Source organism: Labrus bergylta, chromosome 17, assembly GCF_963930695.1.
Source record: "Labrus bergylta chromosome 17, fLabBer1.1, whole genome shotgun sequence".
NCBI lineage: Eukaryota > Metazoa > Chordata > Actinopteri > Labriformes > Labridae > Labrus > Labrus bergylta.
The window spans coordinates 24,482,321-24,554,409 of NC_089211.1; the positions used below are offsets into that span (position 1 = coordinate 24,482,321).

Here is a 72,089-nt window from a genome sequence, read left to right on the forward strand (position 1 = left end):
CAGTAGAATTTTTAATTTAATAAGCTAACCAATAAGATCACTTTAAACAATAAAAGCCTTTCGGTCATTAACTATCGCAAGTTAATAAGTAAAATAATGCTGCTGGAAATGCTTCAACTGTCTGAAAGGTGCAAATATTACAAAGTTTAAATAATTTTTAAGTTATGAGGAAATATTACAGTGATTATTTATCTTTATTTATCTCTATTTTCAGGGTGTAAAACAAAGCAAAGTTTTTATGGGTCATTTGTGTGATGGAGGTGCGGTCATCCATTTCCGGGTTAGTTTGGGCCGTGGTAGGGGCCCAATGTGATATCTTTTCAAGGGGCCCGAAGTTCCTGGCGGCGCCCCTGCTTTCCACACAAAAATAAATACTCACAGCATTTTTTCTTTTTAAAATCAAGCTAGGGGGGCGATTCAAATCCGACCCGTGGCTCCTTTCCAGCACATCGTTCCCCACTGTCTCTGCCTGACGTCTGACTCTATTATTATATGTTATATAAATTATTATACAAACCCTGCTTCACATTGTAACGTCTTTCAGGAGATAGGTATTTCCAGAGATATAAGAACAATGGTAGTTTTCAGGTGGGACTACAATCACATAGACATTCCTGCAATAATTGCTAAAGTTGGTCTTTATTATAGCTTGAAGACACTACCTGAGTGCAAGGTGCTCTTCACTCAGCAGGCAAAAAAAGATCAAAACGTTTGATTAAAAGCAACCAATTGTCAATGAGAAATGAATCAGGAAACTTCTTTATGTTTGACTTGAGTTTATTTATATTATAATAAGTATGAAAAGGAACAATACAAATCCGATTTCTGTACAGAAAATTAAGCTTAAATAAACATTTGTTACTGATATGAATAATCATTTAGCAGAAGCTGTTCATTTGATTCTATTTACATATATTTAAATATATACTTAGCTCAGGGCCTCAGTAAAAAATAAAGCATATAAAAGAGCGGTGTTGGACTGCAGCTGTCTCCTAGATATTCAGTTCATAAACAACCAGTTGGGCGCAGAAAACATTATTCAGGGATACATTATTCAGAAAAGTACATTTCCTATCAACAAAATAAGTTTAAAACCTCCTGTGAGTAATTTTAAAGTGGTTATGAAACAGACTGAAATAAATACTTTTGCCATTTTATGACCTACAATAACAAACAAGACCATCTACGACACGATTGATCACTTCTGTATTTAGTTCTTAATGCTTGTAATCACTGCTGCAGGGTAGGTGTCAGAAAAATTGAATAACAGCGCGCTGCAGAAACAGGTTCCATCCTTTCAACAGCTCAGATTCTCGCTGGGTGATGCATTCGACTGGTAAAAGCAGGATGAGATATTTGGTTTTTAAAGCATTACTTAAAACTTGAGCCTGATTTATACTTAAACTGCATTTCTTATTATGCTGGTTACCTTGCCAGTTTCTGGTTCTGCCACATTCTCTGCATTTTTGTGTACAGGAAACCACGGCGACTGAATGTGAGCATATAATGTTGGTTGAAGAAACTCCAATTATTGTAATTTTTTAAAAATTGTGATACAGGAAATGTAAATACAGGAAAGCTGATGCTAACCAGCGGACCAATCAACCATTGTTTCAACGCGTGGTTACATTTTTGAGGAAATACGTGTGCCAACAGGAATGCTAAACTGTAGATTGAAGGCAGACACATAAATCAGACTTTACACATCTACAGGATAAGATCAACAAGGAGATAAGAGGTACTGCTTTGTCCACGGGGAGCGCAAAAAACCAAGCATCTTAAAGTTCCTTTTCTTATCTAAACTTAAGGGCAGAGTGTGAGACTGTTACATGATAGTCTCGCACTTTGTGATCCACCTTAAATATGAAAAATAATCCTCTCTAATGTCTTTGATAACTATCCAGGCAGCATCGACGGCACAACATAATCTCAATTAACAAATGTCAACATAAGCATATGCAAAAGGTTTCAGTTTATAGTATGAGTAGTATGTCCGATCAAGTTTCAGCAGACGTTTGCTGCTTGCAGGACAACTTTCCATGTATGAAGCCAAGGAGGAAGACTTGGGTTTGGTATCACATCTATAAATAACCACAGGCTACATCAGAAGCCTCTGAAAATGGATTATTGTCAGTTGGTTCAGAGATTGGCAATCGTGGAAAACAGTTTTGTTCTACACTAATGTTATTCCTGGTAGGAAGGGTTGCAGAGTGACAGTCTTATGATCTAAACCAATCTTCACTATGAGCTCGAGATGATTTTCTTCAGCTTCCTCACCTCCTCGGGGGTGAGTTGCAGCAGAGGATGGGAGCCGGAACCGAGCATGACAAACGCTGAGGGAGGCATCTCTGGCTTCTCCTTTTCTACCAAGACTACGTCGTCATCATCGTAGGAGTTAGAGCCTGCAAAGTGTTGCTGAACTGCGAGGGAATTATGAGAGTCTGTTTTCATGTTGACGGGGGCAGCATGGGCGTCTCTTTCAAAGACGTCCCAGCAGTTTGGAGATTTTGAGATGTATGGCTTTTGGAAATTCTGTTGATCAAATGGAAAGGTATCCTGGCTGGCTGCATGTTCCAGAATGCCCCCTGGAGGCAGATGCCTGTAGCTGGTGAAGGGGATTTGGCCTGTAATAAGCGGAGGACTGGTTGTCTTGATGGTTGGTGCTGGGGGGCTTGGCAAGTGCCTCTTCCTCAACCTTAGATCCTCTGGGACTGGACTCTGGTGTTGTTTGTGAATAGTAAGGTTTTTGGGCAGATCAGTGTCAGAAGAATGACCTTGATCTTCCGGAGAAGGGAGAGTCGAAAGCTGCTTATGTCCTTGCATTGTGGCTGTTGACCCGCACAACCTGAGCCAATTATGGAACAAAGACAGCGGTATCTCAATCTCCATTTTGCCTCCATTCTCTCTGGCGAGGGTGGGCAGTATTTGATTTAGATTGAGGCCTCTTACATCTAGGTTCCTTTCTGCTTCTTCTTTGATTTCAAAGTCTGTTTTTTGCGAGCTGGGTTTTGGTGCCAACGTGGCGGCATCTTCACCTCTTATAGGTGTCTGAACGTATCTGGGGCTGCTTGAGGCTCTTATGGGTTTTACATCGACGACATGCGCCTCCCTTTCTTTCGAAGGATATGAATATTTTTCTTCTTCTACTCCAGCCTCGCCATCTTGTGAAGCGTCAGATCCTTCATTTCTGACCTGTGGACTCTGAGGAGCGTACAGTGTGGACGGTTTGTTCAGAAACTTTGGGCTCTTGTTCGACGAAGGTGGGGCAAAGGAAGAGACGGGGTTGCTGTTGGTTTCTTTTCTCGGTGCTTTAACGCTGAGGTTTAGAGGCTCAGCCAATCCAGATGTGGTCTTGTACTGTTCTGCGAGGGAGCGCAGAAGCTCCAGTGGCTCTTTTGCTCTCTCTGTTGGGATTGGACAAGTTGGATTGAAAGCGAACCAGGGCTGGGGCGCAGGGGGTGTATGTTGTGTCAACACTGGAGAGGACATAGGGACATGGGGGGGTTGGACTGTGTGACTTGGGCGGTAGTATGGAGGGTAGTGGAGCGGCAGAGAGAAGACCCTCCCATGTGGATCTGACTGGATGTTATGCGTGCTCTGTTGGAAAGACAAGTGGACCGTTAGACATCTTAGGAATTGGCAGTGTCCCAATGAAAAGAATCCAGTTCAAATAATACCAACCTGCTGAAGAGGCATTGATGCCAGTCTGCGTTTAGCCGGTCTCGGGCCATCACTCTCATCTTTGCAGAAACTGGCAAAGGGGAAAGTCTTTGGCTGATGTTGAGGCAACAGACTTATGGGTATGCCTCTCCTGTGGCATTCGTATGGCAGAAGCAGCCTGTAACAATAACACAAATATCAGATTAGATCATTAAGAAAACATACCACTCGGCTTTAAAAAAAATACCTGTGGCAGTCTTAAACTCACTTCTCATAGTGTCTGCGGGTGCAGGTGGCAGCGCTTGTGCTTCGAGGGTTTCCTCCGAGCATGTTGTACACTTGTTTCCACATTTGCTGTGCAGTCACCTGGAAGATAGTGACATTATTATTTATTCAGCCTTAATGGAATTTGGCTGAACTCCTGCCTCAAACCACATCACTAGGAGGATATCCTACTACTACTGCAAATTGAAGTTTAAGAATTTGTAAAATTAAGATCACAGAAACTTAACAGTCTCATTGCAAAAACTCAATCTTAGCAAGTTTTTGTAGAAATAAAAAATCTCATTACACTTAATATAGGCCACATTCACCTGACAAATCCTGATTATCAACTTATTATGAGGAAATAACAGGCAAAAAACAATGCCTGAATTTCTTGTTTGAAGTAAAAATAGTACAACAGCAGGCATAATGCACCTATTACGTTTGTGAATGTTTTTTTTAATTCAAGAAATTAGACGAATACACTCTCTAAGATTTGACATTCAGTTTACCTGCTAGGATAAGATAATCATTTATTGAATCACAAGTGATGCAGCAGTGAAAGGCAAGACAAGAAGAGCGTGCATATGATATGAGTACAATAGCACTCTTATAACATGAAATATACTTATAAACAATTCATAGTGATAATGGTTGTAACTTGGAAAACAAAGGTTTACCTGGTGGTAGCCGCCGATTTCTCTGACAGTTTTGTACATCACATATAGATCAACTGGAAAAAAATGGAAAAATGGACATCATCAGATTCAGTTAATTATCAGGATGTTGTAATGTTGTAATCTTTAGGTAAGCTTGGATCATTTGAGTCCAAGACACATTTCCCCAAGGGGACAATAAAGTGTATCATATCGTATCAATCAAATGTAGTTCTCTAAAATTAAAAGACAACCTCAAACTCTTTGTTTTGTAAAACAGCCCATTACTACAGAAGCTATTAAAGGACATTCACTCAAACCTTTTACTTTACTCCATTTTCCAGTGATACCAAGTCAATCATTGTTTTGTATTTTATCTCATTATCTCGGGGTAAAAATACTGGTTTTTCCTCGATAATGAGCTCTTACAGTTGTTATCGCAAAGATCTAGAATTCTCGTTATGTACAGTATTCATGTTTTGTCAAGCAGCTGCCCTTTTTTTGGATAACATGGGAGTAAATTACCTGTTCTACATATTTTATTTTCCAGTTAGAACGTATTAATAAATGACTTAAATGAGTGAATCTATGAAACGGCAGCTATACAGGCAGGTAAACAAAACCACAGAGGTTTGTTTTCTTATGTTCAATATGTAAAATGCATTTCACAACAGCTCGCTGAAACTCAGAAAATGCTTATTAAATTGTGATAAAAAGAATAATATTCATAAGTACTTTGTTTGAAGCCCAGATTGGGGATTCTCTCGATGGGAGTATCTCGTTTCTTCATGAAAACGTAGAGATCTTTGAGGAATTCTCTCTCGTTGATCTCCTCCGCTGGGTCTTTGTTCCTCTCCTCTTGGATCTCTTGGTGTGCCGTCTCCATGTTTGCCTGCCAATCGAACGGAAAAGATGATTTTTATTGCTTATGTTCAATATATTTCAGTTTTAAAACGAACCGCACATCTCATCTTGACAGCTCTAAAAATGACCAAACACACTTGTTAAGATCCTTCTGTGACAAAGCCTCCTTGTTTTAAGATTGATTGTTCCACGTCTGATCATACATCACGTGTGTACTCGACTTAGCGGAGTAAACCTCTCCATTATAGACAACGCACCAAAGCTATGACACTCAAAAACGGCATCAAGGCACTCTTTCATCACCTGGTTGTCCTTGTTTTGTCACATAAATGGAATAAAAATACCCAGAATTTAGACGTCTGTGTCATGAGTGTTTCGGTTTGAGTGAAAAATCGTAGTTTTCCTTCAATAAGTTATCAACAATTGTATTTTTTAGAACTCGCTTTTTTAGCACTCTCCTGTAAATATCATCACTTTCACGCTTTTTAAACACAAATATAATGGTTTGGATTTTCATTGGTTCCTCTTCTGACGTAGTTACACAAAAACAGATATAAGAGAGAGCTACTGTTAGCTGAATTCTTCGTCATAAATATGAAACAAATAAAGAGTCATAGATGAACGGTTCCTCACCTGTGTTTCCATTGCGAGAACAGGCATGGATCATATTATGATGAGAACGAGCAACAAATCAGTGTGTCCTCCGCTCTGGTGAAATAAGACTTGAAATCACTGCAGCCAGTTACTTCTGTCGCACTGTCAGTAACACACCTGTGTGCCAAGTATCTGTGTGACAATGTGGGTAACTGACAGCACGGGTGTTTACTCCCAACGTCTTCCTGATTTCAACTGTCAGACAGGTCAAACCTGATCCTCAGCATGAGCCCAAATACAGTTTACAGAAATACAGCAGGATATAACAGGGAGTGTTTTAAAAAAAAAAAAAGCCGAATTTGAAATAGTTTTTGTGTCATAGTCACTCAAATTAAATAGCTACAGGGTTAGCTTAGTGTCTTTATTATGCATTCAAATAAAAGCTTTACACTGCAATCAAGAAAATAGTTTCAAGAGGGAAAATATCCACCTTGCAGTCATAAAAGGATCACTGCAGGCACAACAAATTAAAGATTATAAGTGTTTGAAAGCAAGAAATGCAGAAAATTCTGTTCGCAAATACAAATCTTTTGGCTTGCTAAGCCGGATCTCTTGAGAGGGGCCAACGTTGATGGATGTCATACTTGTCTCTATTAGCCAGGTTTTCTGAAAGTGACAGCTTGGCATCATTCCTGACAATGATAGAATTGTTTCTGAATCAAAAGATGTAAACTTCTGTTTTGAAAACATGGTGGAAACTTCCTGACGCATCACTGATTCTCCAATTCTATCTATTGAAGCTGTCCAGTGCAAGTGGTGTCAGAGGGCAGCGTCATCAGGGCCACATCTCACCGTAGTCACAGACTGTTTGCCCTCCTTCGTTCTGGGAGATCATTTAGGACTCTTTGTTCCCGGACCAGCAGGTTCAGGGCCAGCTGGAGTCCACAACCTGAAGAAGCCAACAAAACCATGTCATCTGTACAAAGAATAGAAAAGATTTTCAGGCCCCAAAACTGGAAACCGTCTGCCGCATTGAGATCATCCTCTTCCTGAACGTCACAAACCAAATCAGTTACCATGGGTAACCCTGGGCTGGAGCTGATCAATCAAAGGGCTGACATATAGAGACAGACAACCAGCCACACTCACATTCACACCTTAGGGCACTATAGAGCTACAAATGAACCTATCGATCATGTCTTTGGACTGTGGGAGGAAGAAGAAGCATCAGAACAGCACCTACACATGCACGAGGAGAACATGCAAACTTCACACAGAAAGGCCCTGTCCGACGGGGATTCAGGCCAGGAACCTCCTCGCTGACCCATGTATACATATGACTGTAAATATATGAATGGACGAAGCCTTAGTGACGGCAGCCATCTGTTACGGCAGGGGGCTCCGGTGGCTTATCAGCAGCAGCCGCCATGTTGGAAATGCTAACGACAGGCTTAGAGCGGAAGCTGAGGCAGGTTTTAAACCTCTTGAAACAACCGTTGCATCGAGCCCACCTGTGTCAACTACGTGCCTAACTATGGATAACATATCGATTTCAAAATCAAAACAGAGCTGTTTAAAAAATAATTCACCCATATTTGTGACTACAGGGAGACACTGCGGAGGCTTATCCACGGTGCGCCTGAAGGGACAAAATAACATAAAATGATTAATCCAGATTAAAATTACTAATGGATTACTTTCAGACCTTAATTAATTAACTAGTAAATGCTGACAGCTCTAATACATCCACCCAAGTTCTTATTTTAACTTCAGTTCTTCAATTCAAATTCAACGTTCATGTGTGAATCATAGGTGTCACATGTATCACGTTTTATTAGACAGAATGCCCGAGTCACATCACATAAATATTATCGTTCTGTTTTTAGCTTCACTGCCTTTACACACCTGCAGCAGGAGAACAGGTTGTAACCGCTGGTGTTTAATAAAGGGTAGTTACGTGTCATGAATTACGTGACCACGGTTCACACTTCATACTTAAAACAGATGACATTGTTGATTGATGACTGTGTGTTGTATTCATGTTTAGACACAGACCAGAGTACCTTTGTCTTTATATACATGCAAATGAAACACACCTCAGCCTCTAATTGGTATGATCGGGCAAACCCCTCAACTATTGTTATGATAGTTTCAGAAAATATTTTCAGCGAGTGTTTATGACTTCTTCTAAGTCAGTGGTCCCCCCCCCCCCCAAAGTCTACCTGTGTCTTAAAAAAGCATATAGCCCCACCCCGAACCCAGGCAAAACAAAAAAAATAAATATTCAGAGCTTTCATTCAACTTTTGCCACGAATAAATCTCTATTTTCTGACATCCAAATGAAAGAAGCCTATACACTCAATCAATCAATCAATCAATCAATCAATCAATCAATCAATCTTTATCTGTATAGCACCAATTCATAACGTAATTTCAAGACACTTTACAAAAACAATAAGCAGTCCAAGCCTATAGCAGCATAACTAGGAGCTGGTCCATACCTGCGCCAGTCCTAACTATAAGATTTATCAAAAAGGAATGTTAGAAGTCTATTCTTAAAAGTAAAGAGGGTGTCAGCCTCCAGGACCCTGACTGGTAGATGATTCCAAGGGAAAAGGGGCCTGATAACTGAAGACTCTACCTCCCATAATACATTTAGAGACTGTCGGTTACACGAGCAGGCCTGACAACCAATAAAAGAAAGCTAGTGGGAGAGAAAGTGCTGAATTTTTAAACTCTGTTTGGTAGTTAATGTTCTGGTTAAAGTAAGATGCTCAGTCTGTAGGGACTTGGATTGGGAACTGGAGGGGCGCCGGTTCAAGTCCCAGTATGGACCAAAGCATGGAAGTTGTTGAAGAGGTGCCAGGTCAACTACCGATTACTGCCGAGGGCCAGTCACTGATCCCCCAACAACCCTGGTGCATTTGTTTGTAGGTCAAACATGCCTCAAGATTAAAGTTGTGTCTTTCTTAAAGAAGTCATTGGAGTTTCTCTAAAGAGCATCTTGACCTTGAGTCAGTTTAGACTCCAAATATTGAATTATTTAGTGGCCAAAAGGTAGTGTAACTTGGAGGGAAACTGCTCAATCTACAATCTCTGCATGGTGACTGATATTCTCCAGTTCAAGTAAAATTTAAAAAAAGGGTGTCCAACAGAAGAAAAAAAGAAAAATTTAAACAAGCAGCGTTATAGTTTCTCCTCTCATGAATTCCTGGATACACTTTATTGTGGAAACTGCACAAAGTTACCGAATTATGTGAAAAGACACTTCTGGAGGCACTTCTTTTTTTTTGTTTTATACAGAAAAACAGAGTTAGTTTCAAGTTCACACATGACTGTGCCTTGACTTTAAAACAGTTTATTTGCTTTAAAATACTTTTGAAATTATGTGATTTTGATGTCTATGTGTAACAAAAAAACAACAACATGATTTTGTTGTCCAATTTCAAAAAAATGTAGTCTAACTGGGTGGGAAACTGCTACTCTAGACTCTGCTCTTACTAAATACTAAGTGAGTAAATGTTTGAATAAAAATTGGTTATGCAGCAGAAGAAGAAGAATAACTTTAACAAGCTGAATTAGTTTCTCCTCTCTGCATGGATTTCTGGATATAGTATGTGTATTTTCATTGGATGACAACATCAGGCGCTTTAAAACCTGTCAGTTTTTGGGCGTTCATATCATGGGCGTTATCTGGGTGTGGCACTACCCTTATCAACACAGACACATTATGTCACACTGTGTTTATTGTGTACAACAACAAGAATGTGAAGAAGAAGAAGAAAAAAAAACAGTGACCTGGATATTAGAGAAATAATGAACGGGTAAAAGTTATATTAATCCTCTGTAGCTGACTGGATGCCTGCTGTGTTGAATCATCCCGAGCGGATGAGGCGTGCTCTCAGTTATGTCTCGTCTGATTAAATGGCCATTTGTATTAGCTTTAGGCTTGGAAGGCAAAGTAGCCTGTGTTTGCACCATGGAAGTAAAGAGGTCAGCCAGGTAAAGCGATAAATGGTTGTGACCTAGAAAACAATAAAATGCATATTGATCAAGAGAACAAAGGAGTGTAAGGATGTTTATGATGATCCTAAAATAGAGCAGGACAGGCCGAAGGAAAGGTGATTGATTCCTCCAAAGCTACCACGTAGACAATGAACAGTGTGTTGAGTTTCTGCTGTAACCGAAGCCTGTAAGGCAAGAAGACTTTGAGATTTACAGGATTACTCCCGACAATGTTAAACAAACAAACTCAAAGCAGCTTTGAGTGGGCTCTGCAGAGTGTATATACACAGGGAGGGGCGGATCTCGTTTTCAATCAGTGCACCTCACACATCAATCTGCAGCTTTTTCCAGAGTTCAGCCAGGGTTCTGAAATGGCAGCATGTATCTTTATAAACACACATCTGCATAATAATGTAGAATCTGTCAACAAGTGGTGTGATGTTAGGAGTCAGAAGTGTTTTCAGGACGTAGACTGCGACAGGTCCTTGGAGATATTTGCTGCAGCTGTTGGTTGAGCTCACCTGATACAAACGAGCCATCGAAGGTCATCAAAATAAAAAGCAGGAGCGAGGCGAGATCAATGGCCAGAGAGTATGGACATATGGAGAATGAAAATGCATCATGTCTTCACTGTAAAGGTAAACATTTTTGTTTGGAAATGGAAGAAGAATGGAAAGAACCGATGAAGAGGTCAAAACTATCTGTGTAGATAAAAAATAATTCTGACGTTCATCTCCATGGTGATAAACTGTGCAACTGACATCCAAGGAAAATTAGAAGGAATTAAAATGTTGTGAAGGATTTGAAAGGGGGCACTTCGGGTGGACACTGTATATATATATACATTTTTTTTTGTTGCACTGTGTGAAGCTTATGATACCCAGTTGGGGGCGGCAATGCAACCGCCATTAAACTCCGAAGAAGAAGAAGAAGTGGCAAGTGGGTCATGCAGGGACAATAATGCATTAAAGAGGACATATTACCCCGCTTTTCAAACAGTCCCCTGTGGTCTAAATGAAACATCTGTGCTGTTCTTTGGTCAAAATATAACATGAATCAAGCACCAGAGGAGGTTTGTGACCCTGTATAAACCAGCTCTCTCAGAACGCTCCGTTTTGGTGTGTGTGTCTCTTTAAATGTAATGACCCCCCCCCCCCCCCTGAGTTTTCCTGGTAGACATCACTCCTCTATAGAGAGAATAAAAATGGTGGACCTGTGCAAAAGTTTTGTTCTAGGCTGGGGGTGGAGTCCATCGATGGCGATACCAGGGGAGGGGAGGGTTTTTTTTTTTTTTTTACCAGAGTCCCACTGTGACATCACAAGGAGAGCAATTTTGAAACGGAACATTTTTCTCTGTGTTGTAAGACTTATGCAGACCACAAACAAAGGACTGGATGGGTTTATTTAACATTTTTTGGGTCAGTAGATACACTGTAGAAGTAGATTTTTCATAATATGTCCCCTTTAAATAATGTTTTAATCATGAAAAAGAGAATTGTAATTTGTTGTTAAAAATGATTGGTGGATGAGGCTGGATGTTTTTTATTTTCATGGCAGACAATAATATCCTGCTGGGCACCACACCCAGCAATCCAGCCTCTACACCATGCCAGTAAACCACAGTAACAGAGCCAAACGTCTGACTGTCAAAGTACAGTAAAATGATGTGACAACTGATTTACGTTTAACCTGATATTTTTGCCAGCAGACCCACCCAGCTCTAGCAAGGTAAAGAATGACTTCCTTGTTTATATAAAAATATCCAGAACCATGACTCACAAAGCCTGCCCATTCAGGAGGGTCATTACATGCCTTGAAAACTGGATCAAAGCTTAAAGCTGAATGCTTGTTTTGGTATCTTTCACGTTGCCAAAATACTTTCACCCAGCGTTGGAATTCACTGTTTGACAACCAAGTCAAATGTTGGCTTTTAATTTTTGTTCAACAAACAGAATTTGATTGGTGCATACTGTGGGATTAGAAACTTTCTGTTTAGAGATATTTACTGTAAAAAGAGTCATTTGAGTCATTGACTAGCATAGCATAGCATAACAAGACCCAGATCATATTTTTGAAATATTTATTTTGGGATTCTTTTGAATGCCTTTATCGTAGAGACAGGACAGTTGATCGAGACAGAAATTGGAGAGAGAGAGAGAGATGCAGGAAAGGTGCCACAGGTCGGATTACAGCCTCCGAACATGTACGTATTAATGGTGCGTTCCATTTTACCTGGGAAGTCGGCGTCAGAGCTGGGATTTGATCTCACACCAAGTTGACCGCGTTCCAGTTACGAGAAGGCAACGAGTCGTAAAAGCAACATGGACGCCTCCACAGCTTTGTTGTGTTAGTTAATACAGTTTGAGGCTCCAGTACTGCATAGCATCACATATCATAGCATAACATAACATAGCATAGCATCACATATCATAGCATAACATAACATAGCATAACATATCATAGCATCATATATCATAACATAACATAACATAGCATAGCATCACATATCATAGCATAACATAACATAGCATAGCATCACATATCATAGCATAACATAGCATAGCATAGCATAGCATAACATATCATAGCATCACATATCAAAGCATAGCATAACATAGCATAGCATCACATATCAAAGCATAGCATAACATAGCATAGCATAGCATAGCATAACACATCATAGCATCACATATCAAAGCATAGCATAACATAGCATAACATAGCATAGCATAGCATAGCATAGCATATCATAGCATCACATATCAAAGCATAGCATAACATAGCATAGCATAGCATAGCATAGCATAGCATAACATATCATAGCATCACATATCAAAGCATAGCATAGCATAGCATAGCATAGCATAGCATAACATATCATAGCATCACATATCATAGCATAACATAGCATAGCATAGCATAGCATAACATATCATAGCATCACATATCAAAGCATAGCATAGCATAGCATAGCATAGCATAACATATCATAGCATCACATATCAAAGCATAGCATAACATAGCATAGCATAGCATCGCATAGCATAGCAGATTACATCACCAGATAATCTTTCTGAGTTTCTGGTTTAAAAGGGGTTTAAATATTGCAGGTACAATCCTTAACTACCAAAAAAAGTTCTGCTTTTTTACTTTTCATTGTTAGTTTTTAGTTCAGTTTTTTTTTACTATTGGTTTCTTTTGCCTTGTGTTGTTTTTTTTCTTAATTTTTGGAGCAGAGGCTGCAGGTGTGGACAGGCTACCTGCTGGCCCAGCTGCAGCACATTTGACCTCATTTGGAGCAGCTTTGTATCAGCTCACCTGTGTCTTCTGCAAGCTGCCAGTTTGTCACGGCTCCACCAGTTGTACGACGGCTCTATCCCCTCCAGGCTGTGACTTTATGAACAATCCTTTGTGTTTGTTCTCTACTCCAAATCAATCCTTCACAACGCAGCAACAACTTAAGATTTTACAAATTTGATACAGTGCATCAGTTAAATAGTTTCGATGTTTAAAGCCCCCTGGTGGCCGAAAAAGATAAAGAATGCAAAGTCAGATTAGAAATGCGAAGTAAACAATGACTGTTTAATATTCTGTAGCTGAGACAGATATTTCTTTCTGTTGATGAGAAAAAACAATCAGGAGACAGGATGGATTTGCAGCATTTTTCTTCTCAGCACACAGCACCGATTGCAGGGAAAATGTCACCATCCCCTCCCACTCATTCGATGTGAATTCTCCTGATTATATCCTGCTGCGTTCTCACATCGGCTCAATGAGACTTTCTCTGTAAAAAATACTAGGAGAAACAGGAGAAACAGATTGTCTGTTTGCGTTCACACGTGCAGCTCAAGCTGAAATTCTTCAGGAGTTTTGTGCAAGTGTGAGCAAGGCTTTTCAAAACATTAAAAAAACAAAAGGAGTAACAAGCAGCAGAAACTGCACAAGGTTGTCAGAATCGACCACAATCATAAATATCAGCCAGAACATCTCCAGCGGTATTAATGAACAGATAACTTCTCCATAAAACCTCCCTTACTGCGTAGTTTATGTTCCACTGCATGATCATGTGTTCCAGTAATGTGAGACACATCTTTGCATGGGAGAAAGTAAGAAAAAAAAAGTGCAGACAATTCCTCAATAAAAGAGCTTTTTGTTTTTGACTTTACACTGGCTCCCAGTCTGTCAGAGAATAGACTTTAAAATCCTGTTGCTGGTTTATGAAGCATTTAAAGGTTTAGGGCCAAAATACATGAATGACCTCCTGATTCATTACGAACCATCCAGACCACTCAGGTCGTCTGGGACAGGTCTGCTCTTTGTCCCCAGAGTCAGAACCAAACACGGAGAAGCAGCGTTCAGTTTCTTTTCCAACGTTCAGCGTTCATGCTCCCTATATCTGGAACAAACTCCCAGAAAACTGCAGGTCTGCTGAAACTCTCAGCTCTTTTGAATGGAGGTTGAAGACTCACCTGTTTACAGCTGCCTTTCACTAAACAGCTTTAATAAGATTTTAAACTTTAACTCTGCACTGTAACTTTTAACTCTTTTTATATTTTTACTTTATTTATTTCATTTAATTTCATTTGAATGATTTTTATTTGAACATATTTTCAGATTTAATAATTTCAGTGATTTTTTGAATGTTCTATTTTAATGTTTCTTTTCTTTCCTCTGTCATGATGCTTTTGATGTTTTGTATGGAGCACTTTGAATTGCCTTGTTGAAATGTGCTATATATTGTACATAAACTTGCCTTGCCTTAACCTCTCTGACTGCAGTTTGGGCCTGCCGACTGAGAGCCGCCTCCTCTTTGGTTTGATAATTTAATAAATATGTCATCTACAGATACAAGTTCACAAGAATGTAGGTAATTCAGGTGGTATTTGAAGTTGAATTCTTGTTTCTTGTTCTTCCTTTAAAGTGTTCTTACGACACTGTTACAAAACTCGACAACTAAAGCCTCGGTAATCTGACCGTTGTTTCTGTTGATTCCTCAGACATCTCTGTCAGTCTGCAGCTCATCGCTCCGGTGAGAAAACTTGTATTGGTATTCAGGAGGTATGAGAGGCTTAAGGTTTACTGACAGAAGAAGAAGTACCTGTAGTACTGGTACGCCTCTTATCTGATGAAACATGACAATCGGGGAAAGATTTTAAGATATCTATGTTTCAACTGAGAGAAAACATATAGGCAAGGCGGGTCATGTTAATATGTAGAGCAACAAAGAACATTACACTGAAAACAGATAAATGATAATCAAATTGTGTATCTGCTGTCTGTGTACAGATTCACCTGGTCTTGTTTTATTTAAATGGATTCTACAATTAGTTTAGCAGACACTTTTATCCAAAGCGACGTACATCAGAGAGTAACAACAGCAAAAGTAAGGATCTAGAGAGGAAGAAACATCGGCAGGAAGTGCAAACGAACAGCTTCAAGTCCGATTTAGTTTAATTAGTCTTTTTTTGTTCTTGTTATTTTTTGGGCCTTTTTGCTTTTATTGAATAGGACAGCTGAAGAGATAGCGGGGGATAACGTGCAGCAAAGGTGTCGATCCAATGTCGGATTTGAACCCACGGCAGCTGCAACGAGGACTATAGCCTCCGCACATGGATCGCGCAACATAACCGTTAGGCTATCTGATCGATTAGAGCACAGAAGCAGAGCACTTTTTTCTTTTTTTCTTTGACAACAATCTACTCCAGAAAGTCTTCCTGAGGATTTAGGCTCACAGTTTGCTCCGTCTGTGTCGTGCACAGCCACAAGGTGCTTCTGAAAATTGTTCAACTTTTCAGAAAGGAACTGTTGACATGACCGGCGCTCTTTTCCAAATGTATGATATTCCCCCGCCTACGGATCGTGTCTTGTACCCACATTCTCTTTGCTCCGTGTCTGAGCAGGGTTTAAAAAAAATCTCAAATAAAAAACTCTGAACTCACAGGCAGCGTTTTTCTGCCAGGAAAAAACACCTGGTGGACATGGGGCCTTAGGCGTATAAAAACATATCTGAAATGCAAAATAATGGAATTTGAAACATGTGGTGAAAGTTAGATATTGATTTAAAAAAATAGTTTGACAGCCCTAAGACAAACAATGAGGTTAGACATATTGACAGGATCAATTTTAAAAGTTGCAGAGAGAAAGACATATTCACTACAATGTACTTTTAATACACATAGGACATGTCAATCAGACTCTTGTAAAGAAGCTAAGCGGTACAACATGTTAAATATATTGGAACGACACCACCCTATACAGGAATTAAAAATGTATTCCTTCTTCAATTCTTTATTTCAATGTCAAATTCTTCCCTCCAAGCCGGCATCTTAAATACGACTTTAATTGGTGCAGGTTCAGCTGAGGACACTTTTTTTTGGTCACAGCAGAAATATAAAAGGTTGAACTAATTATATTGAAGATTATCTTCCTGAAACTGGGCCACACGCACATCATTATTGACATATTAACATTAATTGCACCAGTTGTATTCCTGTGATGACAGCAGGGCAATTTTTTCCAAACAAAGAAGCTTTCATGATACTTATTTATAGCTATCCTTCATCTTCGTATTATCACTTTGATTGTCTGCAAAAGATTTGAATAAGCTGCTGATCAGCATTTTTTCGACCTAATGTCAAATGTAATCCAAATCTGTACTGACCCTGTTTGTCATCTCTACAAGAAGGGATCCACATTGGTATTTGTGAAAACTTACATTAGCCTTTTAAAGTCGCAAACCTCTATAGCCTACTCATTGGATTTTAAGAAGAGTAAAAAAGTAAATCTCGTCTGGAGATGCAATTCAGCATCATCTCTGGTGTCTCTGTTGCATGGGAAGCTTGAAGTATGCAGCCAACAGTGGATTTGTTGTTTTAAAAGAAATTGTAACCCAGCGAGGGTGAGCTCTGGCCTGAACATGCTGGCTCTGCGTTCCCTGTCCATCCTCACATCTCTTCAGAAACCCCTCTCTGTTGTCTCACTTCACATGTGGGGTAAGAGGGGCGGTGAGAGACAGCATTTAGGAGGGTGGTTCCAGGACGCTGAAGCCATAATCCTTCCAAGACCTTGAGGGCCAAACGTGACAAAACACTGGTGAAGGGAGGCGCACACTTGATAACACTGGAGACATCTTGGCCCCTCGCTGCCCATTGGTCTGCACTATTGGATCTTGGGGGCCATTAAAGGCCATGTTGTAGATTAGACTGTAAATATTTACGGATGAAGCCTGAGTGACGTCAGCCGTCTGTTCCTGCAGGGGGTGCTGGAGGCTCATTGGCAGCAGCCGCCATGTTGGAAATGCTGTCTCAGTCTAACTTTCAGTCAACCTAACGACAGGCTGAGAGCTGGAGCTGAGGCGGGTTTTTAACCTCCTGACAAACCGTTACACCGCGCCCACCTGTCAATCAGGTCAGCTCGTATGGATAACACGTCACGTCATGACAGTCATTTATTGATTAGCCATTTGACCTCTGACCCCTGCCCTTGAAGAGCACCTAATTCCTCTACATCTTGTTGACCAAGTGCGGCACGCACTTCAACCTTTTTTTTGTTGTCTAATAAATCACTGTGATTGTGTCCGTAAAAAAAACACTTCCTGTCCTGGGGAAAAAAAAAAATCTTTTGGACAGAATCTAATTTAAGAAAAGTCGTTCAGCGTGTCTTTTGTGCTTCCTCTTCAAATCCAAGTGTGCTTTTTTTTTAACACGTTGTTCCAGGAAGGCAGAACTGGGTTTATAAATGGAATGTAGTTTTACTGCTGTTTACACACGCTTGGAAAGATGCAGCTTGTTTTATTGTGTTAACGTAACTGAAATCAAGCAATGCACTATCAACCACTTTTATTTGAAATACTTATAGTGTAATAATTAACAGCTCTATTTTAATAATTTGCTGGATTCATTTTTGAGATCGTCTCACGTTAAGTCATAAATAAGTTAAGCTTCATCTCAAGAGGCTTGGTTGAATGTCTCTCTCTGTCCTTCATTATGAGTCCATGTATGCCTCATCCTGCAGCTGGTGTCAAATTATTCCAATAAATAATGCAAAATATCGAACCACCAAATTAAGTATTGAAATAAGCATTAATTGGCTTGCTTTTCTATCAGCTCATCATTTAGTAAAACATACTTGTTATTCAAAATGTATTTCCCATGCGGCACATTTGTGATCACAAATTCAGCTGCCTGTCAGATTTTCCGACAACACACATAGCATGAAGGTAGATTGGAGAGATGTACATGGGCGGGCGGGGTAGTTATCTATCTATCACACACTGAAACTACATGAACATGAAACAAGAGGCCAGAGGCGCTGCTTGTCAACGGGCAAGGCAGGGAACTGCCTGGGGCCCTAGGTCCGAAGGGGGGCCCCGTGGGCTAGCTAACTTTTGGCTCCAAATGTGCAAAATATGACAGTAGGAAACCTCCGTGTGGTGGAGCCAATCAGAGAGCACTCACCCTTCATGCGCTGCTAAACCTTGCACGTATCAATGCTGTGAAAAACCTGTTTGTCAATGAGAGACACTAAAGGAAAATTAAGGTTCTAAAAAGAAGTGTTCACATTTTGAAGATTCTTTGTGCGCGTCAGATTATGATGTTGGTGATTGCTAGGTGGAAGGGCCCCAGTGAAGTTTTGACTAGGGCCCCAACAGACGCTATAATCACCACTGTGCATGGCAGGAAAACAACAGTAAATTATTTTTGCACATCTTAAGTGTAATTGTTCCACAGCAGACGTGGAACTGATAATTGAACTAATTGTGTTTCCTGCTGTGTCTGTGGAGCAAAACTGGACTGAGATTTGTCACATAAAGAGAAATTAAGTGTTTCATAATATACATCTGGACAGATTTGTTATTCACACGTATGGCATCTTAAAATCCTGTGCTTCTCATTTCAAGGCTTCCCTTTAAAGATTTAAAGGAAGTTTTCAAGTTTGCAGTTACAGCAGTCTGGGTAGTTGTGAGGGAGAGCACACTGGTCACTCACTGAGTGTGGGGAGGTAATCATCTCAGTGCAGTGTCAGGTGTGTGTTTGAATGATTGGCCCGGATTTGGCCCAGATGTGTTAAGCTTATATATTCCCTTGAGTTGCAGCACTCAGCGCTACCTCATTATCTCACGATCAGAGATACTAAGAGCTGCTCTCTGTGTTTCTTCTGTCTTTTACAAGTGTGTGATTCTGCATAAGCACCACTTGACCTGTTTGCTATATCAAGCAGCTCTTAAAGTGTAGTTTGTTGGTGCCTGGAATTCTGATCTAGCTCATTCTTTGTAAACACGGGCCTGGTGGCCTTTGTGTCTCAGCTGTAGAAATTTTCTTTGTTCTTCACTTTAATCTAGTATTTTGTCAGCTGCTCAGCAGAGTTTGGTTTTTGTTCTCCTCATCTCAGGGCTATTTAGAAAGAGAGAGCCTATCAGTTCAGCTTGTAACTATTTTGGTTCTTTTTAACAAACCCCTATTCAATCGCTTGTGGTAATCACTCAGGGATAACTTTAAAGGAAGAATGTTAGTTAACATTAGTGCGCTAACCCGACAATCCAGGCCACAAGCAATTCCAGCCCGAGCCAGACAATTTTGTCTGCTGCTCGCGCTTGACTCCTTTGGGCAAATGCGAGGGGAAGGGGCTGGAGGTCTCTAAAGGAGCGCCAAGGCTTAAGCATGTTGGAGGTGTGTAGCAATTTGTTTTGGTTTAATGTTAGTGCTCAAGGGTGACATCTACTGGATCAAGAAGTCACAAATTCCTACTTTAAGTCTGCAATTGCGTCCCATTACCCTTACAAAGGTATACAGCTATGTATTTATTTGAATATAATTATACCACATATTAAACATTTAGGCAAAAGGGTTGGGTACTTAAACATTAGCTGGCTGGCGAGATCCACCAATGGAAGAGTCGGAAGAGTTGTAATGCATCGTAGGGTCACTGAACACGAGGAGAGTGAGCTCCTGTCTCATACTTAAAAAATATCGCCAATCCAGTATGCTTCCAGGATATCCTTCCATACACAAAACTGCATAGACTATGAATCCTAAACACATTTAATGTCCTCATGTGACATCGTAGTATGAATGGTATGAAAGTATGCGGTTTGGGACACGGACTCTCATATTTGTATTGTTATGGCTCAGCTATCCCCATAACAACTGTGTCTATTTACCATTGTGGTTTAATGCTTTGAAAGCAATAAGTAGACCTTGTGTTGAAATGTTGTCAAACCAACAGAATGAATCTGGACTGTCTGATTGTCTCATATCAGACATAGCTGTCTGAGGCGTTGCCCCTCAGTGTTCTCGGGCGTACACCGCACTAATCAGTTCCACATTGTCTCTTGGGAAAGATTACACTTTTCACAATGCATAGCTGCAATTTAAATAAAACAAGGAAAGCACCGGTGGGAGGGTTGCACACGAAGACATAATGCGTATAACATCACTCATGCAATACAAGAATGTTACCAGATAAGAGAGTCGGTATACCGTGTAATGTTATGAATCGCTCAACAGGGTGGTATTTTTGTGTTGAAATAAGTATTCAGCTGAGCCGCCATTTACAGATCAGTGTAACAGTTGCTTCGTGCAGCAGCTCTGTGCAGAAGATGCCACCTGTGTCAAGAGTTTTTGTTGACAAATCATGAAGGGCTTATGTTGGCACGAGTTGGTTGGAGTTGGATGTTTGCCCTGATGCGCTCTGTGGGAAACCGCTCTCAGTACAGGTTACAAATACATGTTTAATGAGTCACAAATAAAAATAACAAATGAGTTCAAGGATTTGTAAGCAATCTCTACTATACAAATAACTACAGATCTCCATTGATGAACACTTGCAGCTTTTGAAAAGCTTTCTGGTTTTAAAATGTTTGAGGGTTTTTACATTAAAGGAAGAATGTGCAACTTTTTGATCCAGTATATGTCGCCCTTAAGCACCAGCAACCACTCTCCCCTAACGAAGGAGTTTTACACAAAATTGACCCTGGCTCGAGCTGCAATTGCCTGTGGCTTGCATGCTTTGTTCCATTAGCAGGCTAAAGTTAGCACATTTGTTAGCTCGTAGCTTTACTATGCATATAAATTTACACAGAATGACTGTGATCTAAAAACACTTACTGTACGTGACCTCCAAGTAAGAAGTGAGTATGTTCTTCTGCTTTTCTCTAGGCCTTGACTTAAATGGCTTTATACGTCTCCTCCATGTAAACACAGCTCTGACAACAAGACAGCAGAATGTACTCGAGCTTCTCACTCAAAAAAGACATTTACATAAGATATACCTGATTTCTGCTAAATTTCTGTGTTAAGTTGCACTTTGAGTACTTCAATTAAAAAAGTTAGCCATGGCTCTGCAGCTGGTTGCTTTACATCTGAAATGTAGTGTAATATCTTTTACTCTATCTTAGCTGATTTTTACTCTTTCATTGCTTATGTTACCAATGGATCATTTGAAAAGTGTTTTACCATTGCAACATCGTGTATCCGACATGAACTGTATAGAAGACGTAGATGTAGTCGCATTGAAATCACTATATGGTTTGAGGACAACCATTTTTCCATTACCATAACCACACCACAACCAAGTCAGAGCAGGAGAGGAGCATGCTAAAGAAATTAAGTGAATGCCTAGATTAAGTCAATAGCTGGCCGATTAGATATAATCTCATCCAAAACAATGGTTTACTATCTGTTGTGGTAGCTGAACAGAGGTGATAAATAATTTGTCTAAGAAGCTAAGAGAGCTGCGGGAACATTACGTTCCATGCGGAGTGAGCAGGGGATGAACATAGAAAACTACTTAGGCTAACAAGTCTTCTCATCACTACTGACTGTCGTCTTCTCTGCAGGGAAAAGCCAACAACAATAATGGGAATGTGTGAATGAGTAAAACACTAAACAAGCTAACACACCAGGTACAGTAGGCAGACACCTATACCCGCGAAAGTGCTAACATATAAATTAATGATGAGACTTTATTGATGGTTCTATATTACAATTAACCCAATAGCACACCTTATGAAGACAAATATTTGCAAAAACATTATTCGATCTGCACCAACTGTACAAACAGGGCTTCAATGGCTTAAATTAGCTAAAACAACACCTAGCCTAACTAGCACCCGCCTGGACCTAAACACATCACAGTTTTATTCTAAATATAATCTAAATGGGTGATTTCAATGTTTTTAAAACTTTGAGTTGTCTTAATGTGAAAGTTATTTGTAGAGTCCAAAAGGCATTTTAAAATGGAGCCCAATAAGGATTGACTCACTTTTGTTCCAAGCCTCTAGTGGCCATCGGAGAAACAGCAGTTTCTTGACACTAGCTTGTTGCCGTCATGCAGGTGGCTGCTAACAGAATATGTGTCGAAGCAGCAACTGCTGGTGTTGAAAAATTAAGTAAATTGCTAAATCCTGTAGTTCATCGAGTGTCCACTAGAGGCTGGATTCAGGAGCCCCGGAAGTCACATACACACCCATTTTAAAGAACAAACAAAAAAAAAACAGTTTTTACAGTAGAAATTAACATATTTACAGCCTGGTTCAAAAATCGCAAAAAAGTCTGATTACTTATTGTCATCATGCCCACACTGTACGGGGGGTGATTTGTTTTACAACACATCCCTTTTGATTTTATGAATGATACGTGTTATCCATAGGTAGGCATGTCAGAACCTGATTGACAGGTGGACCCCGTGTAGCGGTTTATCAGGAGGCTTAAAACCCACCTCAGCTGCAGCTCTTAGCCTGTCGTTAGTTTGACTGAAAGTTAGGCTGAAACAGGATTTCCAACATGGCGGGCGTGGCCAGTGAGCCTCAGAAGCACCCCTGCTGTGACAGATGTCTGACGCCAGATAATGAGAGTAATAACCTTCAGTACATGCAGCACGTGGCTTTCTGCTGGATGCTATACAAACGTGTCATGTAAGTACTAATTTACAGGCTGTTGTCGTAGCAGTTTGGAATGACAGGATGTCTGCCTCTGCCCATCTTTACAACATGATATCCCTGCAGCAGAGTCAGACAGAGGCGTTGGTGCATCAGTGGACTGGCAGTCATATTACATGAGGAATCTGAGAACAATGAGCCTTTCTTATAATTTCTTGACTTGTGCGTTCCTCCACCTCTGCAGTCTGTTGCCGGGATAATCTGTTGCCAGGGGTTACAGAAAAGAAAAGCAGAGAATGACAGCTGTTTGTTTGGGGATTTTGATAAATTTGAAGGGAGTGTCTATAACGCTGTCATTAATAAAGATAATTACTTTGATTTATTGGCCTTTCGAAGAACACAGGAAGTTTAACACAAAGGGAGGCAGACTAAATAAAGAGGAAAGGAACAATGCTCATGTCAGTTATGAACTAAAGGGGTACCTTTTATAGAAAATAGAGTTAAAACATTGGGAAAAATCACACATTTGTTTAATCCCATACATTTAAGAGATATGGGTTAATAATTTAGTTCACTAAAAGTCCAGTAGGTGTCGCCAAGCTCCAGTGGAAAGAGAGTCTGCCAGTCTTAAAAATGGGCAAAAAAACAGGGAACATAAGCACGCCCCCGAAGAGAGACAGGAAATGTTGGAAGGAGAGAGTGCAGCAAAAGGCCGAGGAGTTTAGCCTCCATGGGGCGTGCATCTTAACCACTAGGCCACCTGCACCCCTGACAGCAGCTTGCATAGCTAGATTAAAGAGGTCAGATAGCTGCTGATGAAGGAACGATTTTACATATGAGACATCTTTCATAATAACACCCTGATGCATCTAATTAATTAAATTTGAGGTTGTGACTGTAATGGTGTTTTTCCACAATTTTCTCCTCTGCTTGAAAAACTCTTCATCCCCTTAAAAGTCCTCCTCATCACTCCTGACAGATTTCCACCTCTGGAGCTCTAGTGAGGTCTAAGATGCTTTGTGAATAACTTTTGTCTTCGGGATCTAGCCTCACCTTTAAAGGGACACAGATGTTTGTATTTGTCCTCTCTGCATAACTCCTGAGTGCTGAACTTCTGTAACTCACCACACGGGGGAGCTGTTGCTCAAGCTTTGGCCTGCAACAGAAACACCTGTGAGACGAGACAAACGGAGAACAGGCTGACCATGCCATATAATATTCTGCTTGCTTATCCTTAAATGAAGACCTTGCACCTGCAGCCTGTACATGTTTTCATATTTAATGCTTTGCAGTAAAAAATGTGACGCAACAACTTACAAGACAAGAAACAAATCTGTCAGCTATAGCAGAGAGGCTTCTTATTACTGTTGCAGCTCGTGGTGCTGATTTTATTTTCTGGTCATAGATAACATTTTTCATTTCTGCCATGTTGTTTCTGCCTCAGCGTCCATAGACGACTGAGTCTAATGCATAGGAAATGAAGAGCGAATACGGGGTTTACTCTGTGCCTTTCAAATCAACAGACCTTGTCATATTTGTAATGGAACTTTTCTTTTTATACATTTTATTTACTTTTGTTTTATTGCTGCATCCATAAAAGCAGAATCAAAGTCCCGCTGCTTGCCTCTGCCTCTGTTCTGCAAGTCCAAAGTGAGAGAGGGGGGAATTGTAATTTCCGAGGCAAATGGCTAGATTGACACCAGATATGTTTGGTGAACTGCTGCAAAAGGTCATGCCAAAGAGGGACTCCAAATGTCAGACGGCTGTCTCTGAAGTTTGAGCCTTTGTGAGATCTGATGGATTGATATTCTTTCCCAGACTCTGAAAATGTCATTACTGATGTTTTGATGCAGAAAGTGCGTTTGTTTATCTGATGATTGGTAATAGGGCTTGCACGGACGGCCGAGGAAGACATCGGGTTTAATGATGTGAACTTCTGATGTGTGTGTCTTTTGTTGTGTAATGTTGGGTGGGAGTGTTATTTAGAGTAAATAGCCCTGACCTTTCTTGCCCTTGGTGCCCTTTCAAACCAAAAAAAAATAAAAAATCGAATTTCTAACAGTGAAAACCACCTGAGGCACCGAGAACCAAAGAGGGAATATTAACACTTTGGAGGGCATTTATTCCGTAGTAAATGTCACTATTTGCATGCAAGTGGGTCTCCAAGGTAAGCGTCTGCTCGTAGAGGAACACTCTTTTTCAGTTTTCACTTTCAATATGCTAAATCGTTTGTTTTTGCCCGTTTTTTAAAGTTGAAGGGGCTTTTTTATGTAACTGGGTCAAGATTCAGTCACTCATAAGCTAAAATGACTCAACATTGTTAAAATATGTGCTACAAATTAAATGCCAGTTTAAAATCATGATGACATCATACTGCAAGGAGGCCATTCAAACGACCTTAAATCAGGGCATTGCAGCCAGTAAACGAAAGTGCTTGAAATGCAGATCTGCAGTTTTTTAGAATTGAAGGATTTTTTTTTTTGTCATCAAATCACAAAAAAAAACCTTCCTATAAAAAAAAAAAAAAACTGAATAAACCATGAGTCATTCTCGGGGAACTGAGGTCATGTTAAAGGCCAACCAGAGTATTATTATTGAAGTAAAAATGTTGACACTGAAGTGCACTTAGAGAGCATGAAAATCTTCACCAAGGCCAACAGCTCACTCTTAGTATTAAAAGCAAACCTGAAAGGAAGACCAATAAATATTAATCTTAATAAAACATATTAAGAAAGGTTTTGTTCTTTTTCGACCTGGAGAGGCAAGGCCAAAGGTCCTAACCATAGACTGTAAGAATGAACGGACGAAGCCTGAGTGACGTCAGCCATCTGTTCCTGCAGGGGGCTCTGGAGGCTCGTTGGCAGCAGCCGTCATGTTGGAAATGCTGTCTCAGTCTAACTTTCAGTCGACCTAATGACAGGCTGAGAGCTGGAGCTGAGGCGGGTTTTAAGCCTCTTTACAAACCGTTCCATTGCGGCCACCTGTCAATCATGTCAACTCGTATGGATAACACGTATGGTACCCCCCCCACCCCCCACAGTGTGTGCCTGTGATGACAATAACTAATCAGACCTATTTGTTTTTTGTACCAGTCTGTAAACATTTTCATTTATGCTGTAAAAACGTCTTTTTGCCTGTTGTGTGTATGTGACTTATGGTGTTCCTGCAACCAGCCTCTAGTGGACACTCGGCGAACTGCAGGATTCCGCTTGGTCCTAGCCCCATGGGGGGTCTACAGGGGGTGCTGAAAGGTACTTGGAAACATGGAGGGACGAGGGGTGGGATGGAACAATAATAAAGATCCACCAACGACATTAATCCTAAAAATGAAAGGAGTCACAGGAGTGAATACCAGCAGAAGAATATTGTAGGGGGTTTTGGCTTTTTTTTGGGAGGGGGGCGCTACCCACATGGACGATCCTTATCAGTTATACCTCGTTGTAAAGGTGACTAGTCAGGCTTTCCAACGATATAAAACACAACACCAATAAGTATTATTAAAGGGGTGAAATAAGTGACCGATATAACGTTTCTAAACTTTTTTTCAGGAGTTTATTTATTTCAAACAAAAAGGCAGAAGGCAAACAAAAACTTACTTTCTAACAAAATAGAGCCACAAGGTCAAACACTGATAAGCACAGGTAAGTAGCAAGACACTGGGAAACAACTGCCATGGAGCAACAATGAACTGACAACAAGAGGGAAGGAACGCTGAGACAAAATAGACACAGGCGAGACTAATGTCACAAGTGAAGACAATCAGGGAACTCAAGGCTGGAGGGAAACACTCAGACAGGAATTAACACAAGAAACACTGAGGAGCAGAACTACAATATAATCAGGAAACACTGAAGAAACACACAGAACTCAAGAATGTTACAACAACAATACACACTAGAACACAGAGAAACACAAGGATAAACCATTACAAAACAGGAAACGCTTAAAGGGAAACAAGCAACACCAAGAAAAACTAAAACAAGAATCTAAACTCTGAAAAAACCAAACCAAACCATGACGTAAGTCTTACAAAGCAGAGGAAAATGCTCCGTTTCAGATCAGCTCTCCTTGTGACATCACAGTGGGATTCTGGTAGAAAAAAAAAAACCCTCACCTCCCCTGGTATATCTCCACCCATAGACTCCGCCCCCAGCCTAGAGCAAAACCAAATTCTGGAGACGATTACCAACCCATGCCTTTAAGAGTCGAGTTTATCCCACTGCAAAAAAAAAAAAAACCTTGAACAAGTTGCTCACTTCTACCTGTGACTATTGCCAACGCTGCTCGTAAATCAGCGTCATCGACAGGATCACACTCCCGTGGATATTTTTAATTGGGTAAACATCAGTTCAATAAGGTATTAAATGGTGCCTCTGACACTTATTAAACTATAACACAGACATCTGATTTTGGTAGCACTTTGGTTATAATGAGTTCATTAAACATTTATTTGGCTGCGAGAACTACAAAAAAAAGTTGTGTTGAACTCGGACACCCTGCAGAGGGGGAACTCTGCACGGGTTCTTTGAATGATAGAAACAGCGGGGGGGGGGGGGAGAGACGTTAAGTGTGAGCGCTCTCTGATTGGAGGGTGATTTTCAAGGTTTCTCCCGCCTTAGACGAGGAATAAACAAAACACCGCTCAAATACCTCTTCTACTCCCGACTGTCTTTTGTTTTGACTTTTTCTTCTTCCTCTGTGCTGATGTATTGGTTTTGTCAGATGCGCATCGGGGGAAGGAAATCGTTTTGTGCTTCAAGTAGAAATGAAAGAGTTCAGTGGAGATGAATTCAGCAAACAGGTGAGAAACAGTTCCTGTTTGCGAGGAGAAGTCGTAAGAGTATATGTCTTCATAATAGCTTATACAAAAAGAGGTGTTAGTGAAGGTAAAAAACTCAGACTTTTCCTAACTAGCAAAAAGGTCGAGTCGTAAAACGAGAATGTTATGAAGCGAGAAATGAACTCAGCAGTGCTCACACATCTTGGTCAGTTGCAGTACTTGAAAGTTTCAACCTTTCCTCCTCCGCTTCCTCCTTCTTCTGCTCCTCTTGCACTTCTCCTTCTAAGTGGTGTCCAATCATTAGCTGATATATCAGCACACCCACCGCTGCACCCAAGAAGGGGGCACAGGCGGGCACAAAGAACCAGTAGGAGTTCGCTCTGCAAGAAGAATAAATTGAAAAACTGTGATGCATGGTGTGGTTTTTTAAAAATTGTTCATTCAATTTACTCACTGTAGCAGGCCTGAATAAAATATGAGTGCATATCAGAGGCTATTGATGTTGTGGGTCAGAAGGCATGCGAAGCCGTGTCGATATCAAGGCACTCTAATTTCAATATGTTTAAATGGGCACTCAAAAACACACAAACAATAGAAATGCAAATAAACTGGCGGCAGAATATGCACTTTAATTATTATTTTTTTGGTGGCCGCCTGTTTTTTCTAACTGGAGAGATATCTGACAGAAGTAGGAGCGCCGCTTCTCTGGGCGCTGATGGCCTAGTGGTTGGATGGCGCCCAAGGGAGGAGGTTTTTTCCTCCAAGAGGCAGCTCCAGTTCGAATCCAACTTGTGGCTCATTTCCCTGCATGTCATTGCCCCCTCTCTCTCTCCCTGATTTCTGACTCTATCCACTGTCCTTTCTCTGAATAAAGGCGGAGTACTTTTGGTAGATGCATGCTTGACAGACAGACGTATTACCCAATATAAGACAGCCACTGTGGTTGCACTTCCTCTTCAGCTCAAGCCAGACCTCAGACTGTATAAAACATGGACGTACTTTAAATCCCCCTTTACACCAAGCGGTCCAGTTCAGTTTGGTATGGTACCCATTTATTGATGTTTCCACTGTCAAAAGTTGGGAATGGTTCCAAAATAAGGGATCCGTACCATCCTACTTTTTTGGTATCCTTCTGTTGGGGTGTCAATGGTACCGATCCGACCCTAAAGAGTCACTTTTGTTTACTGTGTCCCGTTCTTCTTCTTCTTTGTTGAACTTAATCAATAGCGGGCTACACTGTGTTGGGATGCTATGATGTTGCATTATTTCATAGCTGATGTGGTTTACACTCCGCTTACCAAATAAGGGAATGGTTGGCTGTGGAAAGGCAAACAAGATCAGGGTTTACCGTACCGAAATGAACCAAACCGGACCGCTTGGTGGAAACGGGGCTTAAATGACGTCTCCCACTCGTGTCTCAAGAGGCCAAAGATGAAGGTGGCCGGTTTTGAAGTTAAGGTTGCCAGTGTTTCGTCTGTGTGGAGGAACCTTTTTAACAAGTTTTTCATCTTTTCTATTTGTATTAATGTGGTTCCTTTTTGTAAATTACGACGTTAGTTTGATTCTTTCACGCACAAAAATCTTGTCGTGTCTATGAAACAAATGAAGGTGAAGGGTTTTAACTTTAATGTTGTGAGTGAAACAACATCCGGCCTCCGGGATTATAGTTCTACATCTTTAACCCCTCCATGGTTCAATTGGGAATAATTGGTCCATTCCACTGTTTTCAACCCCTTTCAAGTATGACCTCTAGACCAATTATATGAACTCTTCAGAGGTATACCTACCATCAGGGACTGAGGAAACCCTGACCTAAACGTCCCCCATTTAAGGACAGTTCACCATCATCATGGGTTTAAAAAATAAAATCATCTGGTACTCACGTAAAAACCTCTCCACCCCAGCCTGCCATAGCTGTGAAGATGCGCGGTCCAAGGTCTCTGGCTGGATTCACAGCATAGCCAGAGTTGAAGCCCATTGACAGGCCGATGACCAGCACAACAAAGCCTACAGTGAACGCCTCCAGACCTTTGGGAGTTGGATTGTTGTGTGGATCAACTATGGCCAGGATGCAGACGATCAATGCAGCTGTTCCAATAACCTGAGATAAAAGTCCAAAAATAAGAAATCAAGAAGAAGAAATCCATAAATAGTATCAATTTTCTTTGATCCCTTAATCCTTTTATTAAAGGAGCAGTATGTAACTATGACACCTAGTGGTTAAAATAAGTACTGCAGTCTACATTCTAAACATTGTAGAGAGCTGTCTCCCCCCCGCCCCCTCCTCTCTAGAGTCGATGCTCACTCAGGTCACCATGTGGTGGACTCTGAAGCTTCAGTGTTTATCCAGCTCTGCATGGGTCTGTAAACCTTTCTGTGTTCTAACCTCTCTCCATTTTTCAAAAGCATCTCCAATATTGATCCTAGTTTGAGCACGTTTCTGCTCGTGGAGCTTATTAGAAACATGCAGAGGCTTTTTAGGTCGGGTACAATCACTTCTATCTGAACCACTTCTCTTGCCCGCTTCCATCACTGCAACACCTGTTGACCTGATAACTGCTCTCATATCTGGGAAACCGAGGGGCGTCCAAAACGGCCGTGTGTGGGTGGTCGCCTTAAAAGTGCCTACCTTCTCTGGTCCAAACAAATCCAGAGCATTCAGGAGCAGAATCTAAAGTTAGAAGGAGGACATACTGGCTGCTGCATTGTTGTCAGAGAAGCCAGCACTTCAACATAGCATGTTTCCTTAACGTCTGATCATACAGTAAGGTACCTTTATCATTTCCCTCACTCCAGTAGTCATTTTGTTCCATTAACAATGAACCAATATGTTTTCAAATTATGCACAAAAATAAAAAATAATCATTCTCAATCTCTCCATGGAGAGAACTAAATAAATCAGTGTTATCATCCGTGTGGTGTTTAATGAATCACCTTGGATGAAACATTGACGAGATGTCAAACTCAGAAAAACATGAGAAAAAGGGATTAACAGGAAACCTTGCAGACATGTCACCTATTTCATCAGAAAGCTTCATCCTCAGCAGATTGGTTTGTTAAATTAATTGATGGAAGAAGCAGCACATGTAGAGCTCGGTGGTTTCTTCAGTTGGCACGTTGCATCTTTGGTACAACAACTTTAACAGATCAGGGTAGCAGCAGATGTGGTAAAGATGCATGTCAGCATGTAACAGCATCGTGTCTGTGGAATGGTACCTACAAACGGCAGGTGTGTGGTCTCACGGTCTGGCTGAATCTTCTGGTCGGCACGTTTGGAAAATGAAATGTTCAAAATCTGTTGAAACCGTCCTCATGTCTGTGGTCTCCCACGTTGTTAAGTAAATTGGTAGGATTTGAAAATAGTGTGTAGCCAGGCTAAAACAGGCTATCAGACATTTCCATGCTCTGCAGCACGCACTGAAGACTCTGCCAGTAATCTCACTGACGTCCATTGTAGGGAAAAAAGTTCTTTGCGAGATAAATATGTGCAGAACAAAGGCAGCATGAGTACGTGTCTTGCATCCGCAGTGTCCAGGCTTTTTTCATGCACGGCGCATCCTTTTTTTTCCACGCACAGTGTATCTTCATTAATTATTTGAATCTTCCGACACAGCTGGGTCTAATTGACCTTGCCTTCTTTCCACACTCACAAGCTGTTTCCACACCGTTTCTGGACGATCACGTCAAATGAATAGTGACACTGTCCTGCTCATTACACTGTCTGCTGCGTTTTAAAAAAAAAAGGTGAAAGACGACTAGAGGAGGCCGTGAGATGTGACTGTTTAAGAGGCCTGAAGTTGATCAACAGATTTACAAAGAAACAACCAAGTAATAGCAATGCAACAGCACACTTTGTCTCCGGTTGGACATGACTCAGTTATGTCTTGATTTGGTTTGCAATCTTTAGCGGACATGTGTAACTGTGATCTTAAGCATCTCTTTAAATTATAAAGAAAAAGTGAAAATTGAGGCTGCTGAACAACTCCGACAAAGGAGGCTGATGGAAAATGGCCGTCACTTGTGTGCCACACTTCTTGTGCTGTACTTAAGCTGCAGTGGTTTTCCTGAGAGGGGGAGAACTGATCGAAACCATTTTCACTCACTCGCTCACTCACTCACCCCTTAGAGTTGAAATACTTGAAAAATCAAATGGTATTGTGAAAGTTTGCTTCAAGATAATTGGAGCCCTTGCAAAAGGAGACTTGAGCTCCCTCTGTGAGAAACAGGTGACCCAGAAAGAGAAAGAAACTCTCAGCCGCTCCGACCGTGTACAGTCCAGTGATTTCACTGTAATGCTCTCAGTGCCTCTTTTTTCTCTTAGTGCTTCTGCTTACTGGCTCCTAATACAGATAAATGATTATGTTCATACTTGTACATTCATATAAACTACAATATTTTGTGTGTGTTCTGCGGCGTGTTTATTTCAGTATTGAGGAATGTATGTTGATATTCTAACTTGTAAAACTTATAAAATCTCCTCCTCTCTGGGTTTTTCGATTACAGATTGAACTCTGTAGAAGGACAACCTGTCGGATAGTGCATCCAATTAAACAAAAACTACATAATAAAACTACTTATAACCAGAGGTGCTGCTGGTCAGTAGCCATGCAGGCAATTGCTTGGGGGCCCCAGGCCAGTAGGGGGCCCCCCTGAGGGCTGACAAATTCTGCAATGACAGTAGGAAACCTCCCTCAGGGGGGAGGCCCCATCTGACAGCACTCACTCGCCTTGTGAGAGTAGAACGCATTGTTTCTGTGAAAACCGAAGTTTGTCACCAAGTCTGGGAGTGAAAAAGAGAGAAAGAGGAGGGGCGCTGTAGTTAGTGCGCACGCCCCATGTAAGGGGGCTGTAGTCCTCCAAGCGGGCGGCCCAGGTTCAGGTTCGAATCCAACCTGTTGCATGTCATTCCCCACTCTCTCTCTCTCTCCCTGATTTCCGACTCTATCCACTGTCATATCTCTCGGCTTAAGGCACTAAAGCCAAAAAGCCCCCCCCCCCCCCAAAAAAAAAAAAAAAAAAAGAAAGAAAGAGAAAGGAGGAGTAAACATCGGGACACTGGCAGACATCATGGTGATGAACGCTGGTTTGAGAAGCCCCCAGTTAATCATTGCCTGGAGTCCAAATTGCCACTTCCTGTAACAAATAGGAAGCAACTGAAACCGGTGATGTCACTGTGGCATTCAGGATTTCGCATCAACAAGTGTGTGACGTCATGTGACCACTATGAGTTGGGACACAGCCGACGTCTTTCCTCATCAGCAGGTAGCTTGTAGGTTGTGTTCTTTAAAACTTGCATACAATCCAAGTTTTTGCAACCAGTGCTGTTGCCCCCTGCTGGCCTTAAGAGTAACTGCAGGTTCAGGGCAGTTCTGCATAAGCTTCACTTTTTTAAACCAGCAGGATTTCAAAGGTATGGACCTGGTAAGTTGCAAATGCTTTTGGGACAAATCATGTTGTCTGTTGCTAAAATTGAATTAAAGTCACCTGATCGAGGACTCCGTTAACCACGCTGAGATGTTGTGATGGATACGTGGCAAAAATTCCGGCTGTAGCGTTTTCCCCCACCACGATCAGCTCGCCCTGGCTGAAGTCCAGCAACGCATCTAGTGGAAGAATTCACAAAGTCCCTCTTAGTTCATAGAATCCATGTATATTTTTAAAGCATTAAAACGTGTGATGAGCTTAATTGTTTTCATACCGCAGCTCCTGGGTCGAAAGGAACCCGCATCAATCACTTAGACGGATTAAGCTGCTGCCACACCGCATTACAGCTAACATTCAAATCAGATGATTTTACTTAAGATACCTGCAGACTTAAGGTTCAATTGGTGTGATGATTTATGTTGCAGAGATAAAGCTGACAGCTCCTGCAAACAGTAATACACTTGACATTTGGGCCTCTTGTTTACTTTCTGCTTGATTACATAGCTGCAGGCGGCAGCGAGCGGAGGCCGGGGATGCACTTACATGTAGAGAGATACCGCCGAAAACATGCATGAACGATAATGACACGAGTATAGAGAGAGAGGGGAAAAACAACGTGAATAAGTATATGGCTGCAGAGAGCACGGCATGACATAACCATGAAGACAGGAATACATGCATCTCTGTTCATGTGCTCATCAGGAAAAACACAAAGACAAATCAGTCTCCAGTATTTCCAATGAGAAAATGTGTTATCCACAATAAATGGAAGTCCTTTTTATCATTTATTGTTGAACCACTGGAACTAAGGATGGTGAACACCTCGGGTCAGCTTGCATTTATCGTCTAGATTTGATACACAAATTTGATCTTCTATTGCTGCTTCAAAACTAGGCTTCAAAATTAAGGTTACATTAAGGAACAAAATCTCTTGCAGAAGAGACTCCGAGTATCACCAACGTCTTGATTAGTCAAAGGATCAGAGAAGTGGGACTTAAAGCAACTGTCATGTATAGCAAGAATGTTTCAATTCATTTGAATTATGCTTCCCCCTGCTGGTCATTTGAGATCATTTACTTTTTGCTCTTTATTTTTCACTGTATTTTCTAAGGGTCTTCATTCATTTTCCATGTGGTCGGCCTGCAGCACAAGCCAGCTTTTTCTTGGAAAGCATCCCTTGTAAGTTTATTCGCAAGAACAGATCTTTATATCGATACATACAAACTATTTGATATATTTGATGCATTTTGTATAGTTTAAAGACAGATCATTTACAAGCTAAAAATGCTAATGTTTAAGATAGCATCCTTTAATTGGTTCTTGTTTTATTTTGTATTTTTCAGTTTTACAATGAAAGAAGCTTCATGAGTATGACGACAACAGTGAAGCATTTTGAATTTACTCCAGCCTCTCATTTCCCGAAGTCTGTTTGCTATCTGTCAATTTGTGTACAGACGCACACATTGAGGACAGAATAGCAACATATTAATCACTCTGATTATTCCACAAGTTAAGTTGGTCATAGCCATGAGGTCATTGTTGTCTGTTGTCTCCATTCAGAGTCGGCAGGATGGTGAAATAATGGAATTTCAAAGATGCGATTAATCGAGATAAAATATTGAAATTCAGCAGTTAATCACTGTCTAAAAAACGGGTTATAAAGAAGCTAGACTTCTATCAGTGAAGCTTCATCTACATATCAGAAATAAACAGGTTAACATGTTTCAACTTATTTCAAAGCGACTAAGACTCAGCATGAAGCCGATAAACAAAAAGGAGCTCTAGGCCACGACTCACCTGATTTATATTTTTAGTTTCACGTACCTGAATAAAGGCCGAACACGACCGCTGCACCCACAAACGCTCCGAGGGTCTGAAAGAAAAAGTACAAGGGGAAGTTCCTCCAGGGCTCCCTCCTGAGTAAACACAGAGCGAAGGTCACCGCCGGGTTCAGATGACCGCCTGAAGAGAGAGAAAAAAAACATGACAACCTCGGTCAGTTTTACACATATAGAGGGATAAAAAAAAACAAAAAAAACTCACTGCTCTGTCGGACTCCTCCTCTTCTACATGAGACAGAGGTTTCTAAGCTTATATAGTCAGTAATTGTGGTCTCAGTAAAAGTCCTGTTAGGATGGAAGGTCTCTGTGACACTAATTAAAATGGCGGGATGAAAAGATTCAGAGTAGTCTCCTTTTTTTTTCTAACCTTGAAGGGGGCGAGCGATGGAGGGGATGGGGGGGGGGAGAGAGAGTCTCAGCTCCACTCATACGGGTGCCTTGCTCGTATTCACACCTTAATTGTGTCAGCGTTGGGAGCTATCTAATTATAACAGCTTATTTTCTCAGCTGCGGTGTGTATTAGAGGGGGACAGCCTCATTATAAAGGCATTGAAGACGCGGCATGAGTGAACTGCAGAAGCCTTTGTTGTGTTTTTGACAGAAGATAGCGGGTTTCAGGATTGACTCGCTCGCTTCCTTTTCAATTACAGACCACATAGTTTTCAAGTTAAGAGGTAAATGCCCCCTCCTTCTCCTCCTCCTCCTCCTCCTCCTCCTCCTCCTTCTTCTTCTTCTGTCTCTTTTTCAACTCTGTGTTTCTTCCGTCCGCTGCCTCCTCTTTTCGTCCTCCCCCGCCGCCTCCAGCTGTCATCCGCGTGGTAAATACTGCTCTTCAGATAACTGCCAGTTTACCTTTTGCTGATATTTAGTGTCTGTCAAGCCATCAATAATAATGACTCCCTGTTATGCTGATGGAGTCTCCAGAAGCCCCGTTTGACTGACAGGCACTTCACAGCAGTGATGCAAATGACTGCAGCTCAACCAAGTGTGATTTCCTTCATGATAATAAAGTTTCTCTAAAACCCTTTTTGTTTTGCTGACACTGTTGACAGCTGCTTCTACTCCCCTATTGATGCTGCTGATGAGCGTGTAAATATATAATGATGATTGCTAAATCAAGTATGTTTCCATTTCCTTATTAAAAATCAATTTATACAGAAAGGTGTTGAAGCGGTTCAAGGGTTTGCACATTGGATAAATTGTGACAAAAATCTGCAAATGCAACGAGCAAAATGTACTAAGGTGTCTTGCATGTTATTAGAAGTTTATTTTGATTTTTTGATTTTATTATTGTGTCACACATACATCCATATGCCCAGCCTGCATGGGTTTACATTATATACCATAAATCAAAAACGTTCCTGGATCAGAGTGCACTAGGTAAGCTATATTCATTCTCAAGAAACAAAAAGAGAAAGCAAGAAGTCAAACTAATGAAACAGAATATCCTGTCTTCTTTTCCAAGCTTTTGAATCAAAATTAACAAGTTTAAACACATCAAACTTAAACAGCCATTCCACTTTCTGCACATCTGTCCACCCCAATATTTCAGATTTTACTTCATGAAACAATAATTCTCATCAGAAATCATCATATTTTGTACAATGCAAAAGAATACGGGACTCCGTTTCAACTTCGTCCAACTCACACATCTCACAAAGTCTGTTTTCTACTGGAATATTTTTGAATCGACCAACTTCAATGGCCAGAAGTTTGTGCATGCCACTTTCAAGACACCTAACGAGCAATTTTAAGAAATGTCGACTTATTACAACTAATGCAGGCCGTATTTTTCACTTTTTATATCGTGAAGCGAGACGCTCACGTGGACGTTTCAGAGGAATGTGTCCAAAAAGGATCTAAAGAGACACACATGTTGTTAGCCCCAAACCCACTTTTAGAAAAGTTGGCTCTGACAGAAAGCAAAACAAATTCCTGCCTCCCGTCATTCTGGCACATTTGACCACGGCGCTGTTTATTTTTTCTATCAACCCGGGGCACACCGATTCACAGATGTTAGCTGTGAGCTAGCTAGCAACAGACGTGGAAACCATGCGCCTATGGGGTGTGAACATTTGCATGCAAGATGTTTTTTTTAACTTTCCGCCCAGGTTGCCACATTTCAGGCTTTTTTTTCCCTCCACTGCAACGTGATGTAGGAAAGTGCAAAGAAATGCACTTTAACTTGTGTGTAATGCATGTTATCCTGAGACCATTTTTGACCCATCTGCGTGGCTCAGAGCGACTGATCCAGACATCCAGCATGTGGAAAACCTGGTTACATAGCAGAGAGACTGGTAGAGTCTGCCTGGGGAGGCTGTTGGGGGTGATGGATGAGTCACAACACAAGAGTTAACAGGAGACAGGAAGTTTGTTGTTGTTGAAGTTTTTTCTGCCTAAATCTCATAAGAGAGACTTTTTGGTGTGAATCTCATGTGAGGAGCTTAAAAAAGGAAATAGAAACCCTTAAATCAACTGTAGGTCGTACATATAGTCTGTATAAAACATGAACGTAGTCTGAGTGATGTCACTAATTGGTTTCTGAAGTGTTTTGAAGCCTGACGATGGCAGTCAGCATATTAGAAATGCTTCTTCCACCTGACTTTTCGATCAATCTTAAAAAACAGGCAAAGAGGCGGAGCTTAGCCTTAAACCTCCTGGCATATCAGACAAATCTGCCACGCCCAAGATTATGTAAATACTGTATATGGATAACTCTGAACAGTCATATAATCAAAAGTGACGAGTTAGAAAAAAAAATCAACTCCTTACTGTTTTAGCAATTGAAGAAATTAGCTTTAGGCACCAAAAATGTTTTTGTACCACGCTGTGAAAGTGCTAATTTCTGCTTTAAAAATGGGAATCTGACATGGGGACCTATCAGATTCTTTGGTTTTTGCAGCCAGCCTCAAGTGGACACTCCAGGAATTGCTGTTCTTTGCACTCGAGCGGCAGTAGCTCAGTCTGTAGGGACTTGGGAGGGTCGTCAGTTCATGTGAAATTGGCCTGGAAGCTGGAGAGGTGCCGGTTCACTGCCGAGGTGGACAACCCTCTCACTCTGACATCTCTGCATCAGTACATGCCCATAGGATCCTGTTTGTGCATGTGTGTGTATTTCACCCTATGTGTGTGTGTGCAGCATGTCTCTGTAACAGAATGTAAAACTGAATTTCCCCTCGCAGGATTAATGAAAATTGACCCAAATCAAAAGTTCCTCACAGGATCTTTCAACTGGCTGTTATGTGGAAGAAGTAAAAACAGAAAGTTGAGATTTGTGACGACTCAGCTGGTTTCTTGTTTTGCTGGTTGGCTGTTTGTGTGTTTAAGGTGCCACTGGGTGTGGCTCCTGGGTCGTCGTGGATTGGGAGCACCTGGGCCCAGTGTTCCCAGCCCGTAAGAGCAGACCACACGTCTTCATTGTGGGAGAAGGAGACGGAGAGAGGCCGCTCCCCAATGCTCCTGAATGCACTTTCTCTCATGCATACACCCTTACATGACTGATGAACTGATTTACACATTTCACAATGTTTGATTAATTAAGTTTGTTGTAAATAAATGTTTGAGATTTGTGACTCCTCGTCTCCTCTTGCTGTTTGTCACTGGCTTTGAGTCGGCCGTGATATGAGCGTTTTACCAGAAAAGGTGAAGCATGATACAGTAATGAAGTGTATCCTCACCTGAGATCTGACCGCTCACAAGAATCCCCAAAGTCGCAGCGAAACCAAAGGCCAAGTTGACGCTGAGGAACGTGCCGTGGGACCCTCGGCTTAGCACCAGCTGCGCAACGGAAGCACAACCAAACATCTGGACAGAAGGAGGAGGAGGGGGGGGGACACAGGTTTTTATGAACTTGAGATTAAGTCACAAACATTCGATCACCAGCAACACCCCTGAGTCGGGGGTTATTTTTTGTAGACTTACAGTGGCAGAAAAAGTTCAAAGAGAATAACAAAGCACTGCGGAGGTTTGACCTGGAGTCAGGTGTCTCGCTGAGTCGTGCTTTTGCTCGTAGCCAGGGCGTGTCTCTTTGACCTCAGAGGTCACCAGCCTGCTACGTTTGGCCTTTGAGCGGGGGACTATTGATGCCGACAACAATCTGACTCCCCCTGCAGAGTCTACCTCTGCGGAGGTCCGGCCTCAGACCACCAAGGGGACCTGATTGTCTGCGGAGGGAAAAAGGTCTCCTGGAGTTAACAGATCAGTCACAGCCGGGGGAAACGGGAAACAACAACCGGTGCCCTCTGCTGATGTTGTTGTTGTCTGAGGGTTTCCATGAGAAGCAGAGCCACTCCAGGTTGTTTTGCACTGCCTGGAAAACATTTTGTTTTTACTGGGGAAAAAGATCTGGTGACCTCCTGTTGTGTTGAACTCGATGTCAGGAGGGACTCCAGGCACAGTGTGAAGTCTGAAGATATAAAATAATAGGGTTCTGTGAGAGTCATTTAAGTGCAAAAAGATGGAAAATAAGGGATAATTAACGGAGGAGTTCTTGTGAATTTAAAATTCATTCTTCACACCGGCACTTCTCCGACATCTATGGAAGCAGAATTTAATGAGCAGCACTTATCTTTCTAGAACTCCTTTACCTTTGAACAGCGTTTACAAACTAAACCATTTTTTGAACTGTTCTGTCACCAAACAGCTTCACTCTTGCTAAACACGAAGGGCAATCCCCTCCCCTTTTTCTTCTGCACGCAAACATGTTGGCGAGGATCAAGAACCCCCTGGGACACATTTGAAATGTTTTTTCCTCCATCGTCATGTCGAGCTTAAAGCTGCAGAAGGATTTTCAGGACATGATCTCCTTTCTTCACAGAGGATATTTAGCTATCCCGATCAGTTTCAACTTTTACATTTCTTCTTAACCTTTTATAGACATGATTTTCACTCGACACCTGTTTCTATCTCTGATGTGGTTTAAGATGTATCTGGCTTTGGTCCTATCATTGTTGAATTGTTGTTTTATGGAAAAAAACTTTGCACTGAATCGCTTTCATATCAAAAAGTGCAATACATGGGGTGCAGGTAGCATAGTGGTTAGTGCGTTCCATTGCACTAACCACTATGCTACAATGGAGGCTGTAGTCCTCCAAGCGGACAGCCAGGGGTCAAATCCGACCTGTGGCTCATTACCTGCATGTCATCCCCCCACTCTCCTCCTCTTCATGATTTCTGACTCTATCCATTGTCGTAACTCTACAATAACGGCACGAAAAGCCCAAAAAGTAAATCATGAAAAAAGGGGCAATACAAATAAAGTTTGATGTTTTTTTAATGGCACACATCTGATCGTGCTAAAAGCTAATGAAGTAAGATGATTTTTTTCTGCAGGATGTGTCCTGTCTTGCATTAAACAAAAACCCTGTTAGCTGCACTTTATATCATATTAAACTTTTTTCTTTTTGATTGGGTTGGCTAGGGCGCAGACTTATGCGGGAGTGGCGTGAAATTTGTGTGCGCAAACATCCAGATAAATAGCATTTTTGATGTGTTATCTCCGTATTTTAAAAAGTGACACAAAAGAGGAGCAACATACACGTCTTCTGAGCTTTGTTCTTAAGGTACTAAAAAAGGAGATGTGAGTCAAAATTTACAATTTAAAGAAGTTAAAAAACTTTCAAGCATCTGTCTTAATGTCAAAATAGATTCATTAGTACCATATTAGGACAGAAAAATAAATAAATTAGTTTCTTGTGCTGGAGTTTGCTCGCATTTTTTTGGGTCCAACTTTTCTACAATTTAAATTACAGAAGAAAGTATCAGCAGCCTGTTGAACCACTGCCAAAATGTTTGATTTTAATGCAAGTCCCGCCTCTGACAACGGCTAACAGCCAATCCTCATTAAGGATTTTGAGGTGGCAACTGGGGTGGCCAAGTAGATTTCAAGTGGGGCCCATGCCACCCCTGGACAGCCCTCTAGACACACCCCTGCTATAGTGCCCTTTTTTAATGTTGCTCTGATATTTCTGTTTGAATAAGGAATCTGTTTTAAAGTGTGCTGAAAGAGTCAACATTGAGTAAATGTGTGTGGTTATTGCAGAATATATTTTTGCCATTTGCATGCATTTTATTCTATTAAGTACCCCTATATCCAAAATCAGAACTGCAGCATAAATTCCCATTCAAATTCTTCTAACTGAATGTTAGCAGACAATAATCAATCAATTTTTTTAATTAATTTTTTTATTTCACTAACTGAAGTTTTCCTCTGAGCATCATGCAGCAGGGTTTTCTTTACTCACCACCAGAATCAGAGTCCCGAGACATTCAGCCAGCGCCTGACGCAGGAGGACATGTCGGACCTGAAAGGCAGCCGCCAGTTTGGCCACGATGTGCTTCTGTTCTCCCATGATGCAGCTACTGGAGGATTGTGGTGAGGTCGAGTTTGAAATCTAACAGCAAGTGTCTGTGTCTGTTCAGTGGCTGTGCTTTATAGGGGTCTCCCAGTCAACCCTCTCCTTAGCTAAATAAAAGGGGGGGCACCTTTGGATTCCCTGCCACTCCCAAAACATCGACACCCCTCTCTTCTTCACAGATGTTTTCCTGCTAGATTCTCAGCTCCGAGCTTAACCCTATAACCCAAACATAACAATAAAGCTGTTAGGCTGCACATCTACTGCAGAGGCTAATGAAAGTCACTTTTCAATGATATTAGCTTTTTACTTTTTTACCAAAATCTACTTAAAATCAGTGTCCGTCACAAACCAAAAAGGTTTAAATAAAGAGTGTAAATAATTGTGTGTATTTATCGAAGCAAATGAGCTCCACCTGTGCTACACATCATAATAAAGGTCCTTTTTTCTAAACTGAACCCTCTTGACAAGCCCCTTCAGAAAACCCACTCTGAGCTGTGGAGGCCTCTCCACATTAACGAGGAATGTATAAATAAGCAGGTAATCTGTGTGGTTCACACACAACACCCTCCGACACGAGCAGGAAAACAATCATAACCATGGTTACTGATGTGTGATGTGCTGGACGAGATGTGCAGCTAAATTAGAGACAAGTAGGTTCTAAACTGAGGGATTGAGAGCAATATACTCTTTTGTTAAGCCCCGCCCTCCTTGGTTACTGTTGCTATGTTAGACGAAATCTCTTGTTGCTGGGGTTCCTTGCTTTGAAACTTTTGAAAGGAAGCTTAAAGGAGCAATATGTAACTCTGACACCTCGTGTTTAAAATGTGTACTGCAGTCCAAATTTAAAACATCATAGAGAGCTGTCTCCACCCCCCCCCCCCTCTCTAGAGTGGATGCTCACTCAGGTCACCATGTGGTGGACTCTGAAGCTTCAGTGTTTATCCAGCTCTGCATGGGTCTGTAAACCTTTCTGTGTTCTAACCTCTCTCCATTTTTCAAAAGCATCTCCAATATTGATCCTAGTTTGAGCACGTTTCTGCTCGTGGAGCTTATTAGAAACATGCAGAGGCTTTTTAGGTCGGGTACACTCACTTCTATCTGAACCACTTCTCTTGACCGCTTCCATCGCTGCAACACCTGTTGACCTGATAACTGCTCTCATATCTGACAAACCGAGGGGCGTCCAAAACGGCTGTGTGGGGGATGTCTTAAAAGCGCCTACCTTCTCTGGTCCAAACAAATCCAGAGCATTCAGGAGCAGAATCTAAAGTTAGAAGGAGGACATACTGGCTGCTGCATTGTTTTTAGAAAAGCCAGCACTTCAACATAGCATGTTTCATTAATGTCTGATCATATAGTAAGATACCTTTATCATTTCAGTCTCTACACATCTCACTGATTGGTGCTTTAATTGTGCAGACCTTTAATAAAGGCTCAAACAGCCAATAATCTGGCCCTGTACATCATAGTTATCTGCTATTAAAAACTGGTCTGGTTGTGATGAGCGTTGAGTTTGACCTTGGTTCTCATTTGTTACGTTTTATTTAACACAATTAAAGTGTTGAACCTTGAGTTGTCAAAGTACCTCGTCTGTGTTAATCTGTGAAAATCGCACAAAGAGGTGTTTACTCAGAGATGCTTTCACCTTGCAGTAACATTCAACCATTCACCGGGGTAATTGTGTGTGTGTGTGTGTGTGTGTGTGTGTGTGTGTGTGTGTGTGTGTGTGTGTGTGTGTGTGTGTGTGTGTGTGTGTGTGGGTATCTTTATTCGAGCAGGCTAATGTGAGTGTTATCATCATCTCCGATTGCGGCGTAATTAAGACTTTCTTTCTGCTTTGCTCAGCGTATTATTGCGATGGGATTGGCTGGAGGAGACTCTGATGTTTTATCTTCGAGGTCAGTTAAAATCACACTGACTTGCTATTTTGGAAACATGCAGAATGAGACCCCCAAGATAACCCCAAATTAACACATTTATCTAAATACTGGTTTATCTGAAGATTATTAGACGATTACTGAACGTCTTGAGGATTGGAAAAATGTTCTGTCATAGGGATGCTGCCTTTATTTTGTGTGTATATAGACTGAACTTTCAACGTAAAAGGATTTGGATATTTTACTTCCACTTTTTCCATCTTAAAGGCACAGTACATAGATTCTGCCACCAGGGGGCTCTCAAGGAATACAATCATGGGAGTTCTCTCCTTGCTCCTGCTTGTATTTTAATGGACTAAGATGCACATAACTGCTTTTGGCTCGCCAACGTCACGGCTGCGTCATTGAAAACGTGGTTGTTTATTAACATTTCTTCTCATATTTTTAATTAATCATCAAATTATTACCACCATTGTAATAAATAAAAGTAAAGTTTATCCAAGCAGTACATAGCTGACCTCTGCTAAACTGTCAGAGTGTGACATAAACAGCTCGGCGCCATGGCGATTAACGTTATAATTATAGAACGACACAACAAAAAGACATTGTATTCCTTGCCAACGCTTTTAATTGTCGATTTGTTTCAATTCGTTGTTGCAGCCTTAGTTAAATTTCAAGAATAGTTCAGAAATCATAGCAAGAAATGAAAAGTGCAAAAGTACGGTAGCCCTGGGTGGACATTTGATTCGACCATTATTCACTCAGTTTTCCCAAAAATGAGTCATGTCTGGGTGTTTGGCAACTTATTTGTCTTCGTGTCCTGAGAAAAAAGAAAACTTGTTTTCTCGGGATAACGGGGGTAATTTCTTGGTGATAAAGAAAAGAAAACAATAGTCTGCTGTGATAGGCCAGACACAGGACATGTCATGCTGCCATTGCTCACACTGATGAGGTTTGTTAAGACTACTTCGATGTTTGTTTTGTGACTTTTTGCCGCTTTTGGGGGATGATGTCAACAACCACAACAAAAAAATGGAAAATGTAGTAAACAACCATGAAATGATTCATTATCAGGGGGGGAAACCGAGTAGACAAATTGTATGGATTCATGTCCGCTTAGGGCTTCTGTACATATCCAAAGAAAAAATATTTTTCATCTTGAGCACACACCGGCTCACCCACAACAAAATCCACACACACACACACACACCTTGTTCCATCAGGACGACCTAACACACAGCGAGTCCTGACCAGCAGGCCTGTCACTTCCACTAAAGCACTTGGTTTGTTTCACTGACGCCCCATGCTTGCAAAATAAATTGATTCTCAAAATAAAATCACAGTGATGCTCACTCTTGTTACCTCCAGTGAGGCTCGCGTCGCACTGATTACAACGGTTTGTGTCTCCCGATATTGACCCAACACAACCTCAACGACAGCAGCCGGCCGTGGGGGCAGCTCTAATCTCCTCTTTGCACTTTAAAAATTAAACACACATACCTGATGATTTATATTTCATATTCCTGAGCTGGATTCATAATGCATTATGTTTGTGCTCCGTCCACAAAATCAAAGGTCGTATATTGTTCTGTGTAAAACAAAGTGTAATGCGTTTTCAGGGGGGCGAGGGGAGGGGGCGAGACAAAAAAGGTAGGAGACAAAGATGAATAGGTGTAAGCTTATTATTTACATTGATGTAATTATGCCTGGTGTTTCTCCAGTGCCTCCTCGGAATAAAATGAGCCTCTATTATCTGTGGATTGTATGAAAATTCACGGCTGTACGCTGGAGGTGCTCGGTGTGTGTGGACACAGTCGGGAGAGTGGCACACTGCATTAGCATAACATCAATGTCAAGCTTACATCCCTGGATCCAGCTAATCAGTATTCCTGCTGTCATATTAGTGTGGCACTCAGAATCTAAAACACACAGGTATCTGGTAATATCACCAATCAGCCGTGTCTATATATGCTGCAGTTACACTCCAGAGGAATTCATAAAAACAAAAAATGGGGAGAATGAAACTGTGCTGCCCACAGGTTTTAAATTATAGACGAGCCGAGGCTGGAGAAGGTGATGTACTGTAATGAGAGCACATTATCTCTTATTTTAGAGAGAGGAGGACAATGGTTATGCATCTTTTAGAGCCGGGGTTGTCAAACTTTTTCCAATAAGGCTTCAACCCATTTGAGTTATTTTTTTAAAGTACCACCCAACCGGTGCAAAAGTATTTTTAGTAGAAACAAAAAGCCTGCATGAAGAGGAACAATTCAGCTGCTGCGGCATGACTCTCAGGTTGTAAGGCCATGTGACAAACTTTAGTTCAGTTTGTTGGTTTGTTTGTTTGAAAGGGGCCATGAACAACAAGACTGCTGGGCCAGAGTTAGCTGTGTTGCTAAGCGCCAGGTATACACTGTATGAATTGAGAGACAACATCAGGTGTTGAAAAATGAAGCCTATGAAGAAGTGATAAAAACACTGCAGTTCCTGGAGTGTCCACTTGAGGCTCAGTGCAAAAGCCCCTCAGTCACATACACACCCATTCAAAAATTCAATTTTTTGTAGCCTAAGATAAGAGGTGTAAGCCCTTTTCAGACAGCTTTTTTTGCAGAAGTGCAGTAACTAAGATCAGCCATTATTACGTCTTTTCACATTCATATTGATTCCACAGCGGTGTGATATTGGTGATACACGCGCACGGTTTCAGTTACACATCGGCTGAATATCACATTCAGACGATGTCTAAATTAAACTGTGTGCGTCTGATCTTGGCAAGATAGGAGTTTTCAAACAAATAAAAAAAAAAAACTAAATTCAGTCATCTCAAGTTAAAGGAAGAATGTTCTACTTTTTGATCCAGTAGATGTCGCCCTTGAGCACCAGCATGAAACCAAAACAAACTGCTGTTAGGCCACACCTCCTCCATACTGAAGCCTCTGCTCTCCTCCAGAGACACACCTCCAACCCCCCTCACACGGCTCTGACAACAACACAGCCAGCAGGACTCGAGCTTCTCCCTCACTGTAGACAGTCATGACTCAGAGACACATTCACTCAGGATCGACTGGATTTATGATTTATTTATGTGGAACATGTCACACATTCTTCCTTTGAACAAAAACACAGTCTTCACGCTGACAACAAAATTGTGAGGAACAAAGGAACTGAAAGAGAAATTAAATAAAATTAAACTATGAAAAAAATGATTCAGTATGCAGAAACACGCATGCAGAGATCTGATCCGTACATAGAACAGTAACGTCTCTCTGAGCTTAAAGCATGGACTAATAAACCCAGCAGAGCTCTCTGTAGAGAGAGATTATACATGTTTGATAAAAGTCTAAATGTATATATGTATGTATATGTATCACTCAGAGCTGCTTCCTGCTGCTTTAACACTTTCACCACCTCTCCTCTTTCTCCATTATGCAGCTCCAACAATAATTTCTATGGAACTGTTGTAATGTACAATTTAAAATAGCACATATAGACAAACCTTTAGCATAATTCCTGCTTGTCAGACATCATTTATTTCACTTATAGCAGCAGAATGCACAGAGCCGCTTGGATCTTTATGCAACGACGGGAAGAATCGGAGGGCTTATGTTGCTGTTGAATCAATTTCCATGTTTAACAACAGCACCCGGAAGCATTTTACTATATGTAGAAAAAGCAAAAGACCATCTTATTCACCGCATTCCCCCTCAAGGCTGCACATTATTCATGTAATACACAGACAATTATTTGCAATTCATTTTCATGCAGGAAGCACAGCAATCAGAAAACAGGCCGAGACAGGCACACGCTGTATACCAATACAGAGCATGTTCAGTGTGCAAGAGTCATATGGGAGGTGATTAATTATGGTTCATACAGCCTATTAAACATGCTGCGGCTCTGCTTAACAGCTACATGTCCACATTCAAAATCAGCTTATACTCAGGAGAGGGGTCGACTCCTGAATCATCACTGCAGCGGTTCTCAAAGAGAGCATGCTCCGTTAATGTGATGTGTCAATATCAGTCAATCAGTGTTCAGGACGGAGGGAGCTCCCAGCATGAATCACTCGCTCTGCAGTCGTCTCAGAGCAGAACCCAACTGTCCACCTGTGTTGTTTAGACTTTTATCAAACAAGTGCAGAAAACAAGGCAAAGTTAATCAGTTTATTACGGTGGCCCTGAAGGTCAACTGCAAAAAAAACAACAACAATTAAAAAAAATGTTTCATGACATGTTTTTTGTGTTTTTGCAAAATGTTGCATCTGCTGAAATATTTTTAAGTCAAGTGTAAAGCTTTTTTTGCAAACAGTGGAATGTTTTTGCATTTGACCTTCAGGGCCACTGTACATTTTTCCTTTTGAATGCATTATTTTAGGCTTCAACATGACCACAATGAAAAAAAAAAGAAAACCCTGAACCTGAGGTCGTGAGCGCTAGCAGCACAAAAAAATCGTAGTGGATAAAGCCACTTATTCATCGCTTTCACGTGATGTCACACAGTTATGGAACCGCCCACTTGGCGAGCAAGAAAACAGTTACCAGCTACGGAGAAGTTACCGTACTCTACTGACACATATACGAGTTTAGATCCTTCCATAGGAGAGAGAAAACCCGGAGGGGAGGAGATTGTACAAAGAAGCTGCTCTGTGGTTACCATGGAAATGGAAGGAGTGGCAGGAGTGCAGAATGTTTGGGTTGCTTGGCAACAGTTAAATTGTGGAACTAGCTGATTTGGTGGAGTCAAAAAATTATCTGTTTTTGATATTTTAAGACTATTTTCTGCTTCTATATATAAAGGCAATTTCGCACATGAAGTCGAGATGTTGTACTGAATATCAGCACTGCCGCGACTCGGTCATAGACATGAGGACGCAGACCTCTGATGTGACATTGCTTGATTATATATTTTCCCCCCAGTGGAGCACCCTGAGTAAATATGGCATTAAATCTACTGAAATATTGGACAAAACTTGAACCGCACACAGGGAACAGAATTCTTCCAACATAAACATTTTGTATCTCGTCTTCAGAGTCCACATTTATATGCAGGAATGTGTTTATCGAGATGCTTAAAGAGGAATATTAAACCAGCTGCTTTAGCTCAAAGCATTAAAATGACTGTGAGTAGCCGAAGGTCTCATTGTTTAGCTGCACACACCAACTGATCTGATCCACTCGTAGCACTGCTCCTAGCGTTGCTCTGGCCTCAGCAGGCAGCTGTTCTTTGGGGGGGGGGGGGAACATTTTTTAAATAATCTTTATGAAACTCTATTTTCTATCTGTTCAGCATCAAACGGCAGTTAAACAGCAGCTGGTGAACACGGTGTTGCATTTAGCTGTGAATGTGAGAGATATTTCCCTCAGGAGGCGGGGAGTGAAGATTGGACTTACATTCTCCAGATGGTGAACAGTTTTTTTCCATATCAACCTAAAAAAGGTGATCATCATGCAAAATCCTGCAGTTCGTCGAGTGTCCACTAGAGGCTGGCTGCAGGAACACCGGAGGTCACATACACACAAAAGCCAAAAAAGCCATGAAGCTTTTGTGCAAACAGTCAATAAGCAATGAATTGTGTTTTATCAGAGAAGCAGGAGTTTGAAAGGTCCTCAAAAGCAGAGACGTCCTCTTGCAGTCAATTACAGGACAATAAATCAAACATCATTATTACTATTGTATTATCTTGTGTGGTTTGTGCAGCAGTAATGCTTTATTAAAGGTCTCCCTTTGCTTTGGTTATTAAATCAATTACTTACATATTGCAGGAGCATGCCCAGAGCTGTACACAACTGTTATTAATGAGCATGGGAATGCACTGCATGTGTATTGCAGATAGCGGAGAGACATTAGAATACATTATTCTTCAATACTAGGCCGGCATTACCATTATGAAAATGATAAGTTATATTCAACGCCTATAAGTAAGTCACTCACATGAGTAATGAAATAATTCAATAAATAAATAAAAATGGCTCAAAGTAGAAGAGTTAAAAAAAAAAAAGTCCCAGAAACTCTGTACTCCCGACCGTCACTCTCTCAGTCCTCAAGTGGAGACAGCTGACAGCTTCAGAACAGTTTATACACCGTACTACCAGATAATGGTCAGGACATCTCCAGGCTGCAAAGCATGCTGGGGCAGTGCACCGGGCAGCGACGGGTGACGCGTCAAAGCCACTTTGCTGCCTAAAAGGATCAACTGCTACATGTCTGACTGCCACTCATGCAGCAGCTTTAGCTCCCAGCAGACGATTACTTATTACTTATTGCTTAAAGTGTTCTTTAAGATGAATAAAGTGACTTTATATAATGTTGTTGAATGATTGCAAGGCTCAGTGTCATTTGTAGCGCTTAGCCAAATGTACCGGTGTATTGTCCTGCTGCTTGACAGGCATTGCTTCAGTCTTTTTTATAAGGTGATTTTGTTCTCTATAGGCAGGTGTATTATACTTCGACGCTTGAAACTGCTTGAAATTGGTTGAAAAGCTAAAGAAATGTTCTCTTCTTGTCGAATGTTGGAGAAGAAACGCTGTTAGCTACCTGCCAGGCGAAGTTAGTATAATTAAAGAGGACATATTATCCCCCTTTTCCACCTTTTCAAACAGTCCCCTGTGGTCTAAATGAAACATCTGTGCTGTGCTTTAGTCAGAATATAACATGAATCAAGCACCAGAGGAGGTTTGTGAGCCTGTATAAACCAGCTCTCTCAGAACGCTCCGTTTTGGTGTGTGTGTCTCTTTAAATGCAATGACCCCCCCTGAGTTTTCCCCGTAGACATCACTCCGCTTGTGAGAATAAAAATGGCGGACCTGCAAAAAAGTTTTGCTCTAGGCTGGGGGTGGAGTCCATGGGTGGAGATACCAGGGGAGGGGAGGGGATTTTTTTTTTTTACCAGAATCCCACTGTGACATCACAAGGAGAGCAGATTAGAAACGGAGAATTTTTCTCTGCGTTGTAAGACTTATGCAGACCACAAACAAAGGACTGGATGGGTTTATGTTGTGGTTTAGTCGACACTCAGGTTACCCAAATATATGTTCAACAACACTGAAGAAGTGGATTCTTCATATTATGTCCCCTTTAAATTAAATATATTGTCGAAGTGGAGATGAGATTAATGTTGGCTTCTGTTAATAGTAGTTTATTAGCTGGTGTTAGCCTCAGGGGCTATTCTGTTTAGCCTTAAGAAGTGAGCAGTTAACGGCTTGAAATCAGCGGAAAAGTGCCGTCTTTTCTGTTCTTAGTCCTTGACGATGATCCTCAGCTGATTTTAGACTGTCCTACTCCTTGTTTTTGTTGTCTGAAGGCAGGCTTATTGGCAGAGAACAAGTCGAGTGTTTCCTAAATATAGATTCATTCTGAACAAGTTTCATCATCGTTATAAAAAAGTAATACAGCATAGAAAGTTCACACATCATCACTTTCCTGGCAGGGTGCGTTATTTTTGATAACTTCACATCCTGACATAACTTTCTATCTGTAGACAACCCTTAAAGCCCAGCACAAACTAGTCTATTCGATATTTACACTTCTAGAAAGTTCTTAAAAAAAAACTCCCATATGCTAACGTTTTTATAAGAGCATGAAAAGTCTATTCTTCAGTGAGAGCTGGAGGTCAGATTGTAACTGTCAGATGCATACAGTTGTCCTGCTCCTGTGCAGATTGCGTCCTGCCGCCGGTCACCACTACTGTCCACTCATTACTACCCTCTCTCGTCTCTCGTGGTCATTGTAGTCACACTTGACTTCCACCAAACCCTTTCATGACGTAATCGCCAACTTTTTAAATCCTAGATTTCAAACATCTTTGTTATAAATCTGGGTGTCCGGACGATCCCTGAGCAGATCGGGGACGTTCAGATTGGATCTTTATACTCACACTAGTGTTGTATTACCCAAAATCAGTCTTGGTCTCAAGACCACTTTTTGAAGGTCTCAGTCTCGAAAGCGAAACATTTTTACTCGGTCTTGTCTCGGTTTCAGACTGGACAGACTCCGGATTTTAAATGAAGACCGCTCTTTCTAAAAGAACAGATAACTTCAACTCATTTGTAGTTTGATTTTTATCCCCCGCTTACGGCCCACAACCTTCAGGGTGTTACGGTCTAAGTGAGTGACACGCCCTCTGTACAGTTCTTTCTATGTGTTGTACTTCACAAGTGTTAACATAAGTAAACAGCCAGCCAAACTCCTTTTCAAGAGCCAGGAAGTGAGCGTGCTTGCTCCTTTAATTACTTCTTCAAAGTAGACAAGATGACAATGAATCGGAGTGAAAAGCTTTCTGAAGGATTCACACCAAGGACGACTTTGGATTCAACATGGAAACCCATACAGACACCACCATGCTCCTTCTCTGTTTACACACTTTCTACCTCCTGCTTCCTGTGTCTTCATAGATTTCAAAATAAAGGAACAATAACCTTCAAATGTTCAAATGACAATGAAACTTTGTCCTTTAACATATAAAACACATCAAGGGCAGAACACCCCCTAAACACAAGATGATGATTTTTCAGTGATAGTTATGGTCCTGGTCTTGTCTCAGTCTTAAACTGCCTTGGTCTTGACTCGGTCTCAGAGTGAGTGTGGTCTCGACTACAACACTAACTCACTACAAAATAATCTGTGACGAAAATCAATTTGGAGAAGCCTCAAATCGGATAATGAGGAATCAGACCTCAAATCTGCCCGACTATCCTTTGGTCCAAACCAGGCTTTAATCAAAGTTGTTGGCCGACAACATCGGGCCTGAGAATCTGCTCGCGTCTGGATTGTTTACTACTTAGTAAGTCTCTGTTTGTCTGAGCTTAGCGTGTCTTTCTGATGCTCTGAACTTGTCTCTCGGCTATCCAAAGTCAATTAGACCTTTCTTTGTTCCGTGTTGACCTGTGAAATGTTCTGAGGGCAGAGAAGGCAGAAGACGGGATGGATGCTCCTCTGCAGAGGGAAGAGACTGTGTGACAGCCAGAGTTTAATCTGTCCATGTCAATCTGTCACTGTCAGCCGTCACTGTCACAGGATTACACCTGGGGCGGCTGGCACGCAGCAGCAGTATGGACTCAGAATGTGTTGTGCAGACTTTGCATTTGGTCCCTTTTTATTCTGATAAATATGAATTTAGTTTGGATGATTTTATCCGTGTCCTTGATCCTTAACTTATTTTGATGCGTACAACATTTACCTTTTTGAAAGTTCCTTTATTTAAAACGGAAATTGTGCTGCTGGTCGTTTCCTTTGTCTCTCTCTTTGGTGTTTATGAAGACAAGGCCAATGGAGCTGAGTGCATCAACTGGACGCAGCATTTGATTCAGAAGAACCTAAAGTCGGACCCAGCACGGTATGGTCGAGGTTCCACCATGGACTTAGGGGAAGCTTTTGGGAGAAAAAAAAAATCATCTTTGCAGCAAACATGTGGCACATTATAATTTCCGCCTGAACATGCTTATACTAAAACCTCTGTAGTTCTGCTCTGCTTCACTTTATTTAGCTCAAACGTTGCCCTGGTAATGTCAGGATGTCGAGTAATTGATTTCAATAGAGCTACAGAGGCTGCTGCATCATTTTATAGGGAATATTTACTCTGAAATAGAAAAATAATTTAGGCGGAAATGAAATCCATGTTCCATCTGTATTTACACTGACACAGTAACATATATGAGATATAGAGATATACTCTGTTAAGTTTTGGGTATGCAATTTTCGAGAATAAACCAATAAATAGGGCCTAGTGATCAAGAGGTTAAAATAATTTAGTATCAAAATGTTTTGATGGACTTGAACATTACTTGATACCATTTCTAAAAAAAACCCAGATACTATCAGGAACCTTTGGCTTTGCCTTTTGTGTGAAAACGTGTGAAAAGCCTGTTAAAACATTAGACAGCTCTTAAAATGAAGATAGTGACCTCAAAGTCAATGTCATTGCATTAAGATCCATTGGATACTGCTACCGTCTTGTGCGGTTTCAGACGCTATTACTGAGACCAAACAGAGTGGGGGAGCAAATGAAAGACCCCATTGTGTTAAACTGACCTCAGCGAATATGAGGATACATTATGAGCTTTTTACCTTGTGAGAAATTACATTAGGGAGGCCCATCAGGGTTTGATAGAGCTTTCAGCTCTAACACTTTTTCTGGGAGGGGAGGATGTGTGTGTGTGTGTGTGTGTGTGAGTGTGGGTGTGTGTGTGTTTCTATCCGAGGCATCTTAAAAAGCATCGACAGTGACGGGTTTTAGGTGTGTGGGATCTAAAGTGACCTTTCATTGTAAACTTGTGTGATCAAATCCTTTATGATCTAATCTTGACTTCGGGTAAAATATAAACAGAATACAAATAAAAAAACACATCAAGTGAGACTTATACCTTATAACAAAATATACATAAAGACGTTGTTTTTCAAACACTAGTCGAAAAGAGACAAAGTAAATATTAACCAATCAAGCCCGTAGGCGTCACAAATTTGTTGTAAAAACACAAAAGAGTTGATTTTCCGCTTAACCACATATTCTTCCCCGGGAGCTCCTGAGCTCTCGTTTCATTTTTTTCCTTAGATTAGAGGAGTCATGAAGAGGTGTCATAGTCAGTCAGTTGGCAGGGAAATCACAAAACAAACTTAGTATTTGACACCATCGATTCAATAGCTGTATCACAAGACTCAATACATACATATGTTTCTTCATATATCTTTTTTTGGAGAAGCAGAGTCAGATTTTCTTGCTCAACTAACTCCCACGGTACATGGAGAGTGAAAGGCTTGAAGAGGGCTAACAGCTCCAGCAACACTTTGTAGTATGAAGATCAACTTTATTAGACCGATGAGTTTCAGCTGGCGGCTTGATGACCCCGATGAAGGCCACAAGACGAGACATGTCGGACTAATAAAGTCAATAAAGTTGATCTTCATACTGCAAGTGTTGCTGGAGCTGTTTAGATATTTTCGCCACCCCCGCTGCTAACAAGCGGGGGTGGCGAAACGGCAGGCCCATCATTATAGCATTGCTTCTATGATTCAACACATAATGAAGTGATCCTGGTGGTGGTTATTCTTCCACTTTGCTTTTATTTACATATGCATCGTCTCTGACAATTTTATAACGTTGTATGTGTGTGCTTTGCACTGAACTTATTCTTTCATGGCATCCTACCGTACTCAATCAAGTTCTGAAATATTTTTGTGTCATAATATGTGAGCTTCTGTGTTTGTTCTTCATCTTAATCAGATGTTTGAAATGTATCATGTGACCATGACGTCACATGACACCCTATTTAAGCACCTGTCTCATCGGTATAAATCATGTCCTGAAGACTCAGTAGAGTCGAAACGCGTTGACAATCCATGTTAAATGTTTTTATATGTTACCAGAGTGCCTCGGACTTTCAGTTTAAGACTGCCTCTCCACACTTCACTTTTTCTCTTCTATTTAGGACAGTCAAACTTTTTTATTCGCTAGCAGGCCCAAAATGTTGCCAGGAAAATGTGGTAAACTTTTTGTGTACGCTTTCAGGTGAAACATGCCGATGGTATTTGGCTAATTCCCAGGCTCAGCAAACTATCCTCCAAACATGGTGACTTCTGGTTCAAAAGAAAAAGTAGTGATGGCCCAAACACCAAAGGTAATGTTTAAATAGTAATCTAATAACTGTTGTGTGTTGTAGTGGCTTTGTCCATATCTTTTATACAGTGTACATATTAAAGGTGTTGCCCCTCCTGTCCCCATATCAGCCAGTAAGCCAGTAAACCTTCTGTCAGTGCCTAGATCCAGGATAAAGTGCAATGGGGATCGTGTTTTTTCCATTGCAGGACCAAAGATGTGGAATTCTTTACCTCCAAATATCTGTCTCTCACCCACTATTGGTGTTTTTAAAACTCACCTCAAAACATATCTTTACTCAATTGCCTTTCATTTTCAATAAATCGTCAAGCACCAGATCCATAGCTCTGTTAGTCTTGTGTAACAATGGACATAATCGTTACCTGTTCTTTCATTTTGGATCCAAAGTGCTGTACAGCGCAGATAGAAAAAAAATAATAAAGCATTAGAAAGTAACGAGTGCTGCATAAATAAAGTTGAGTTGAGTTTTATAATTAATTGTTGGATAAAAGATTGTAGTCGGGTGAATCTGCAGTCTGCAGGAAAGAACATGATTTCACCAGACTCCATGTACTAACTCTGCGGGGGTGATGGAGGTGTAATTTGTCCACAAATCCTAACAGGTGCCACAAAACTGACAGGGAAGTGATCGAGATGTCAATCATTTTTAAGACTCATCCCCACAGCCCTGAGATGTTCACAGTTTGATCAGAAGAAATAGGTCTGTGTGGGTGGACCAGGAAACTAAAAGGGGACACTGCCTATGTTTTCTATAACACAGCGTAACATCACATTTGTCAAACACAGAAGCAGGATTACAGAGGACAGGACCCAAATGCAGACTACCGTGGCAGCAGGGGCGTGTCCAGACTTTTTTTGGACTGGGATGGCCCAACAGGGGCTTTGACTTTTGCAGGGGTGGCCTGAAGTCTGCGCACAAACTCACTCAAATGATTATCAATGATTTAGCCTTTTTAACTCCACCAATCAGATTTGTTTTGTGACATGAGTTAACGGCAACATTAGCTTAAGTTTTTATGACACCAAAAGAAGAGTTTTGTTCAAAGTGACAATTTAAAATACTCAAAATTTGTATGCAAACTCCTAAAAACTGTCTAGCATTGTTTTTGATCCGACAAATTGCCAGTTACTTCACAACAAGTAAGACAGTTTCATTACTTTCCTATTAACCTTTCTTATGAAATAAATGTGAAATAAAAATCAAATAACATTTTGTATTTACAATTTAAGGTGCAAAGAAAATATACTACATTGATATGTAAAGAAAAATACTAGCAGCCTTTTGCAAAAGAAATATCTAATAGTTGGTTTAATATAAGTCCCGCCTCTGACAAGGCAAATAGCCAATTACAGTTTAGGATTTTTGGGGTGGCCAATCAAACTTCATGGGGGGCCCATGCCAGCCTTGGTCACCCTTATGGACACGCCCCTGCATGGCAGAGCTTGTGGTTTATTCGGTTAATTAGCAACAAAAGGTAAACCATATCTTCGAGTTTAAACAAGAGTCCAAACTTTAAAAGTGTTCAGGCAGAAAGCACACAACACAGAGAAGGCACGAATCGGAAGTAAAAAAAACAAGAAGGAGGGAAACAAAGCTGAGATCCAAAAACTTTACTGGACTAATTACTATTGCTGGAACGCTTGATACAAGAGAAAAGACAAACTGGCAAAGCCCATAATTCGATACATTTATGTATGCCAGGAAAAGATAAATCATGCCAATTCTTCTACTTCAACACTGCATTCCAAAAATACCAGGATGTCCAATTAAATCCCATTTTATCATATGAAAGTCAGCATCATTTTAAACCATTTTGACACAAACAATTCTGCAGTCAAAGTTATTCAGATAACCAGATGGATAATGGATCGAGAATCAAAGTTTAAGAGGTGATATCATGGCATATCAGTGTGTCATAATTGGGAACATTTTGCATGCACAGTACTAATGCGTTGTCTTTCTCGGTCCCCAAATACCGCCCAATGTGTCTCCTGGTGTCTCAAATCCAGGAGGTCTGTTTTCCTGCTCTCTTACTTTTATTTAACATCTTACTGGCTGCTTGGTTAGGAAGCTGATGCAACCTTTGTTTGTTTTTATTTCTTAAAGGCTTTATATGTGATTTTTCACACTTAAATATAATAGAAATCAAGTCTATCCTCTGAAAATTAATCTGTCAGTCATGACTGTCTACAATGGGTGTAACACCCGAGTCCCACTGTCTGTGATGTTTTCCGAGTTTTCCGAGTCCTATCTTCAGTTTGTTTACATCGCCCAGACGGCCGGCTGACTCCTCCCCTCGTGTATAAAAGTTGTTTAATTGAGGGACTAGAGAAAAGAAGAATAACATACTGTACTCACTGCTTAACTGTGTTTCTAGATCACGCTCATTTCAGGTAAATTTACATGCAGTGTGAAGATACCAGCATAATAAAGATCGCTAGCATTAGCATGCTAACACAACAATGCAGCGCAAGTTGTTTTGGTTTCATGCTGGTGCTCAAGGGCGACATCTGCTGGATCAAAAAAATCACATAAAGCCTTTAAGGTCCTTGAGCAAAGGTCCAGTGTTGGAGTCCATCCATCGGCACAGATCACAACCCAGTTTGTCCTTTCTCCTTGGTCATCACCTGTGCATTTTCTCTGAGCATCTAGATTAAAAAATGATGAGTCTTTTTCTAAAGGATACCTTAGACATTTGTATCTGATGCAAAGGGCTTTGACTAAATGTTGGTATTTAGAAGTTAAAAAAAGTTAGGGAATATAAACAGGCTGAAAGTACATATTTTGGCAGGGCAGTTGCAGTTATAGTAAAAAGTAAAAGTATGTGATTTGGACGGCAAGGACAGACGTAATACACCAGGGAGGTGATGCTGATGAGGCGCGGCTGAAACCAATCAGGGCGGGGTGGACTATCAATGAAGCAAATGAAACATATCACGACCTAAAGAGCAGAACAGGAAAGGCAGCCTGATATCACTCTGAAGTCATCAAAAACTGCAGCGTGGACAGCGGCCCAATGCGTTTAAATATGAAGCCATAGGTACCTTACTGGCATCATTACTCTGGTTTTGATGTGGTGTTGAGGTCAGTTGACGTTGGGATAAGAGAATGAAAGTCTGCTTAAGCTCTTATCAATAAGTGAGGAATGGGTTTAGTATACATGATGAGGCTATTGCCACAGAGATTCACAGTAAAAGCAGTTTTGGGGCCGACAATGACCAAACTGTGACCTTATTTGGTTGAGATAACATTTCCAACATGAATGCCATCGTTTGGCTGTTGGCAATTCTACAATTCTACAATTCTACAATTCACTTAGCAGACGCTTTCATCCAAAGCGACGTCCATCAGAGAGTAAGAACAACACAAGCAAGGATCTAGAAAAAAGGGAACAATGTCAATAAGAGCAAACGATCAGCTTTGAGTCTGATTGGACACACAGGTGCTGACAGGAAGTGACCAGAGGCAAAGCACAACATTGAGGGCAGTTCTTGAGAGCTCTAATCAGTATAGAAACCATCTTATAAGTCGTCGTTATCAAACAAAAACCATCGTCACAACCATCATCATCATCAATAATATGGAGACCATCATCATTAAGTTAGTAGGTATTCATGAAAGAGCTGGGTCTTTAGCTTTTTCTTAAAGGAGCAGAGGGACTCTGTAGATTCAATGGAGTTCGATACCAGTGATACCAGTGGATAAATGGTAAATGGACTTGAGCTTGTATAGAACTTTTCTAGTCTGAATACTCAAAGCGCTTTTTTCACCACAGGTCACACCTACACATTCACACACTGATGGTAGAGTGTCCATCAGGAGTAACTAATCCCATTCATACACATTCATATGCCGCCGACAAAGCAGCAAAAGCAACTTGGGGTTAAATGTCTTGCCAAAGGACACATTAAATGTGTCTGCAGGAGCTGGTGATTGAACCTCCGACCTTCCAGCTAGAAGACGATAGACTGATTGAGCCATAGCCACCCCAATAACGTAACAATTACCGTCCATGTTTTATACAGTCTATAATTAGACTTTATGAATTGTGCTTTACAATTGCATGCATAAAAAGTTTTTATCTTCATGCGATTGCATTTCTGCTGCTTGATGTTAGAATTGTTACTGAATGTTGCACCCCATCAGTGTTTCTCACCCCTGGGTAATTCAAGAGAACTGTTTGTGCAGGATTACAAATATTCAGGGCTAGAACAACTTAAACAGGCTTCTGAATATCTTTTTAATCATAGAGCAATCAAAGAGCAATCCTCTTGTCACCCAAGTACTTCCCCTATGGAGTACACTGGAATGTGCCAGCCCAGGTTTCATGTTACTTATCATTGCCGCTGGAGGCGAGACACTGATGCAAGCTCCCATGTAAAAAAAAACCTCTTCAAAGAGCGTCAGCCCGGTGCACCCCTGCTGTGCGGGGTCTAAGCTGCATTCATTAAGAAGAGTCACACTCTTCTCAGAGCTCTGACAAAATTGACAAAAGAAAAAGTCATCTTCTTTCTACGAGCAGTTCAGCAGTTTTCTTCTTCGTTTCCATAAAGAAGAATTTATTTCAGAATGGATTGGTTGTACTCATAGACGTTGTATGAAACATGGACGTTGTAGCGGTGACGTCACCCATTGGTTTTTGAAGCAGAGTTTTGAAACCCAATAGCTGCTGGTCGCCATATTGGAAATGCTGTCACAAGCTGTCAGCCTAGCAACAGGCAACGAGTTGGAATTAAGGGCGTTTTCACATTCTGAACGATTGTTTAGTACAGCGCCCAATCACGATTGCCCCCCCCCCCCCCATTCCCCCCCATTCCCTCTCCCCCGCTGGTCCGCATTCACATTAGTTTTATAGTTCCATACCCAAGTTGCATTTGCGTATGTACACATTCTGATACAGCAGGTGCCAGTATGCAAATAGTTGGTTTTGCAAATCTAACCAAAAAGCAGAAAAAAGAAGAAGTAACCATGGCAACCATCCTGCTAACTGTGGATGTTTTTCTTATTTCTGAGATGCCCTCTTCCATACTTTACCGTACCTACCATGCAGCTCAGAGGATGAAATGTGCCCGTGCTGCGATGCGACGGCTTTTGAAGCAACAGGAGCCGTTTAGAATTATGTAATATATCGACCCACTTCCTTGTTTGAGCACGGATGCGTTCACATCTCCCACGGGTCGAGCTAGAGTACACATAAAACGTGCCCAAGACCACCTCTTCAAGCGGACTCGGACACAGGGCCCAAGTACGGTACGTTTGTGTTCATGCTGAACAAATGAACTGGACTTTGGGTCCTTGGATCCGGGGCTTGATCCCTAATGTGAAAGCGCCCTCAGGCTGGCCTTAAGCTCCCTGTCCAACAGCTACAAAGCGCCCCTACAAAATGCGTCAAATCACATTTTCAGAATGGAGTGATATTTTTGTGATCCTATTTATTTATTTTTGTCCACATTGTTCTCACAAAAGCAAAAGTTCCTGTTTTGAAAAATAAAGACCTTCCCTTAAAAATCATGAATAAACCATGATTCATTCTCGGTGAACTAAGGTCACGTTAAAGGCCGACTAAAGTATTATTACTAGAGTAAAATGTTGACACTGAAAAAAAAAAAAACTAGAAGTGCACTTAGAGAGCATAAAAACCTTCACCAAGGCCAACAGCTCACTCTGTTATTCAGAGCAAACCTGAAAGGAAAACCACTAAATGTTGGATACATTTCTGAGCCATAAGAATTCAATTTTGTCGATATAAATTCTGAGCCATGAATCTGATTGTCTTTGATTAAAGACGAGAAATGTTCTGTACTTAAAGACCGAGCAAGGCAAGATCATAGACTGTATAAAGCTTTGACTTAGTCTCAGTGCCGATTCTAGAGTCTGTTGGGGCCCTCTGCAAAAACAAATTGGGGGCCCTCCAACTGGCATTCATTACCATTATGTCTGCCAATGTCCAGACGCTTACTCATACTTATTTCTCCTGTAAAAATCTGCATTTTACATGGGCGTGGGACTTTCAGGACTTTTGCAGCAACCATTCTGTTTCTGTTTTTACCAACTCGATGCACTCTGTAAAAAGCTTGTGAGCGGTTCTGGACTTTGTTGGGGGTCATGATTTAGTCCTGTTTAGTTAGTTTTTCCTGGTGTTGTTGATCATTTGTGTTGTCTTTCTAATTGTGTCCCTTCTTTCTCATTATTTTTCATACTTGTGTTTATTCTCTTTAGTGTTTCCTGTTTTCTTTTTTAGTTCTTGTCCCCAGTGTTTCTTGTCTTGCTTGAATTCCCTTTCCCACTTTGATTGCCCTTATTGGTTTCACCTGTGTCTTGTTTCTCACACCTGGTTGTGATTAGCTCCTGTGTATTTAGTGTCGGTGTACCATCCCTCTTACTGTCAGTTCAAGCTCCTTGTTTCTCCTTTTGAACTTTTCTATCTGTTTCACAAATTGAATAATCTATGATGAGAATTTGCCTTCCACTGAGAGCATAAAAAACGCAATAAATGGTATTCACATGTTAAATTTATACCGCTCTCCATAAGTCTTTGCACCACTTTGTCCACCCCAGTAACAGAAAAAGGTCTAAACACGGTGATGGTGTTTTGTTGGGGACGATCTCTTTAACTAATTTTCATCAGCAGAATATCTCATCATCCAAAGTTGAGCTGCATGAAAACACAAACTGCTTCTGTTTCTAAAGTACCGCCTGAATGTATACTTGTGGCATCTGCTTGTAGACAATAAAAAAGAAAATGGGGACACTTTGCACATTCGTTTTTTTTTTTTCCTTGTTCCCTAAGCCGCACAAACTAATGATGTAATCACATCCTTTCCTTTCTTTTCTTATGCCAGTCTCGCTTTACTGTTATTGAGCTTTCAGTCGCAGAAGCCTGCTGCAAAAAAACAAAAAAAACATAATGTTGTTCACCATTAAAAGATGTCAAACAAAACATCGGCACCGTTTAAGTCGTGGAAGAGTGCCAAACAGTTCATTTTAAGAGAGCGATGCAACAATCAGACGCACACATACATTATATATCGCTGACATTTTTTGGCAGCGGGTTGAAATATTGCACCGGCAGAGGCCTAAGAATGACAAATGTGCGATGATGGGGGGGATAAGGATTAGTATGAAAAATGTGTGTACACAACATCTTTGCGTGGATAATTGTCAGTTGAACAAAGGGCCCAAACAGCAGATGTTTCATTCCCGAGATGGAAAGCCTCGTGGTGATGATAATGAAGGTAAACCTGGAGGAAAGAAAAAAAAACAACACGCTCACTAAATCTTCTTTGAAGGTGCCTCGAGTTTTCTACAGAGGAGCTCTTGGATGCCTGTTAGTGTTTACTAAATTACAGCAACAGCGAGTGAATGGTCCATGAGGAGACAGGTGTTTGCTAACTGTCAGGAGGAAGGTTTTCAGGCACTAAACATGACATTAACATCAGGATTACAGTCATGCATGTGGCTGCTGCCTTGCGTATCCCCGAGCACTGAGGCTTTGGAAAGAAAGGTAATGTGTCTGGTTCAGTTTCATTCTACAGGCTACAATGTGGCATGTAAGTGTTGCAGAGGATTGCGTGTCACAAGAGACTTAGCTATGATCTGATCAGACAGAAAAATGTACGATTTTCACTGGTCGGGGAAGCAGGAAGTGATTTTTAATAGCTTAACAATAGGGTGGCGCCAAATGGAGCTCCTTATCATAAACCATAAAGCAAACATCTATAGTTAGGAATATATCTTAAAGGGGACATATGATCGCCCTTCTCCCCCTTTTCAAACAGTCCCCTGTGGTCTAAATGAAACATCTGTGCTGTGCTTTGATCAAAATATAACATGAATCAAGCACCAGAGGACGTTTGTGACCCTGTATAAACCAGCTCTCTCAGAACGCTCCGTTTTGGTGTGTGTGTCTCTTTAAATGTAATGATAATGAGTTTTCCCCGTAAACATCACTCCTCTGTAGCGAGAGTAAAAATGGCAGACCTGCGCAAAAGTTTTGCTCTAGGCTGGGGGTGGAGTCAATGGGTCCATGTTTTTTTTAAAATCAGAATCCCACTGTGACATCACAAGGAAAGCAGAGAGTTAAACGTCCAGGCGTTTTTTTTTATTTTTTATTCACAGCTTCTCGTGCATGCATACTGTGAAGGAAAAAAAAAGAAAGGACTCGAACAAACCTTGGTTCTCTAAAGACCGACACACAGTCTATTTTCAACACGTTTGACATTTTGACACCAGGATGTTGTTGAGGTCCAAGCTGAATAAATGAATAAATTAGATGGGGTCTAAATGGAGTTATATGATCTCCAGCCTCTAAAGACCTCAAGAGTACGTTCCAGAGTTAATTTGGCAACTTGATACTTAATTGACAGTTCTCTCCTCACAATCGGACATCGACAGGAGAAGCCATGATTGGGTAAATGGCTAATGGAGAAAGATCACTGACTTACATCTTCAAACAACAGCTCTGCCTTAAAGCCTTATTAGCTGCACGCTCTTGAACCTGCAATGCCAGCTTCCAAGATGTCGAAGGATATTTTCATTATTTCCTCTTTGGATGTTGATGTGGCAAGAAAAGCTGACATTTGATCGAGGTTAACACGCTGAGAAGGACGCCAGCAAATCATTTGATTTCAACCAATAAACCTCCCAAGATGTGATTATGTCACACTAAGCATCAGGGTCTGAAATGCTACTGGTCAGTTATTTACACCAACACTGCATCATTAAAGCCTATACATTTGAGTTTAAATGTAAAAACTCTGCAGAGGTATCTTCTGGTTGGTGCTACAACCTTTTACATGAGCGGTCAGGAGAAGTGAACAAGGTGGATTTTGGACACAACCAAAAACTCCACAGAAGAGGGTCCATGTCAGAAACCAATGCAGGTTACAAAGTATTTCAAAAAAAAAGATTTGTCATCTTTGTCTGGCCAATGAGCATCATTATTTAACATTTTAAAAGAAAAAAAACACATTTTATCATTTAAATAGTGAATGGAAAATGGACTTGGCGCTTGTTTAGCTTTTTTCTAAAAACTAAACCAGATGTTTTAATGTTGTTTCGGTGTCTGACTCCGTCCCACTCGATCTTTCTTGTGGTAAATTAATGCGCCGTGCTCCAGCATCCGGCAAAAATAGTAGTGTTGCATATTTGCTATGGAGGGCAGACACATTGAATAAAGGACTGAACACTCATCTGATGAAATTTGGCCGTAGGAGACCTGAAAAGTACACCTGTTTATACCCTGCACTACACCACTGAGTAAGACTATTTCTGAGTATTTGAATCCTTTATTTTATTTTCTAATTCATTAGATTTTTTCTCCCTTTGGAGCCACAAAAGGCTTTATAAGAAGTCTTGTTCACGGTTGCAGTCAGGCTCCTGTAAACAAACTTTGATGTGGAAACCGTTTGAGTTCCAGTTTAACTCGTCCAGACTGACTTTGAGTCAACAAACTGTTGCTAGTTCATCTTTGATGGAAGGAGGAAGGTTTTTTTTTTGTTGGGGTCTGTTTCAACAAATTGCTCTGAGATGCTTCAGTGTAAACATCTAGTGAGTTATATATGCTACCTCTCTGTTGGCTTCTTACCTTAAAGGCTTTATATGCAATTTTTTGATCCAGCAGATGTCGCCTTTGAGCACCAGCATGAAACCAAAACAACTTGCGCTGCATTGTTGTGTTAGCATGCTAATGCTAGCGATCTTTATTATGCTGGTATCTTCACACTGCATGTAAATTTACCTGAAATGAGCGTGATCTAGAAACACAGTTAAGCAGTGAGTACAGTATGTTATTCTTCTTTTCTCTAGTCCCTCAATTAAACAACTTTTATACACGAGGGGAGGAGTCAGCCGGTCGTCCTGGCGATGTAAACAAACTGAAGATAGGACTCTGAAAACTCTGAAAGCATCACAGACTCGGGTGTTACACCCATTGTAGACAGTCTTGACTCAGAGTTATTTTCAGAGGATATACTTGATTTATATTATATATAAGTGTTAAAAAATCACATATAAAGCCTTTAACCCTCTTGGCTAAAGAAACCTATAATCACTTGGACAAAGTTCGATTCAGAAGCCTGAGACTTAAGACAACATTTGGAGAAAGAGGCAAGTAAAAAAACACAAAAGCAAAAACTTCTTTAATGGTCCCTTTTCAAAAACACTTTAAGTCTGCAATGGCTTTTCTCTTCTGCCCATTGATAATAACCTTTATTCAGTGTGTAATTCAAAAGGAGTCTCAAGAAACCAAGCTGATGTGCGGCGGCTGAAAATGTCTCGCAGAGTAGGAGAACGAACAAGAGAACAGAATGTGTGAAATGAACGGTAATTAATGTTGAATAAGTAAGGCTAGAAGAAAAGGCCAGCACGTGCTTCTCTCCTCCAGCCTGGCACTAATGGGAATATGATTGCTTTCTGTCTTTTTTTCCCTCTCCTCGTGAGGCTTCTTTGTCTAATTCAATCAATACTTCAGAGCATTCAATGCACTCCGAGTGGATGCTCTGAATGAGGTAAAAATCAAAGCAAAGCGATTCAGACAGCCAGTTTGGCCGGTGGTCTGATTTAGTGAAAAAAAAAATCCTGAAATGCAGGAATGTTTCATTCTCAACAAGCACAAAAAAAAAAAAAATCCCTCACAAAATTACAAACGGTATTTCCAGAAAGATCCGACTGTAACCCCCCCTGCCAGGCAACGTAATAAGTTTGAGATTTGGAGCCCCGGATCTTGCATCGCATTAAGCTGTGACAGAAGTTGACATTTTCAGCGGTTTGATGGAGGAGGATTTTATGTGTCTTTGCCTAGAAATGGCTGAGAAACACCATCCACCGAGGGCAGCGGGTGTCAGCAGCTACAGTGTTTTCCGGTAACCTTTTCAACCTCGCCTGACTCCAATTAACTTGCCAAGCCATGTAACACAAAATGTTGACAGGGATGAATGACAGGCGAGCAAAAGGTCCAACCAGAACCGTCTCAGAGATCCCAAATTTAATATGTTCTTAAAAAAGGCATGGATGTGCAGTAAAGCGTAATTAATAGGTGTATGGGACCGAATGTTTAAATTAAACTATTTAGTAACCATTGTATAATTTTAATATACATACAAATGCTTACAATACTTCAAGGGGAGCATTTGAGTTCATGTAGACATGAAATAACGTAAATACTCATTTGAAAGCAGATGCAACAAGCAATGAATTCATCATTATTTTCCCTAAAGACACATTTCCACCTGAGGTAACTGGAACGTTTAGTCCCAGGAGCTACGTCTAAAGGGATTAAATGTTTCCTCTCGTCTAATTTTATTTGCAATTCTGCTCCAGTCCCAATATTGTGCTAATATTGTAAGCAAAACAAGTCTGCTGGTGAATAAATTATGCACTGAAAATCCCAAGTTCCTGTGTTTTCACAAAGTCCTCTCCAAGCAGGAACCATTTCAGGTGTAAAATAAAGTTCCTGGGACTTTGTTTTGACCTAAGGTGGAAATGCACTGAGTACCTCCTAGAGTCACAAGTCCCTGGGGAAGGATCCTGAAGTCTGCAGACTTTCACAGGCAGAGCCTTCCCTTTGGCAGCCACCACTTCCTTGAACTCTCTTCCTGGGAGAAATCTGCAATGCCTCATCCTCAAAGTTTCTTTTAAAAAACTCCTGAAAACCCACCTGTTCAACTCGGCTCATGGACTCACTTAATCCTGCTATCCCAGCAAGCAGTGTTCCCATTTTTTTTTTAATCTCATTTACTTTCTGATTCAATTCTGTTTTTATACTTTTTCCCGGATGTAAAGCATCCTTGGGTCAACAATTTGATATATTATTACTAACTGCGGTGATATTGGGATAGTTTGCATCAACCTTTTCCAACACATGTTTTATGTGTTTTTATAAAACTGCAGACAATAAAACCCCCATGAAAGCCTCCTTCCAGTTCAGTTTGATCATATACACAGATGTCCCAACCTCTCCAATACCAAATAAAAGGACAGGCCTATCAGCTGTCAATATGAAGGTGATGCATCTGTCAAGTTTGTTAATGTCAGAGTCTAACCAATCACAGAAGTGAAGTAGCAAACATTCATCCACAGGTTGGGTCAGTTAGGCTGCTGGCTAACTAAAGTGAGGAGATAGGTGACTATATGACTAAACTTTAGTTATGTGATGCAAGTAGCGCTCGGCATCTTTAATTTTTTTGAGGTTCGAGACCCTTTGACTTACATCAACAACTCGCTTTTACAAAAGTGATCAATTCATCCAGCTAAAAAAGGCTCCTCGCTCGTTTTGACATGGTTTGGGTTCGGCCCAATCTGACCTTGAGCAAAACGTCATAACACTGACTTATTCATCCCGACCGTCTCATCAGAGGCTCACAGCTGAGTTGGGCAGGCGTGTGGCTGCAGCAGCTGAAAAACACCTGCTGAATAGCAGCTATGATAAGCGACGTAAAAAATCGATTAGAATCATAAATTGGGTGTGGTGGCAAAAAATAATCATTTTATTTTTCAGGCAATATCGCCCTGCCCTACTTTTCCTCCCTGCACACACACATCGCTTCATATTCATGCTGAATCCCCCCCCCCTGCCCGCCTGCCCCTGCAGATGTTGTTGCAACTATTTTTTTTTATCATTTTCACAGTGCAAACCTCGATTATCACTGATTCTATCTGCTCCAATCCACAGAATGACAAGTGACATACACAGTTTTTGTTACAAAGCTGACACACAGTAAGTCAAATTGCATAATGGCCGCAGAAGCATTCAGCCTCCGATTCCGCGTCTAAAGTGAAATAGACAATTATAATAGCCGCTCGCAGAGAAAAGAGGCGTTCAATATATTTCCTGTTGCCGTAATCAGTCCTGTGTGGTTCAACTTAAACCTCGCTGAATGCAGACGGACAAAACATCCTCAGTCATGTGCATCGCTCAGCCGCTCTACAGCTCTCCTCCCCCCCGGTAATTGTGTTTTTCTTTGCACTTCAAGCTATAAAATTGCTTCTGTTGCCTCTCCCCTCCTTTTCTCCTTTTTCTTCTTTCATTTGCTCCAGATGTTTTATCAACTTCAAGTTATTTCCTCTATGAAAAGCCATGAGACTCCAGGGTTCACAAGCTGGAAAACAGACTTTAGATGAATACAATACGCTTGGAGGAGGAGGGGGGGGTGTGGGGGAGGGGGGGGGGGGGTGGTGGGCATGATCTAACCTGTGGTTCTGTTGCAGGTGTCGTTTTTCTTATTAAATGTAATTCTTAAGGAACTTCATGGTATGCTAATGCATTTTTTGGCCCTGGTGCAATATGATTACTGATACATTTCAGTCGGTGCATCTTAAAATAGGCCTGCTTTGCAGACAAATAGAGTAATTTTAATACATAATACACCATCATTTCTGAAACATGGATCCAACACCCGGCTATAATAAAAGCAGTGGTTGTAAATCACCCTCACAGCCTCACTGCTGCTGCTTTTTTCTGCTCATATTGCAACCACTGCAGCTATACACTCACGACTGCTGCACACCATTTTGGAACTCATCAGCCCTCTTCTAACACCCCGGCTTCTGCCCGAAATATACTCCAAAATGACATTTCTTTGGAGGGTTTGCATTGGCAAAATGAAAGTGCCAAAAAAAGAAGCTCCACGTTAGGCTTTGATGTTTGCAGTGTGCCGGAGTGTGCACAGATTTACGGGAATGAGAAAAAAAAAAAAAACAAGACAAGATTAATGCGTCTATCCAGGGAAGAAAGTTCAGGCAAATTATTCTCTGTTCAAGGGTGGAGATGGCGCTATTGTTTACTTTTGTTTTTGTCCACAGATGCCATGAAAAACCTGTTTCCTCATACTTGACTTATACATCTGATGAGCCTCGACCTCTAGCCCATTTATTCCTTTTGGAAACATTTTTGGGTCACAAACATATTTCATCTGAATTTTTTTCCAAATCCCTCAAACGTTTAGGTTTTGGTAAATGTCATTTGCAGCTCCTGTGAGGAGTTTTAGTTGGTTATTAAGCAGATTAAAATTAGTTAAGAGTTCCCTGTTACGGACTGAACAGGTTTTAAAAATGAATCCAAACAAGAGTAGAGAGAATGTGTCCGTAATTTTCATGCCAAAGTTAGCTGGATATAAATCAATTAGACAAAAAATCTGGAACTATTTCACTGTCTTCATGGTCGTTGCCTCATTCTGGTAATTCTATAGAGAACAAACCATGTGACGTATTTTTGTAGGCCAACCCTGAAGTAGCATCTTCATGGGGTCTAATGAGAATTCTCCTCTGGGATGTTTTCATTGGATCATTGCAGAAAATAATCTCTGTGGCAAACGCACGTTTCTGAAGCGTAGGCGTTTTGTTCAGCAGGATAATCTTCACAGATGAACGCCATTTTTATGATGTTTGAAGCGTTAATGAAGCCGACAGAAGTAAAAAGCTAACGTTATGCTACAAGCTAACTACACCACGGTCAGATGATTGTGACATCACTAGCGTTATGCTTCAGACGATCTCCGATAAACTAATCCATGTAGTTTAATAAATAGTTTACTAACATAATATTCACCTTAACCTAAAGATTAAACCTACAGGAGACATCTCCGACTAGTGAGAGAGTTCCCGCCCTCTGTGTCCGGCGTGATGACCTTTAATGTCCCCGACAACCACTGTGGTCACATTTAGCCGCTTGTTAGCAACCGCCTTTTTAAAGACGAGTAAAAACTTCAAACTTCACAAGTGGAGGTATTACCTAACGTAGTTTATGTGCTCTAACAAAACACCAACATCTCTTCAGCTTGTGTTAACCACAGACCTTATTTCAGGAGTCTAACCACAAACACATTCAACATTCCTGTTGACTTTTAGACATTAGACCCCATGGTGCTCATAAGCTAACTTACTTCCTGGTTTCCTGTGGCGCTCTATAGTAAGCTAGAAATACACCCAGCAAGTTTCACCTCAGGCTAACTGTGTTCAAGATGAGCGTTGATTTCTAGAATACATGCCTTTTTATCATTTCAGTGATGCATTTTGCTCATGTTAACCATGTTCATGTCGCCAAATAAGTTACTTAAAGGCTTTATATGTGATTTTTTTGATCCAGCAGATGTCGCCCTTGAGCACCAGCATGAAACCAAAACAACTCGCGGTGCATTGTTGTGTTAGCATGCTAATGCTAGTGATCTTTATTATGCTGGTATCTTCACACTGCATGTAAATTTACCTGAAATGAGCGTGATCTAGAAACACAGTTAAGCAGTGAGTACAGTATGTTATTCTTCTTTTCTCTAGTCCCTCAATTAAACAACTTTTATACACGAGGGGAGGAGTCAGCCGGCCGTCCGGGCGATGTAAACAAACTGAAGATAGGACTCTGAAAACATCACAGACAGTGGGACTCGGGTGTTACACCCATTGTAGACAGTCATGACTCACAGATTTATTTTCAGAGGATATAATTGATTTATATTACATTTGTGTGAAAAATCGCATATTAAGCCTTTAAGCCTGGGACAGTACAGGAAGTACTAACAATATCTTAGCTTCCCAAACTGAGTGTGACGTCATGACAACATGGCCGCCAAGGGAATATAGTCTATCAGACTTAATCCTCTACAGGGACCACGAAGTATAAGTGCCAAATGTCATGACAACACATCCTGTTGTTGTTGGGATATTTCCCCGAAGGCGACAAATGTCAACCTCATGGTTGCACCAGAGGAAAAAATTGTGGTTGGTCATGAAATTCAGGAGGAATCATCCTGTAGGGACCATGAATATATTCACCAAAGGTCGTGGACAAACATCCTGTAGGTGTTGAGATATTCCAAGTAGTGGACTGAACAATAAACAGACCGTGTTATCCCCAAAGGCATCCTGCTATACAGGTTTAAACACAACCTACTTCCTCCAATCTCACCTTTCAAAAAAAATAAAAAAAGCACAAGAACCTGAATAATGCAGACGACAAATACTGAAAAATTGTATGAGATACATGGTAGTGGATAAAAGTGACCCCTGGGTTCCAGCATTGTGTGACACTTCCTGCTCAACACTCATCAGGAGGGAGCTGCTGGACCTGCTGGGTGGTAAGAGAATGCAGGTCACACACACATTCACACACAGGAAAAACCTTTCTGTGAATAACAACCTCCATTGAAATTCTAGGCCATAGTCCGAGCTCTAAATAAGCACAGAGGTGTAAGGAAGAGAACCACCGTCTCCATTCAAAGGGGAGCAAAAACTTCACACCTCCAAACGTCATTATGCTTATCCAAAAACCCCCTTATCGCAGCTCAGGAATTACTTAGTCGGGCTGCGGTCGGATCACAGGAGGACCTTTGATGCAACCTACCAAGAGAGAAATAAAGTTAAAAAAAATATGATGGAATAAAAATGCCCACTGCTACTGTACGGCCGTGCTATCAGTGCTAAGCTCCAGCTTTTCGCTCGGGCATGCAGAGTGTGTTTTGTGCTGATAAATTCACCGAGTGTGCATCAGGGTGCTGGAGAGGGAAGGAATTCAGAGGTAGACCGAGAGATCTGGGGGACCCTAAAGAGGATTACAACCCAGCACCACAACCACTGCGGCTCTTGTTAGGGCCTCAAGCTGCACGGCGATGATATACATCAAGCGCAATGAATGAATGAATGAATGAGTGAAGGCTACGAGGAATAGATCTCCAGAGGGGTGTGCGAGTGCTGTAATTGTTCTAAATCATCCAAAAATCATACCATCAAAACTGGGAACGCCTGGCCATTATTGAGGGATTAAAGTATATTCTCATTACTTTTTCTTATGTAAATGACTCAAAGATCGTTGTGCAGCTTATTGGGTTGCATTATTCATCGCTTAATGGGGTGAAGATGAGCTCGGACAATTGGCTCTCCTAGATTGAAATTGATGTTTTAAAGCCTCTGGAAATTCAGCTTGGAATAGCAAAAAATGCAAATTGTGTGTAAATTTCACTGGTCTGATCTTTTCGCCTCGAGTAAAGTCAAACCCTCCAGTACTTCAAAAACCTTGTTTGGAAACAGCTTTGTTCTAATGTTGGACCATTTCCAAAGGTGGTGTCAGAACACATTTTGATTGACATCCACACATTTGCTTTGTATTTTTTTGAGGAGTCAGAATTCGAGGACGATGTAGAAGCTCTGAAAATTAATAATTTCAACGACAGACTGTGCAAGTCATGGATTTAGACCGTTGGTTTCTCACCTGTTTAACTGAAGACTTGAGGTTGGCCAATGGCGGCCATGTTGGTTTTTCCTTTTTTGTTTTAAAATTGAGAGGACATTATAGG

At 41.0% G+C, this 72,089-nt stretch overlaps 2 protein-coding genes across 2 annotated transcripts; both read right to left on the minus strand.

The window, feature by feature from the left end:
* Window positions 1–765: 765 nt before the first annotated feature.
* Window positions 766–6,242, minus strand: arid6 (AT-rich interaction domain 6). The gene is made up of 6 exons (XM_065965578.1): window positions 6,078–6,242; window positions 5,316–5,472; window positions 4,605–4,657; window positions 3,929–4,026; window positions 3,682–3,838; window positions 766–3,597 (listed from the first exon to the last, which is right to left on the minus strand). Exons 1-6 carry the CDS (start codon window positions 6,102–6,104, stop codon window positions 2,242–2,244), a joined length of 1,848 nt encoding a protein of 615 aa, XP_065821650.1. The 5' UTR covers window positions 6,105–6,242; the 3' UTR covers window positions 766–2,241.
* Window positions 6,243–26,468: 20,226 nt separating this feature from the next.
* On the minus strand, window positions 26,469–41,376 carry LOC109999510 (aquaporin-3-like). The gene is made up of 6 exons (XM_065965643.1): window positions 41,208–41,376; window positions 38,643–38,769; window positions 34,949–35,086; window positions 33,185–33,303; window positions 29,584–29,801; window positions 26,469–28,080 (listed from the first exon to the last, which is right to left on the minus strand). The coding sequence occupies exons 1-6, from the start codon at window positions 41,313–41,315 to the stop codon at window positions 27,894–27,896; spliced, it is 897 nt and encodes a 298-aa protein (XP_065821715.1). The 5' UTR covers window positions 41,316–41,376; the 3' UTR covers window positions 26,469–27,893.
* Between the last annotated feature and the right edge of the window lie 30,713 nt (window positions 41,377–72,089).

Coding starts and splice junctions, on each gene's coding strand:
- LOC109999510 (XM_065965643.1), bottom strand. CDS start 41,315: ATGGGAGAACAGAAGCACATCGTGGCCAAACTGGCGGCTGCCTTTCAG. Junction 33,304..34,948: donor CGTGTTCGGCCTTTATTCAG/GTACGTGAAACT, acceptor TTCTTCCACTAG/ATGCGTTGCTGGACTTCAGC. Junction 28,081..29,583: donor TGGGGTGGAGAGGTTTTTAC/GTGAGTACCAGA, acceptor TTCTTCTTGCAG/AGCGAACTCCTACTGGTTCT.
- arid6 (XM_065965578.1), bottom strand. CDS start 6,104: ATGCCTGTTCTCGCAATGGAAACACAG. Junction 5,473..6,077: donor TTCTCGCAATGGAAACACAG/GTGAGGAACCGT, acceptor TTCGATTGGCAG/GCAAACATGGAGACGGCACA. Junction 4,027..4,604: donor AAATCGGCGGCTACCACCAG/GTAAACCTTTGT, acceptor ACTATCTTCCAG/GTGACTGCACAGCAAATGTG.